This window comes from Ischnura elegans, chromosome 4 (genome assembly GCF_921293095.1).
Source record: "Ischnura elegans chromosome 4, ioIscEleg1.1, whole genome shotgun sequence".
NCBI classification, from domain to species: domain Eukaryota; kingdom Metazoa; phylum Arthropoda; class Insecta; order Odonata; family Coenagrionidae; genus Ischnura; species Ischnura elegans.
The window spans coordinates 40603703-40669893 of NC_060249.1; the positions used below are offsets into that span (position 1 = coordinate 40603703).

Below are 66191 nucleotides of genomic sequence, written 5' to 3' on the forward strand. Positions count from 1 at the left end.
AATGCAGCCACATCGTATTCACAAGAAGACCGAAACCCGGCGAAGGTCACGAACGGTTCTTCGGAAACAAACGCAACCCAAAATGCTCATCAGCTAAATATTTAGCAGTAACTCTCGACAAACGCCTCACTTGGGCTTGCCATGTACAACTTTCCGTCAAAAAATCGCAGGGAATATACTATTTCAGTTATTGAAATCAACGTCCCCTCTGGCGCTGAAAACCAAACTCTTACTGTACAATTCATCAATCAAACCGCTTCTTTCATACGCCTCTCCCTCTCCAATATGGCTTAATGCCACCGATACGCATTTGAAACGTATCCAAACATACGAAAATAAAATAATTAGAAAAATAATAGGAGCCCCGTGGTTCATCAGTAATCGCCTAATCAGAGGCGACTTAAAAATTATCCCCATTTTAACTATTCTCAAGGCTGCAGTGGAAAAATTATCGGCGTGGCGTTTATCGTAAATTGATATTTCGAAGTCTAATGCTTGAAACGAACTCATCTGTACATTTTTTCCTGAAACACTCCATATTGATTGTTGCAATGATGACTGTACCACAGCCACCAAGAGAGGTGGCTATGACTGTACTCCCTGCATTTTCGTTCTCTTCCCCCATCATGGTGGAATGTCCCCACTACATTAAATATACCGGAAATCTGACATTGATTTTGACCATAGCCTTTACAAGACCTTAAAAATAGCAATTTATTGCCCGATAAAATAAGCACAATAAAATATCATGGTAGGGTATATCATCCGATAAAAATTGTCTCATGATCTACAGCCGTTATACACGGCAATATTTTATCATCTTTCACTCGATGTTTTGTCGGGTACAGCTAGACAATAGTTATCTTCCCATTATAAGTTATCGTAATCGCCAACTATCGATGTTAAAAACTATCGTATAATGGCACTCAATGCTCAATTTCACTCAGGCCTACCTCGCGCAGCCCTGACTTGGCCTCCTACGATTCCCTACAATATGCAGTACACATTTGTGCAGATGGTTGCGGGCATCCACGGCGCAAGGTAAAGTGAACCCTAGGCGGGTCAAGCCCGTCATTGAATCTAAATCCCTGAAGCATTCAACGATAAACCTTAAGCAGGAACGGCAGGAGATTTCACCGTCACACCGCAACACATCGCATATAGGTTACATAAGGGAAATTTATAAATGCACTTTATAACCTAGAATGGTAATATAGTGTAATTAATATATATGGATCGGGTTAGTGTGGTTGCTAGAGTGTTGGCTTCCCACCCGGCGGGCTCGGGTTCAAATTCCGGCGGTGGTAGAGAATTTCAAGAGACTGCCCGATCCCTGCATGAGGAGGACATTTCAAGGACTCCGTCCGTCGGATGGGACGTTAAGCCGTTGTCTCCTTGGCGCCTTTCGTTAAGAGCAGGCAAACGCCGTCGCCAGGTTTCTCTCCTCCCTTCCTTACCTACCCTCCCCTCATGGCGCAAATGACCTCAGCTGTCGGCCGCCTCCTCCAAATACCATACCATACCTTAATATATTTCCTATAACCTTTAGGAAATATATTAATTACTTTCCTATATCTTATAGGAAATATATTAATTACACTATATGTATCAAATACGATCCATAAAATAACAAAACTTTTAAAATTATACACTACGTAACAAAACATGTCCATGCGAGATACCCTAAATTACACCAAATATTCCTTAACATAATGCATCAAAATTATACCGATATTTATATTCACGTAATTATTCCAAATTCAGCCTTAGATATTGAGTTTATAGAGAAAGCCTTATATTTATTTAATACGCAATAAAAACATATTACATACTCGAACACATAGTTAAAATACTACATAGGTTCATCAAACGAATAAGGTCACGTACTAGAAGAGCAAACATCGCTTTGAAGAAACGATTATGTATGTAAGCAATTTCTTGTCATCAACGTAAACATGGAAACGATAAAAACGACTCTTTAGGGTTAACAACCAAATTGAGGAAATAATATTATATCCTCAATGCATCAATGACATAATCACCTTGCATTCACCTCTTTAAACTTCGGAAAGTGTGCATAAAATGTCATTTTTATGCCTTTGAGTGCATGAGGGATGATTTTTTTTCTTATCCAACTCTAAAAATGTAGCGCTTTCGATATAGAATTTAGTCACTAGCCGAGACCTTTGTCTTTCCGTTTTTTATTTAAAATTGGGATATCCAAGATAAAACACAACAACATTTTTTAAAATATTAATTTTTATTAGGTATATTTAGGATTGTGTTTCACAAGTGCTTTTCAAAACTTATAATCAGAAAACACATTTTTAAACACAAGAATCAAATTGGTCACAGCAACAAATAATACAGATTCTGTGAAAATATATTCAATGCTCTTTATGCAACATTTTGTAAGTTCTGCAGGATCTCCTTGGCGAGCATGCAATTTTGTCCTTGCTCTGCAATGGTTATTTTTTTCAGATCTTCCACTGGAATCTACATCAGGAGGATAAATGGCACGTTATATATGGCATGGGAATGGAATTATATTGCGGCAACAAAATGGAAGAAATAAGTTATAATTTATTCAAATATTGTTAGCGTTGAAAAGGTTTTTCCTTCAGTGGTTTTCAGCCAATCTTAATTTGCTTTATGCGTATAAAAACATTAATCCTTGGTTTAGATTCACCACAGTCAATTATGTGATGAATTTACCTAGTTAAATCAAGAAGGAACACGAAGTTAATCGATGATTATGACATCAAAGATATGTATTACACAACCACTAGAAAAAATATAGCTTAGTGGTACAGCTTCCTATGCTATCCAACTCATGGAAACAGCTCAATGCTCATGCGCGGAATTTTATGGAGCGAGCACATGAATATTTTTAAAATGTCGCCAAAAAAACTTTATAAGTCCATTGAGAAATGCATGCTGCCTCAGTTATTGGAAATGGCATCCTCTCCTCGGACTCACAATTAATCAAGCAGGAACTTATGCGGAGATAACCCATATTGCAAGTATGCGCGTCAAATAGATTTTAATTAGATTACTGACGCCACAATTAAATTATTACAGTGGCAACGGATCTTGAATAAAATCACCTTTTTATAAAAGAATTACATTGCACGTCCATTAAAAAATCTATCAATACTGAGATCTTATCACCTTTGCAGCGATCGTTTGGCAAATAGCGCAAGAACGCAAAAATGAAATTCAGATAAGCCAAGAGATAATTCAGGAAGTATACACCACGGTAACTTGCTTATCTCTACATATATCCCATATCGAGACTCTGGCATCAACTAACTCCAAAAATGTACAGAATATAGCAGAAGACGGAAACTCGAAAATTGAAGTATCCTCTAAATCATACATTCAAATAATTCCAATTTTTCCTTGATTACAATGTGAATACATTCAAAAAAGAGTAACAAATAGTGAGAGAGCACAAGGAACAGATTATCTTGAGTATTTTATGGATATATATTGCAGTGGCGCAGCGAGGGGGGTTTTGGGTGATAACCCCCCCCCCCCCCCGAGCTCACAGTAATTTTTAAGTTTAATCAATTTTACTTAATTTTATTAATGTTACTTATGGAACAGTGGAAGTATTTATACAATATACCTCAGAAAGCCTTAAAAATCGCTATTTTGATCCATTTATCTTAAAAATTTTCTAGGGAGGGCCCCCGCACCACCCAGAATTAGTTGCGTCCAAAACCCCCCAGCCTTAATTCTTAGCTGCGCCCGTGGTATATTGCACATTCGCATAATAACATTTTAAGGAGCAGTACCATTCGCTAAGACTCGATTTTGAGTCTTAAATTGTCTCATACTATGTCGTATTTCTTTGAATAAGTTTTTATAACAATATCCTCAGCTAGGTCCCTGTGACGTCACGTGGAGTGGCATAGCATGGGCGCCAATCTGGCCTTTTTCCAATGCAGTTAAAATTGACCACTGCCATTCGTCTAAACTGGGAATTCTAAAACCAAATAATTTTTATTCTATGAATACACTAATGGTGGGTAACGAATCGCAATCAATGCCTTTCGTTTTCTTCGATGAAGGAAACTACCCTATTCTTTGAAGGAATGCATCAATTTTTGAGACAAAATCAACTATCCGGGAAATCAGAATAAGATTTTTAAAATTTCTTATAATAAATTTCGACGATCATTCAACGCTCAAAATTCTTCCCCGAGCCCTTCACCAACGACTATTTTCGACATCAAACTCTCAGTTCAGTCCCTAAAAAGCCATACTCTAAGAAAAGCACATATGAGCCAACCCGGACAAATGCTGTAAAATCTCTACCACCTCTACTTCCTATCATCGGATAGATGAGACTAAAAATATACGAATTCAAAAACACGACATCCACGGGGAGGGAGAAAGGTAAAAATTGGTCCGGATATTGATACATTATTCCTTCAACAGTGGATGCTCAGGTGTTAACCTTGCATTTTAGATATTAGATGGAGTTATTTCATAAATCATGACTCTCGCTCCATTAATTACATAAACTAAAAATATCTCCAATAAATAGTCTGCATGAAGACCCACCGTATTCCTGCTACATAGTTTAGGAGTTCAGATCCTTTTCCTGAAATAAATCCCCTAAAATACCGTCTGTTTTTGTTAACTAACATGGTTGCGTTATAATATTCTCGGAGGGCGAGAGAAAAACAAACCACCATTTCGGAGGGACGGGTTATAGTCTCGACCCATCCACTCGCTCCGACCTTGGTCATACATACGGGAAATGCAACGTCAAGGCACCCGCGCGCCGTGAAGAATTCGCGCTAAATTTCCAATCATTATGCAACAAATTCCCTTAATTCCCAATAGTCCAAGTTCCTGTTTTCCTTATCAATCGAGACTTTGACTTAAAATCAAGTGAAAGTCGTTTTCATAAAATCATCTTCCTTTTAATGTATTGTGGAAAGGATCGGTCGAGTGCTAAAATTCACCGGCGTTCTGTACCGCACCCACGACCTAATCAAAGACATCCGAGCAACGATTTCGCAAACATTTCTCAAAATAAATATTAATATTCCCAACAAACCAGGATTAAACCAGTATTGCTGGATTTCGCGACGAGTTATTTGGCGTGTTAATCAACCATGATGAAGGCCATCTCATCCGTGGGATTTCTGAGAACGATTTACCCAATGCAGAGAAGACTGCTTTGGTTATTTACAAATTTACAAATCAGTCTGAGAGTCTACAGACTTAAAAAATAATCATAATATAAATATAAAAGAATGAACACATCTAAAAGATGATTCACGCGGAAAAGAGCTTCGACAGTTATTGGTAATGCAGCATCAAGAGGAAATGATTCAAAGCGTGACATTTTGCTGACCTTCCTCTAATTGACCTTGAATTTTAATAGGTTAGCATTTCAACAAGCCTTGAAGAACGAAAAAATTACTTCCGTTCAACTGATTTTGATCAGCAAGCACAGAAAGTCTCAATTCTCACAAAACTAAGTTTTATAAAGGCTACTGCGTAACTAGAGAAAATACATTTTTAAATACCCTTCATTCTTCGTGATGAAAATAAATTTTATTCCAAAAGCATTCATTCGCGCGCCGAACTGAAAATTTTGAAGCTTTTTTTGTGTAACGTAAGTTCAGAAAAAAATATTTTTATAATAATTTCTTAAGATTTAAACTATACTTGAAGTAAGAGGATCAACATTTATCATATGTTCTAGGGTCATAACTTCGAGAAAAAACGAATCATGCGTATTAAGTGGTCATGAAAGAGTTCAATTTCTATCGTCGTCACAGAATTCTACGAAATATTATTGTTATTCACTCTAACTGACCTTTAACCTCCGCTCATTTAGAAAAAAAAAAGCTTACTTGGCGAATGGCATATTCTGCGATTGCGGCAAAGCGATCGAGAGCGACCGGTCTCTTATCACTCTGGGACATAACGGAGCTACCAATCGGGCTGATGACGAGTATCTCACTTCTACGAACTCCACCAGGGAAAATCCAAATCTACGCGCTAAGAATGACGATTCTGGAGAACTGTGTCGAAGATTATTCTTTCTTCAATTCGGCGGAAAAGATATAAATCCAAATATATATGCTTAATTGAACGATTTGGAAAAATTACCCTGAGTAAACAGCCACTAGATTTTGTATAAACATATATTTTCAAACGGTCTAACATGCATGTGGGGAAGAGAAAGCGGTCGTTTTAGAAAAAAATACGTGAACATTTATTCACATTCAATTCGGTGCGCAAGGTCAATTCGCTCTGATTACCATGTTTATTCGATTATGACCTGCCCCGTGCAGTGTAATTTTGTGACAGAACTAACTTAATTTCGCGAAAAATCCACGGAGGAAAAATCATTCGCCTTGACCGGGATTCGAACCCGGATCCCTCAATTTCCGGCCGAGTGCTTAAGGCAGTTAAGCTACCGAGGCGTCATTCTTCCCTGTGGAACATAAACACTAAATTTCCACAGGGGAGAATGACGCCTCGGTAGCTTAACTGGCTAAAGCAGTCGGCCGGAAATCGAGGGATTCGGGTTCGAATCCCGGTCAAGGCGAATGATTTTCCCTCTATGGATTTTTCGCACAATTTGTGCATTGCGGGTGACTCCGTAAAACTTATGGTCGTGGCTAGTCCCGGCATACTTAAATAACTTAATTTCAGTATTGCAGAAATTTGAAGCAATGAATCAAATGAATTCACCTTTCGTGAGACGACAATTTACTTTCAAAAGCTATATTTAAGCTATCGAAGCGAATAGGATGCCTGCTCATTAAAAAATGGAAAGTCTTATTTCTCTGTAATGATGTAGTTTACTGCCGTTTTTTCCTGGGGACGGATGAGATAATTATTTTTGAGTAGACGAATTTCTACATTTCGCTGCACTTACTAAATTTCTGGTACCTTTGCGGTATTTAATTCTCCTTAATTGGAGTTTATAAGACTTGCCTCAGAAATGAAGAGCCTACAATATTATACAGTCATATGAATTGTATGCATATTCATCTGGGAAAATAAAAACTTTCTTCAGCACCCCACGGTTATGATTAAAATTATCTTTTTCCCCAGGATATAGGGGGTGGTTTTCCTTCTCTAAACACCACTTCCAATTCATCTGCCACCATTATGATTTACAACACATGACATGATATTTTTATGGCAAAGCCCGCAGAAATATCCGGAGATACATTATTAATAATAATTTTGAGTGAATGTCAAAGAAAATTCAGAAAATTATTACTGTGCCAAAGTAAAAATAAGATGTAGTTACAGAATGAGAATTTGTGCTGTATTTTTATATCTTTATGTTCAACTCAATACATACCATCATTCTACACTCTACTTTTCTAGCTTCATTTCACTCAAGTTCAAAAATTAAAAATCCAAGTTTACCCACCTGTTTGAAAGCTTGTTTCAAAGTTTGCAATGGAACTGATGAGGAGTACAGGGCAAGTATGTGAAGAGATAAAGTTAAACATTCTTCCTCTTGCCCCATAATTTTTTTCCCCAAAGCTAATGGTAAGCCACCCAATTTTAAGAGAAATTCTAGTCCTGCTTCTTCAATTATTATATTGTATACTGTCATTAGGAGTAGCCTGTAGGAATAATAATAGAATAGCATAAGGAGCCATTTTTATTTGGCATGCAAGAATATGTATACCCAGAAGCTGAACTAAAGACTAAAAAATAAAAATAAATTTGATGTTCACTTAGGTGCGGGTCACAACAGTTATTACCATGGGGCAGGTAGGGTTTTTCTCTCACCTGCCGCTCCACGTGAAGTCACAGGGACCTAGTTTATATACCAGTAGATAGGAGTTTTTACATCATCTGAGGTTACCAATGCATGAATGAGGCACAGAGCAAAGGGAAACATCTCTTAATAATCACCTATTAAAACTGCCTGTGGTCGGAAAGTTTCCTTCGTTTGATAGGGTATTAATAATCCTTATTTAAGCAAAGTGCTACCTGCTAGCAGGGTACTCTGCTACCTGCTAACAGCCTGCATCGCAGCGGCGCACAGATCCCCACCCCAAGGTCACCTCACTTTGCGACAGCGGGAACCAGAATGACGTCACACGGGCTCTTCCCAGCATTCATACTTAGCCGTTGCGTTTTCACGTGCTTGAAAATTTTCATATTTCATTTAATCGCGAAAAATAGATATCGCCATTTAAAAATCTAAGAGCATGAAATGCGTACTCCAGGGGTAATAATCTTTTGATTTAGGCAATAAAAAAATAATAGGAAACCACCCTATTAAGGCTGTTTTACATGGGGCATGTTATTGTGCAGGTTATCACTGAAAAAGTATGACCAGAAAAACTCTAGCTCTCATTTTACTTTCATGAAATTTGAAATAAACATGGGGTTATGTTCTCCAATTACTTGAAATTCATGAATAAATTGTATGTGACAACATCAAAACCTCAAATACCAGTACCAATAAAGGACAAAGCCAAAATGACAGTTCAACAAAACAATTAATTTGTGATAATTTTTTGCTAGAAATCATTACTATCACAGCACCTTTTCTCTACTTTCTCTGCATATTTGGTCACCGGTCCATCGTCGTTCCATGTAGTATTTTGAAGTGGAGAAAATAGGAAATGGTGAATGGATGAAGGTGGGATTAACGATAGAAGGGGTGAGGGTTCTTGACACAGATGTGATATGCAGATGGATAATCCAACAAACAATTCATTGAAAGACAGACAATCAATACTATAATATTATTTGAAATCCATAAAAAGGTATACCCATATTTATTAAAGTTGATTATCAACAAAATTGAAAAACAATTATTTATACTGCTAAAATAGCAAAATCAGAACTCACCGTCTCAAATAGTCACCACGAGGAGAAGGGATAAATGCTAATGTCTCAACAATGCATGCCAAAAGTTGCTGCCCAGATTCACTACCCAGCAATATTTCTCTCCCAGAAGGAGAGGCTGACATATTAGTCACAGTCCCAATCATTCCAGCCACAAAGTGTCCTTCTTCACTTCCAGCAATGGGTATAGCCATTTCATTGCTATCAATGATGTAAGTATTATTAAAACTCTCCAAAGTGCCAGTAGCAATTTTGAGGAACTCGGGAAATTTATACTAACGGATAAAAAAGTTGAACAGAAATATGTAATAAGTAACTAAATTTAAAATGGGAATGATAAATTCAGAACCTGAATTACCTACTGAAAGAGGTAACATATATCTGTAGTTCCATTTGAGTTTATAGGAGATAAAATACTGAACAATAAGTTAGCATGGGAAGAACAGATAAACTTTATGGGTGGAAAGCTATCAAGAGTATTTCATTTATTTACTAAAAACACATAAACTGTGTACCAAACAACTATCTATCTCAGATCACCCTATCTCTCCTACTTATCAAGTATCCTACTTTATGGATTTACACTGTGGGGTAATTCAAATAATATAGTGGACATTTTGATCTGGCAAAAGACATCATTCTTACCCAAGACAACATTGAGGTAACAACTTCAGACTCACGGCAAGCTCTCCACAGCATGCATGCAAGGGTGGATCCAATGGAAGTGCACATATTCCTCTCCTGAGCCAGCTGATCTTGTAAAATTTTAAGTTGTTCATTTTTTCTAATAATGTCCTTCTTTAGGGAAGATATTAAATTTTCTTGACTTGAAAACTGACTTTTTAATACTTTTGCCTCTTCCCGTAGAGCTTGGGTTTCTGCACTATATTTTTTGGAAGTCCTTATTGCCTGTGTCATGGATATTTCAGTAGATTTGAGTTCTGATTGTATATGATGAATACCTTTCATGGATAAAGAAAAAAATATGATTGAGTGCATATTCTTTCAATGCTTTCTCTTTCAACCATTTTTTCATAGTTTTCCATTAATATTTCCCTGAGCATAATGATAGTAATGTTCAGGAAATATTAGTATTTATGAAAATTTCATACTATAATTGAGTAAACAACATTCATGACACAATTTTCCATTATATATATTATGAAGTTTTCATCTTTGAAGAGCTCAAGAAAATATTCCACCAGTTCCATCAATGTGATTGGGATCTTAAAAATATGTGGTCAAACAGAAATAGTTCCAGAGATATGTAGGGGGAAAGAAGGATGAAATTCCATAGAACACATGCATTATACACACATTTGTGATTGGGTGATAAATGAATAGGTAGTTATTTGTCCGTAAGTAAGGCCATAACCATTAAAAAATTAATGTAATGGGGGAGGATTAATGTGGAGAGGGGATGAATTTGGGGAAGTTAATTTTGAGTGGACAGACATGCCAGATTCTACCTCCCACATATTTTTAAAAGTAAAAATTGACCTCCTAAACTCCACTGTTTGCAAGCTATTACAGCTGGCAGTGGCGCCGACTCCATGGGGCCTGAGGGGGCCCGAGCCCCCCAAAAATTCGTTGCAGATGTGAGGAAAAAATGTGTAAGACTCGTCGATTTTCCCCGGAGTGTCCAGATATCGAGATTCGAGTGATCAGGGTTCTAATGTCGATCGTATGACTCTTCTAAAATGCTTAAAAACTCAAAATCCACTACATATAAAATTTACTGGGGCAATATCTCCGGTTTGGGCCCCCCCAATATTTTTTGTAAGTCGGCACCACTGAAAGCTGGATACTGGCAGATTAGAGTTAATGCCCATATTTTCTCAGATTTTTAGGTAAAAATTTATATGCATTTCTGGGGTTATTCTAATAACATAATAAAGAAATCTAATGATGTCAGATGATTAAAATTTCAATGTGGTTATCTCAAATTTTCTTTGTACTTGACACATATGTCTTAATCCAGTTACATCTTTGATGCTTCATAAAGCACCAATTATATCCTATACCAGCCGGAAATAGATGATATTTTATTGGAAGTCATTACATTCTCGAAATTTTGTAATCACCATCATCAGGCCTGGCAATCAGAATTGCTCAATAGGAGCAAAAGGAAGTGGTAAGTGGACCACTACCAAATCTTTGATAAAAGAAAATCAGACAATCAGGCAGGCTTGAGCGATTGGGTTGCCCCAATACCTAGATTATTATTTTTTTTTAAGGAAAGCGAGAGAGGCAACTGCCACTATAACCCTCACCAAGGATTAGCACTAGCTGGAGGTGGCCAATAATTTCTGGATAGAATTGTAAGAAAGACAGAACATATTCATTACATATGCTTAGTGGCTGAAAGATTGCATTACATATGAAGTTATAAATGGGTTCACATATATAATTTAAACTACAGAAATTACTCTACAAGACAAGGAAAAGGAGAAACAGAATATTTATTTGTTGAAAACTAACCACTATCGACTTTGGGCAGACACACTTCAATAATTTCCAATACGCCATTTTTGATTGCTTGAGTTTCATTGTCTAATTGTTTTATTTCCTTTTCTAAGTCTTCTAACTGCGGATTTTCCGCAGCACACTTGGATATTAAGGATAAATTTGAAGTTATGGTCGATAAGGTTTTTGATATATCATTCTGTAAATAAGCGTACATTATTAACCACGTATCAGGACAGCAGTATTAACCTGAAATAAGTACACATTAATAATTTCACCACATAAAATCATTGGGAAATATTCAACCCTCCATATACTTACAAACAGTATAACGTCATCGTCCATGATCATTCCTTCGCTTGAATGTTGGCATTCAATTTTGGCGCCCATTGACATTTCAAAGGAATGCAAAAAGCCAGTATAAAATTTGAAAATGTCAAGTGAGTAAACTGATGGACGGTTATAAAAACACAGAATATTTAAAAAATATAAATATATACTCCTTAAAGTTGTGCATCAATTGCAGAGATTGCAGCGTTCATCTACTAGGCAACATAGCAGACACGTTGCGTTGTAGTGCATTCCGATTCTCAATTGTTTAGTTCGAATCAAAACAAGATTTCTCACGAAGTTCTATTGGAAAAGCCGACGACCTTTGACTTATCCGCCGCAATCATGGATGTGAAAGGTTATCATCTGAACTATTTATTTTTTAAATCAATCGCAATAATTCCTGACATCTGTACGGTCCCTGAAGCTATATATACCCAAGACTACCATGAGAAGCTGCTGCTTTGCTTTTTGACGGACTCCAAGAGAGCAGAAAACGGTAGGCTTTTTCACTCATAAAAATAATTTATAAATTAGCCTATAGTTTCTCACGTTCCATTACGATAGGTTATTTTATTAGAAGTTGTACACAATTTCGTATGTACATCAATTTCCTACTATAGCTGTTTTGCTTCGTGAAAAGATAATAACGTATCATTTGCTCATCATTGAAACATGAATGATTGAAATTTTGTCATGCTTAAGTACTCCGGTGGTGGTTTCATGTCCTAAGATGATTATTTTTCTCGCAGACGGGACTTTGTATTGCCGCCTCCGGTGTTTCCGCCATGACGTCAACAAAAGCCACGCCTCTCGATCGGAGGCAACCGACGAGCGACGCCGCAGAATTGTCAGACACCTGTGTAAAAAGCCACTGGAAGCACGGTCTAACGTTATCAGTCCTCGCTTTGTGTGTATTGACTATCCAATCGGCTTCCGCCATGCACCCCGCCTTTCAAAACGCCGGCAGGACGCCTGGTCTTGAAATTTGGAGAATTGAGGTATGTAAAATCACTTACTTATTTTAATAAGATTAAATTTTCGGAAATTCATGTAGATTTTCCTTGTTTCTTGGCATCCTTTGGCTCGTATTTGAGACACTCCGACACTTACTTTAAAGTTCCGTGTTTGATTTAGTTCGGCCTTATTCGAGTGAGATAACAATTAATGTTAGTATAATGTCGGTTTTGTGGTACCGGCCCATTATATTTGCGTTTTATATTTACTCGAGCAATATGCTGCGGTGAAACAATCCGATCGGTAAAAACTGGGTTGATTTTGGTGGAACCAGGGTTTTATCATTCTGTCTCTCGCAATTATGGCTTTGGCCGAATTGATATCTAATAGACGATAGTCGGTACCAGTGGCGTAACTAGGAATATTCTTAGAGGGGAGGAGGTTGAAGGAGCCTAGGGAGTGGACCCCCTGCCCCAGGCAACGGGGGTTCCGAGAACATTTTTGAAAAATGATATGCCTGGGAATAGTACCTTTTACCGCATTTTTGCACTTTAAATTTAACTTTAAGCAGATGCAGTTATTGTATGTCAAAACTATACAATAGTTCTAAATATTTTTTTATTTCCCTGAGGCTTTGGGGGGGATCTATCCCCTCATCCCCCCCATAGTTACGCCACTGGTCGGTACATATATCTATCGTATCTACCCATCGAGGCAACATTAGAGGACAGTATCTAAATTTCGTTTGTTCTAGATGGCGTAATAAAATTAATTACAACCGCATCCAGATCAGAATTTAAATGACGGAAATTTTCGTGGAGAATCTTTTATTATCAATTATATGTCATGAAAATGTCACGTTTTTATTTTACTAGATAAATTAGTTGTGTTTCCGATAAAATGAGGGTCGAGTATCCAATGATTTATTTCCTTGGAAATATAAAATGTATACTACAGGTCGATATGTTTTGATGTAATTCGGCTCCAAGTCTACCATTCTATCAACACTATTGCGTTTAATAATAATTGTTGCTTGAAGTTAAGGTAGTATTCGACTTTTACGAGTGATTGAAGGTTTGCGTTTAGATTAAGAATAATTATAGTTTGCCTGAATTAGTCTGAACGACCAAATCCGGGAAATAAAAATGTGTGTTATAATTTTTAATGTTGAATATGGAGTAGTCGACTGTGGGTTTATTTCGTTTAACAAATTTTATAAAATTAAAAACTAATATTTACGCACTCATTTCTTTTATCATCTTTTTTCGTATCCCTGTTGAGAAAGGATTTCTTCAGAAACTGAGGGGTCCTTAAAAATACGGCTCGAGGAAAAAGGAGTACTTGGCGGATGTTCAAAGTTAAAAGGCTCCATTGAAAATTGAAGCATGTGTGGTATTGCCGAATATAAAATTCTATTTTGAAGCACGAAATTTGGCAGTTGAAATTATATTTAGATCCTACGTTATGATTTCTACGCCCAGCGATTACTTTTATTCTTTAGACACAAAATTTTTATTATGAAGATAACTTCATTCTTTAGCTGATGAGATTACCGAAGTCGACGAATTTTGGGGGCCCTAAGCGTGAATGTACGGTTTTTATTAATTAATATATTATCAATTTTTATTTTATTAATTCACAATTTTATTTTTTGTCACAATCCCATCCTCATACATGCATCATCCCAAAATTAAATCGTTAGATAGTTGATTTCCATAATACGTAAGAAACTCCTAGTTTTTTTTTACATATTATGGAAATGAGTTATTTTATTTCTAATTTTCTGCTATTTTATTTTTCACTGTATTATCCAATGTAGTACTTTTCTTCTTCCTCCCCTTCTTATCTCCAAAATTTTGATCAGCCTTGACCATCAAGCTTTCGATTTCGCCGCTAATTAATGCCTGAGTAGGTGGTCCCTGTGTAGGGCATATGTGTTTGTGTCGTGCTTTGTCAATTCCTCCGTTGTAAAGGTCTCTATATGCTGCTTACGGGGAAGCTGATAAGAAATAAAATAAATGAATAAATATTTGTGGTCGTTGAGGTAAATTTTGATGGAAAAATGGCTACCTTAATCTGTACACCGGGAATCACCATTCTCCAATTTATTTAATATAGTTGTTTAACTAGACGCGACTGTATGATATTATCTGTGAAGTTCCCTTGTGCTAACTTCATAGCATAATTAGATCTTTCGAATTCTTCATGGTAAAATTAGAGCTTGTTATTATTGTGCGTTTCTTACCATTTTATGCACGCCTCGCAATTTTCATTTTAAAATGTAATTCCACTACTGACAATGATTTCGAAATACAATATGAAGTACTTTACGACAGTGACTGATAATGTTGAAAATATTAGTGAATAGTATCCTATTTATTTCCTTTGACTACCGATTTTCAACTGTAATGAAAGTAAGAACGCATGAAAATTCTTGTAAGAGGATTCATAAGCACGACGCGTTCGATGTACGGCATCATTTTCCCGCAGGGCCTAGGAAATAAAGGTTGTTTGTATAAAGTTTCCACGGGGTACAGATTTACATCTCTGCAGTGAAATATTCACCAAAAACATATAAAATCAAACAGTATATTCCCTAATATTTACCCAAATTTCTAAGTTATTCTCGAATTTGCGCAGAACGCGTCGAGAAACGCGGCTAAAATTTAATTGGGATGCGTCTCACCACCCAGACGCGTGGCTGGCTCAACAAGGGGTCGGCAATAAAAATTCCAGCCTTGCATACCAGATCAGGAAGGGATCCATTCATTCCGGCAACCTTGAGAATATCTCGCCTAACTAATGACGAAAGGGATTAAAATAATAGAAGAGCAAAAGTGCGGGCGATGTTCACTCAAGTAGGGATTGTCTCGCTCGAATTGTGACTCAACGAAGTCGAGGATGATCATTTTCTCGGAACGAGAAACTGGTTTATGCCGCCGGTCGTTGAGTCACACAATTTTGAAGGGGAGAAGGAGAGGTCTCAGCGATTCCAGCGCTTGATTTTCCTTACTATATAACGGTGTATCTCCTCGGTCTGCAAACACAAGCGATGTGCATCACGAAAATATCTACGCTCGCAGGCTGGGCGAAGTACTAATGGGTGAATTTTCGGTTCCTTGATCGAGCGATTTCAAAACTTCCTTCCGCAATATCGTCAGGAAGTGTAGGCTTTTTTAATTTGTCATGCATGTGGGTTTAATAATCGCAGCCAATAATTACAGAGGGAAGGGGGTTGAACTTTCGGGTTTTCTCAGTGGGAATCATCCGAGTTAGAGGTCACGGAGAGTGAAACCAGTTTGGATATATCCTTTGAAACTTTCACATCCGAATGTAAAACTATTTTTGGTCTATGCCGCGAGTTTTAAGGTCTATGCTCCGTGTTTTGCGACTCATGCTTGATTCCCTTTCACAGGATATATTGGATAGATCATTCATGAGGCACTTAGCTAACAAAGCGGGAAATTAGCCAAAGCATTAATCAAACGTGGGCGCATACGCAAAGATAGAAGCCGCAGGCGTCCAGTCATTTCCCGCCAATGAATTACAAAGTATGATATCGTCTCCAAAACACAGATCGGCACCTGTGGGTCGCATACCGCCTCTAAGCGGTTTTAAGCGGCCCGCATAACAGCTATTGCGTGTTAATATTTTTAACACTTAAACCATGACGTACCATCGAAGAAAATAACCCTATCCTGTCGCGCTATCGATCCATTCGAAAAAAATGTTGTCGGTCCCTGCTCTAACAATTGGGATTTGTAATAAGCGTTGTCGAGAGATAGATTTTGTCGTGGTCTTTCAATATTAATCATGTCCATTGTCGTCAGGAAGAAGGTGAGATTGCTCCCTCCTAGTTCTCGTCAAAATCCTAACAACCGCTATCTTCTTTCTAAATAGATTTGCATATCTAAATAGCATAATTGGAAAATTATAAAATTGATATATCGGTCCAGGTAGGCCAATGGATTCACCCCCTAACAATTATTGTGCTGCAGACCATGACCATTTCCATTAAAAATTGAGTTTAGCATGAATTCAGGTTTTTGCCGCAACATTCTACATTCTGGACATCATAGTAGATGAGGAGAATCAACATAACTTTCACTTACCTCTAACCTGGAGTACAAATGACAAAGCGGTTGTAATTGTCAGCAATCCGATCCATATATACATATTATAAAGATATTTACCAGTGCAATTATTTCATATATTAGAAAATATTTTACTCCATCTTCTCATAAATAAAATGAGTGTTCATGTATCAATACCAAATAATTTCACAATACTTTTATCGTGTTTTTTATTATCCTCCGGTTATTATTAGTGAAGAATCGAATTATTACTTTATGGGTGATCCGAAGTACGTCGGCGTCGATCTTTTATTGTGCACTTCACTGTTCCTTGCCAATTTTGCACCAATTTTCTGTGCTGCCATTTCCCGTTGTCCTCAAGCGGGTCCGCATCATCATCGTTGGTGTTCTACGTCACATAACACCAAGGGAAAACCATCTCACCTAAGAGATGGTGGGTGTAGTAGATTTGCAAGGTTTTCCTCAATGGAATTGCCCGACCATTTGAACAAGGAAGTTTCGATGAAGCATAAAATCGGACCAGGAAGTTAGGTAGCTTATTTATATTTTACGCTGTGAGTGCGGAGTAAGTGGTTGCCTTGCTTTGCGTCAATGACGACAAAGCGGGCGAGCCTAATGGCGTATCCGTCACTCTGCGATTAGCATGAGAGCGTTGTGAAGAAGTCGCATCGGGGTCCTTTGAAATTTCCACCGAAGACTACGCCTTTCGGGTCACGGATGGGGGAAGAAGCGGGCGGGGGAGGCGCAGCACAGAAAATTGGTACCAATGACGCAACTACATCCGCTCAACCTGACACAATGGTGTGATCTAAGTCGAATCATTGCTTCACTCACTGCGACCTTTAATGGAGAGAGAGAAGGAAAAGAGAAAGGAAAGCGGTATGATCTTAGCCTAGTATTTTTAAACCCAGCGGCATCGGGTTTTGCGGACTCGTTTTTTTTTATGGGGAAAGTTTTTTCACGATGCGCTGAGAATTCTTCTGCCGTCCGACCCGCTTTGTGGAGGTCTGCAAGGTCATTCACTTCCCATAGCCGCGTATCGTGCCATGGGAAACAGCTTCCTTCTCTGAAGAATAAGTAACTGGAACCGGCCGACTGGTAGTTCGGGACTCGAATGGCCATGGTTAGTTTTAAATTTTCGCGTGGGCCAGGCCTACCATGGGTGGACATTGGAAAGAAGGATCAAGGAAGTCTTGGAGAGAATGTGTTTGGATTGGAAGGTGGAGATAAAATGCTTGGACGCTACATAGAGGAGGGCTCAGCTCGTCCCGTAGAAGCTTGATTTTTGTTGCCAATAACTGTTTCAATAACTGGGCACAATAACTGTTTTTAAAACTGCCCAAAGTGCTGTGTTGACTGCATTTATTATCAATGTTTGCTGTAGAGCATTTGGACTCACGAGGAATAGCATTTCAAAGCTATGACTTAATTAGATAGATACCATCACTTATATAAATTAACTGCCTAAATTAGAACTTATTTCTCCGTGAAATTCGGATCTATCTGCCTGTCAGCGACGCGAGTGGCGAATTGCGTAAAACCATTGAAATACTTGGTGTGTGATGATACGTTTAGAGGCATACCGAAGAATCTTCTATTGTAATATTCGTGATAAAATTGATGGAATGGAAATATTGTCTTGGAGGACAAGAGGAATGGACTTTGAGTAAATACGAAGACAAGTACAAGGCGCTTCTTAAATCTCTCTCGGAAAGCGTTCTTACAGAAAGGGAAGACACATGAGATCAATCGAAAACCTAGGACTCATCGTGGGATTGAGGAATTAACATTTCTGTCGTAATCGTAATGGATAATTTAAATGAGAATGTAAATCTATATTTTGTTTTAAAACAATAGGTAATGGAAGGAAAGTCATTGCAAAGTTCGTCATTCGTAATAGAGATATTAATTCTGGAGAACATTTTTTGAATTTTTCGAAATTATTCTTTATTTACGTAAATATCCAAAAATATCATCATTTAAAAATTTACAAAAATAGTGTGACAACCGTGTACGTGTAATTATGTAGTAGAAGTCGGTGTATTTGTTTCGTTCTTGTATATGCGAGCGAGACAATAGAGGACATTTTTATCACCGGCGGGAGGGAGATGGAGTTAGGGTTGGCATCCTTGTAGGTATTTACGTCTCATCAGACGGACAGAGTGCTGAGTATACGGTGTCCACCATTCAGCATCCAAGGTGAAATCGAAATTTCCCTGAAAATTTTCCGCCAATCCCAGGATTTGTAATTAGTCCGTCGGGTTGAGAAGCTATCAAAACATGTATCAGATATTTAATGGAAATTTTAAGTGACAAATTTCCTTGACGAGTAAGAAAAGGAACCTTTTGCTGCGTATTTTTTTCTTCCTGATTCGTTCCCTCGTTTTACATTTAGTCCCTACATTGGAAAGGGGATTTCCATTCGGGAGAAATCCAGTTTACGTCGGAAAACTAAAGGTGTGCCTTCCTGCGCGGCTTTGGAAGACCTTATCTGGTATCATCGAAATTTGGACGTTTCACGGAGCGGTCTCTCTTTTTTGGAGTAAGAATGGTTGCTCTACCAAGACGGGCGGACATGTACCGTTGAATTTGAACTTGCTTATCTTTCAATTTTATGGTCTTCCTCTGTGGAGAACCTATTTTCGGGTGCGGCTGGAATCGGATGTTAGTCATTCTGCTTGTGCGATGATACTAAGCATTTTTCGGTCGGCTACGTCTATAAATACACAAAAGTCAGTACCGTGAAGAGAGGAAATCAAAGGCCCACGACCGCTCAACCCTGTCATGTTCTCTGAACTAGTGGTTTAGCTCTGTTCTATTTCAACCGAGGCTCACTTATCGAAAATAAGAATTTAGAGCATTTTAGTCTTCCTAATCCTGAATGTAAAGCCAACTTTTTCAAGATTTGGCATTCTTTCGCGTCAATGAATTGGTATTAGATATTCCATGGAGGGTAAAATTTATTCCCTTAATGGATGTTCGTACCCTCTAGCCGTTGACCTGTTTTCATTGAGATAATTTACTAAAATTATAATTGGGATGAAAGTAATTGAGGTCGTGATATTTTCGTGAACTTGTTCATTCTATTTCACTCAGAAGGTGAAATCAAATCCAGCGCATGAAAGTGAGGAAATGGGCTCCAAGAGGTGTTTTTCGAATCCATGAAATATGAATGTATATGAAGTGTAAATTGTCTATTTTATTGGATTTCAGTTTTTAAAATTATGAAATAAAATTATTTTTAATGTTATTATTTTCAACAATTAAGGTCAAAATATTTGAGAGCTAATAGCAAAGGTATGCGAAATGATTGGAAGCATGGTAAGTCGCAGAAAATATTTGATGGCTAGATGTCATCGGGATATTCCTATGGCTGAGGCAGCTAATTTTGCGCCTTTCTGAAACGTATTCGGATCAATTTTTATAGATCCTGGAATCGTGCTAATGCCAGCTCCTTGGACTAAAAAATCGTGGGAACAACTTATAATGCGGGTGTAGTGATTTTATTGCCATATGCAATCGATTTTCCTCTCAGGAAAGTATACCACGTGATATATTTATCAGATATCGACGCACACTTCTGCGTCTGCCTCAACAAAGCCTCACCTAACTCCTGAGTGAAAGATTGCAATCAATAACTTGAAAGATATCACAATGCACCTACATGAATATTTTTGTACATAGAAGAGACCTGGCTGCCTATGAAAGGCTATAAATTTAACGCTGACCCGTACCCATACGTCATTTTTAACAGCTCCTGGGCGGTGCTTATTAGGTTTCTCGTTAGCACTCTAACACTCTCTACAACTGATGAGAATAACTTGAGGGCGGGGGTTGAGAGGAGTTAATGAAGGAGTTAATGAAGGGAGCACGTAATTTGCTTGGCATCATCGACCGTTGATGGCAGATTCGTTACACGCACGTGAGCCTTAGGTAGTTGATGAGGTGTGCGAGTGAGTGTGTCATAACAATTCCTGCCATGCGTGTGGCGTAACACCATTGTATCACAATGACAAAGAGTCCCTCTGTCTTTACACCACACGTGGTTGCAAGCATTTTTTCTAATTGATACAACTTTGGTCAGTATTCTAGGAAAAGCTAACTTGCCTTTCTTCAATTAAATATGTGTAAGAGTATCATAAGGTCATTAAAAAGCATTTGCTATACTTCATTATCGGTGGTCGTTAGCTGAAAGGCCTCCTTCTGCGGCTATCCAATGCGTTGTTCTTCAAGTTGATCAACGCGACGCATCGTGATATGGAACTAAACGATTGGGTGCCTTCATGCATTATAGGCGATGACGTTGAATTTCGATCGTACCTCGTTCAATTTCTCAGGGGTTGATGAAATGGACATTAGGAAAGAAAATCCGCTTAAATCAATCAAATCTCGCCGAAGAAAAATTAGACACGATGTAGATGGGACGTTTACGATTTTATTTATAGCAGAAGTAATACATTTTAATTGTTTGAATGGATGGATTCCGTGGGATTATAAAAAAATGACAAGATTGGCCTGAAAATTTCATTTAAGCAATCGCAAAACGTTTGTTGTAAGATGTCGTATTGATACTCAATAATTTTTAATTAACCTTTCAATCTTCGCACCACCAATTATGGATATTTAGCGAATCTAGTTCGAGGTAAATACTATTATACACTAGAAAGCAGTTTTTTAGCTTACAATTTGGTCTCCCGTTACCTTTATTTTCACAACTTTTTTTGCTGAAGAACGTTTTTTTTTATAATTTTCACGTGCCTCAATTGTTGGCAATGGGCTGATACACTCAATGATGATGACCTTAGTGGGCTTGCGTCTCATTCCTCGAACTACTCGAGGGTAATAGGAGCAGTGGCGGATCCAGGATAGGGACAAGGGGAGGCTAAGTGGGGGTTAAAATTCCAGCAGTGGTGGGGGTCGGAAAAAATTACTATTTTATCTAGTATAAATTGGATACCCAAGATCCGCCACTGAGTAGGAGTATTTCGTGTCTGTGAGTTTCAGTTAATGCTGAAGGATATATATTTTATTATCATCGCCGTGTTTCTTTCGAAAGATCATTCTCGGGTATATAACTGAGACGAACTTGAAGTTCGTATGGATGAGCTGGTTCAGAGCTGGTTTTGGAGTACTTTCGTCACTTTTTTGTGGGGACAGGTTCGAATCAGTTCTGATAATCTTGATTATGTCCGATTACGTTAGATATAAAGAGGCTATTTAAAGGAGTGGCAAATCCAAGAAAGGTAATATACTCCAAATTCAAAAAAATTCTAAGTTTAATAATTTTATGTTTTGAAAACAAGCTTCATCTATTGATGAATTACTCCCAAATAGAGGCCACATATCAGGAGGAAATAATAATTGAATTACATATTAGATAAAATATCTGTCTCGCAGAGGACTCCTGATTTAGGGCCCTAACATGAACCTCCAGTTGTTCCCTACCTCCCGTCCCTCCCTCCCTCCAGTTAATCCTCCAGTTGATCATTCACTGAGTATAGCCGCCTTAAGCCTACTCAACTAACCCCAATTTAGTAATCGAATCAGCAGTTGCCTTTTTATATTCCATACCTTCTTCTAGTCTTAGTTGATCGCCACTTCAAATACATTAACCCATCAAAGACACCATCAACATCTACTCCCAGAGCGGAGAAGTAGATTGCCAATTATAGAACGAAACTTGAGTTCTAGAGGAGCGTCCGCTTCATCCACTAACTGTGTTATATGAGCTGGAGCATGGGTAGGGAGGCTGGAATTTCTTAGAAAATTAAGGGTGGATAATCTAAATATAGTGCAGAGTTCCATCTTTCCTTTTTTCCTTCCTCTGGAACGGAGTATACCGATGACTCATCGTCAGCGCTGCCTTTCCAAGAATGAATTAGGGGCTTGGGATGCTGGAATCGTAGCATTTTTGATTAGCCGTGGAGTGCTATCCATAGAACAGGGGAAACTGCGTGAACTGATAGTATAGAAATTACTATAAAAACTGAATAATGGGTAACTTTTTTATGGAGAAGGTTTACCTGGTTTCGCGAAAAAGGACTGGCTCAGCGGCTCAAAAGCGCGAATCGTCGAGTTTAAATGTAAGCGGACGTTGGATTTATGACATATAAACATGTACGTAATTTGATATCACTACAGTGGAGGCGAATTCATTGCAGCAGAAAGTAACTCAATTTTTTATAAAAATATTTTGAAAGAAAATTTTCATATATTTCATAGACAGTACCCAACCCTGTTTTTTAATCACTTAAGGACTAAAAAAATATTTAATTAAGATTTTTTTCAGAAAGAATTTTAAGAAATTAACTATTCAGACACATCAACGTGTCTTTTTAATTGTTCTGCGCCTTGATTGATATGTTTAATATTTTATACAGCATTGCATAAAGCTTTAATGAGTACTATGATGCAATACAATTTCATGCATGTTAATATATTAAATACATCAATCAAGGTGCAAAACGATTAAAAAGACACGCTGATGTGTCTGCATGCCTGAATTTATTGAAATTAAGAAATTTGAATTGAATCATTATAATGAAAAATATTAAGTGTGAATTCTCATTACGTGCATTTCATATTGAATGTGCTATAAAGCTGGGTATGTGTGTTTTATAATCAGGTCGGATATTCATGGATATTGGAGGTGAAAGAACTCTTTGGTCGCCATTCGATTCCACTAATAAATAAGTAGCTGCGATGAAAAAATGTGATGTCCTCTATGCTATCAATACCGGACCACTATCAACGACCTTTGAAGGGCATTCGACCTAGAGATAAGAAGTTATTATGAACCCAAAGGTTCATTTCGATGGAGGAAAGATTTAGTTGCCATTTTCTTTATTTTGGGATGATATTTCTGCCTCAATTTCTAGAGACTATTGAATCCACGGATTCCAAAGCAGCAAAAGTCGATTTGGCGATGTGTTGAGACAAACCTATTTCTCTGTAAATCTCCAAAACTTCCTTCATAGACATCGCTTTAACTTTTCCTCGTGAATATATATCTTACTCTATATAATGTTAATCCACGAAAGAAAATTGAAAGCAAGCTATACTAGCCCCAACATAAAAAACTTTAGTTATTATCCATCCAGCTATTGGTGTTTTGAAAAACTTGGCTTCAATGTCAATTCCCTTCGATACTATTCGAGTACTCTCCTTTCGAAAGGTCTTACTACATTTCTTTGTGGTAATTTGCACATTCAATAAAAAGTTAATTTTCTCTCAGCGTATCGCTAAGCAAGAAAGACAGTATTTTATTGTCAGTAATTTATCACAGTAACACTATAAATAAGTTCGTTAAGATACTTAAAAATCATTTTTATCATAAAAACGTTACTTTTTCTGCTTTCGTTCGTACGTTTTTTGATTCCGACCTCTCGATGACCACTTAAGATATTTTACAATATAATTACGCATACGTAAGGTTGCAATTAATCTCTTAAATGAAATTATTGGGGATCTGGTTGGTGTAGTTATCAGTGTTTTCACCTCTCAGCCCGAGGGGCCGGATTCAATTCTAAAGGTTGATGGAGATTTTTTATGACTGCTTGATCCCTGCTTAAGTGCTTTTTAGAAGGTACTTCGTGGAGGTGAAAATTACAGCACTTCGTCAATCGAATGGGCGCTAAGTCGTGGTCCCAATGGTAGATTTCGTTAACAGCAAAGTAATGACGTCGCCAGGTTTCTCTCCGCTCCTCATTACCGTCTCCTCACCATTGTGCAAATGACATGAGCTGTTGGTCGCCTCCTCTAATTACCTACCTACCTAAGGAATCATCTAGTTAAACTTGAGCGTAACTTAAATTAAATGTACTTATTAAAAAAGGTGACTACGAATTAACCTAAGTCTGAGACCAGCGTTGACATCCCAGCTTCGCTATTATTATGGAAGATAGAAAATATCAGCATGTGGATGACTTTAAGATGGATTTTATTAAAACCCTGATACTTCTCCTTCTTCGTATTAAATTAAATGGAAATAAAATTTACACTGGAAAAATACATGCAAACAAAAGATATCGTCGGAATTAGCCAATCAGAACATCAAGTGATCTCAGATTTTGCTATTGTAATCCTGGATGCATGTGGAGAAGCCGACTATTCCTCTTGTTCATACATGCTCTGAGAGCGTAAAGAGCGGAGCGTCTGCGAGAGGGGAGGAAAAACTTGGCCCGTGTCCTTGCCTTTTCCTTCCCTTTCCGTAGAGCGTCATTAATCTGACGCGACGTTACACCACAATCCGAAGGCCTCTAAAAATTCGTGACTCAGAGTAATTTCCCGTCAATCTTCTCGTTCAAGGTCAGCTGAGGAATGCCTTTGTTTTTTCCTTGGTACCTTACACACACAGGTTTATGTATACGAAATATGACTTGTCAGTTTACCACATATTTTGGGTAGCTCGCAACTATAAAATAAGGAATTAATTCGGTATTTCTTGAACTTAGTGTATTTAATGATGATATCGTCAGTACCTTTTCTCAGTTATTTATCTGATTACTAAGGAAATATTTAAGGGTAAAATTAAATAGTATTTTGATACATGTTTGCAGGTTAAGTATGCATGTACTATAAAGATGTGGAAGACTTCAGTCAACTCAGGAAATGAAGTATGGAAACACCACGGAGGAAAAATCATACATCGAGTAGTTGTAGCTACAAAAGTTAAAACGCTTATTATATAATTCTGAATAATTTTCGCCCACCCTGCAGTTTTACCGTGATGGTACTCTTTCAAGTGAATGACTCCTCTGTGACACCTCTTTATTCAAGATTTTCTGCGGGACGCCAAGCCCGATTGTGCTGATTACAGATTCGCCAACTGGGTGAAAGTAATTTTATTCACATAGTTTACACATTTTCCTCTGTTCCCGTAACATTCGCATACGGACGAATCCGTTAAAGATTGTGGGTTATGCCCGCATGGGAGTCATACACAGAGGCGGATCTATTGGGGGGGGGGGCTTAGGGGCTAAAGCTCCCCCCCCCCTTTGGTATCCAATTTACACTAGATACACTATCATAGATCCATCACTGGTAATACATATATATATATATTCCTAATAAGTGCTTAATAAAAGATCTTCATTTCATAATTGCAAAGTTTTAAAATATTAATATTTACGTAAAGTTAAAGTGTTTGCATTTAAAAATATTTGGAATATCTATGTTTGATATAATAATTGGATTTAAGCTCGCCCAGAAAGAGAACCTAAATCTTCAACATTTTCGGCAGTCGTTTTCACCTACCAAAGGGGAAGGGTTTTTTAAACAACTATAATTTAACCACAGACATTTATATTCTTACCTCTGTATTAGGTGGCACGATCCAACTCACGTTCAAGATATTTCAGTGTTCTTTTTTGCGCCTTCGTTTTCTCAACCTTTGTGCCGTAATTTCTTTTACGTGACTTCAACGCAGCAAACCTCATTATACTTATTCAGCGAAAATATACATAAAATGGGGTGAATTTAAAATCTTTTGAAATGTGTGGTTATACACTGCTAGTTGTACCGAGTCCAATGTGTAAAGTAACGGCACTAAAAATCTAGTCCACGCAAAGGGATTCCCGTAAAGAGAGAATATTTCTTTTGTTATCCCTAAACGAGAACCGTGAGCCATTTGGTGAATTTCTGATGCATGGCGTTGTATTTAAATTTCTCAAAACAAGCCAGATTCCAGAAGCCAAAGCTTTTCATTACGATTAGCTTTATTAGTATTTCAAAAGGTTAATAGCAATAAATTTCGAATCCTTCATTTGCCCAATTTACACAATTGAGGATTAAAAATTGAAGCTCTTTTTCGATATATTATTAAATTGAAGCCAGGCTTTACGATTCCATCAATTATTTCATCATTCGTTTGGCTTTTAAGATGGAGTGGTAGCCGTAATGCAAGAGGCATGAGGAAACTGAGGAGTACCTGCGTGAGAGAGATGTTTTAATTGGCTATAGTTATCGTTTTTCATCATGTTTTGTCTGTCAAGCATTACATGGCCTTGATATTTTATTAAGTTTTTCTATTTGATATTTATTTCATTGTCTTACTTGATTTTTCAGAATATTCCTGCCCCTCGTTATCAAAATTTAATTGCCAAAAAAAGTGAGTTAATCGTTACTATATGTACATTGACAGGAATTTAATTGCCTTTCAATAGAAATCGCTCTCGGTTGTGAAAGAGATAGAGTGATAAACTACTTAATGAGAGCGCCTCGATCAGGCGACCGTAATGGTCTTAGCCTTTTCGAAGCACTCTGATACTCTAAATTAAAAATGAGATTAGAGCAGCAAAACATTTTCGCCAGAGAGCATTCGAATCTCTCGAAAATTTTATTATTTTTCAAAAATGTCTTTGCCAGGGAGAGGTTTTAGGGTTTCAAAACTCCATAAAGTTTTGTTAAGTACGATATTATATGGACTTCTTCCAAATGTTAACCCCTGAAATAGTCTTGAAACATGCCGGTAGGGGCTTGAGAAGACCCCTCCATATTCCATGAGAAAACATAAAAATATTAAATAATTAGCCTGATTATTCTATGAAAGGTTTCATTTCAGCAGTTCAATAGAATACGCTTTCGCGTTCTGCCCATGTTTCCCGCCTGGAGAGTCTACCTTTTCTCCGTTTGAGTGAGGTGTTGCCTACAGATTAGGCGCCCAGAAAAGTGGCTAATATCGTCCCATCTCCAAAACAACGATCTCAATCCGTTCGTGATACATGCATGCCTCTGATAAAGGAGAGCCATAAACTTTTTTAACCGCATGAGCTCCGCAAACAGACGTCAGTCGTCTTGGCTAAAGTCGGCAAGATAAGCGTCGCCAAGCGTATGGGGATGCCCTCGTGCACATGGCTTTGCGATAGACTTTGTCAGCAGCATTACATGTGAAGCGATTGCAAGTCTTGCATATCTATATTATAACGTCTTGTTTTTTGGAATATTGAAATGTTGTTTTTATGGTACATGTCACCGTTATCACCAACACAAATAGCTCCAAATGATGCATAAAAGTTGGGCCTAAGCAACGTTCTCATCCTGGTTTTTCCACAATTAGGTAAGAGGGAAAAATATTTTGAGCCAAGCTATTTTTAGGATATAATAAATTAGTTCCAACATCCGAAGATTATTATAGAAAATTAGTGAAAAAAGATCTGAATATGAATACATCGTTATACCGTTGCATTGCAGTCTTCGGAATATCTCCGCTTTCTCCTTGACCTGAGCAGCATGTATTAGGTATTGGCCGGGGAATTCAATTAAGACCACAGCATTCACATGTAATCCTCTTTTAGGGCTCCAGCATGAACTACGTCACAATGATTTTCCTTTTCCCTTTAGTTGACAACCGTACGGTTCTTCGCAACCTCTTCCCCCTCGAAATGTTACGTATTTTGTAATAAATGAAACTTTCAATTTTATTACATCACCCTGGCTAGGAAAATTATTCTTTACAGGTCAAACGTGGAAAATTAAACTCACTGAATTATAAGAGGCCTCGCCACCTTCCTCAGTGGGAGGAATAATGGCGGAAATAGGTTCATAAAAGACTAAGAAAAATTACGCGTGAGGAAGTGTGGCAGGGGTAATCTGGGGGAAAGAGAGAATAGCCTAATATTTTGCAGGTCAAGTGGTTTAAAATATTTAATGAGGCAAATGTAGCTAAATTAATATGAATTAAGTTCGAGTTGGTCAAATATATTTTCTCATTATATTAGGTACATATTGAAATATAGCAAAGAATCCGACCTTGTTCTCTTGGAAATCGGTGCTCACATATATCGCGAGTAAATTATTTCGTTGTAACAGCCGGTCTCTTTTGAATGAACCCCCACACCTTTTTACCTGTATTCTTTTTTCGGAGACCTTTTACGCAATCAATTTGTTGGTACTTAAGTTCATGATAACTTGCTGGGCGTCTATAAAATATTCTATTGGGAATTTTTCGGCTCAAATGAGCAAACGCTCGAAGGCATACTGCACTGAATCCCTCAGGATTTAAAGTATGATTACTTTACTCTCAGAAATTTTCATATTAGGTGCACCTAAGTAGTAATGCCTTTTAAATTGGTGGAGTGGAAGACGTCGCCTCCATTGAAATAAATGACAAATTATTACGCCCTCATTTTTGAAACTGCAATAGGAAGCTTCAAATACTAAATTGGCTATCTACTAGCAGCACGTGAAAACGTAAGAACTATTGTTTTAGGAGTTTAAAATTTTATCCAACCTCACAGCAATGAATTGAACAATAATTGGGATGGTGGACTGTTGAATTTATTGATGGTATCTTTGATTTTGGACTGGTTAGAGGGCGTTGAAGCTGAAAGCGGTCGTATCTCTTTGCCAATATCCTGAGCCCTATCTTCTCAGATATTTGGCATTCGTTTCCGGAAAAACCCTGGAGCAGCATTTTTCCTTGATATCACATGCGATGCAGGATAGGTGAATGAATAATTTTTCTTTTCTTAGTTAGTGAAACGATCATTGATAGGTGGATTAAAGATAATAGTGTATCGAGCTGGCCTTTTTTCTCAAATGACAAATGTGGGAAAAGATCTATTACAGTCCCCGAGACAAAATATCAGAAAAGGAGGATAAAACGGAGAGGTATTAACCTAACTCCTGTGCTATATGCGTCCCATTTTGACCCGCAAATGAAAACAATTCGAGAAACCCAGGCACTGAATGAATTGGATTTAGTTATGGCATCTTATCCATTTTCCCTTGGAAATTTTTATTCCATGTTCAGAACTAAACAGTTTGAAGTTTAAAGTTTCGAAATTGATTTATATAATAGTTAAGCTCCTTGATTTGACCATTCCGTTAAATTGGCTGCGGAATCCTCATTTATCCATGTGTATAAAACGTCGCTATCGGTGGCCAGGGTCCGTGCTAAAAATGGCTTTGAAAGTGCATACAAGGCCAATAATCATAGTTTTAACGTACGGTAAAGGTCTACTTTATATTTTTTATATTTTCTAAACTACTTCAGTGGAGGTGGTCTTAGTTTTGGATTATTGTTGGTGTGGCGGCTAGAGTGTTGGCTTCCGCGCCCTAGGACCGAATTTTAAAATCCAGCGAAGCCAGATGTTTCGAGGCGGTTTCTCTGATTCCGCCTTAGTTGATGTACGGATGATACCGCATGTTCAGTGAAATTCGACATTTAGCCGTGTCCCGCTTTGCCACTGTGGCTGATTCAGAAAAAAAAACTCGAGGGGGCGCAAAAGATATCTTGAGCTACCGTTACTTTTACTGTTATAAATAAATCAAATCGCATGCAAAGTTTAAGAAGTTTTATTTAAACTGATTATACATATATACAAGACAATGCCATCTTGTGGTATAAAAAAGTTACTATTATGGTTCTGCTATGTTCAGCAACGCGGGCGGCCCCCCATTGCCCCCATATGTATCCACCACTGCTTTGCTTTAAAGTCATTGGTCATTGCTTCAATTACGATCGATATGTGCAAGCTAATGTTGACGCCAATTTTCTCTTTTCTCTTCCCTTAAATGCTTTTCCCTCATCACTTAGGCTGTCGGTCGTCCTCCCTAAATACCGATATCATCGTTATTTTCAATCACTTTAAGAGTTTCTTCTATAAGATCGCTGCGATAAAATGCAAAAAATCGACACGTACTTTTCTACAAGCGACCAATAACATATCCGAGGACATGCAATATTTTTCCCCGAACATTTCTTCTTCAATCACGGTATGCGCACGAGATGACGAAAATATTGTTGTTGAGTGCTCATCGTTATTGATCTTCCTCAGTCAAGAATCGACTTCCGTGAGAGATGGAACACGCTCCTGGAGCTCACTTGAGCCCCCTACAGTCGATTTTAGTGCGCAGGATCTAATAAAAAAACTACAAGTCTGAACCGTTTTTCCGCACTGTCGGCAGCATTCTTGGCGCCAAGCTCGGTGCTGTCTACCGCGTCGATGGATCAAATAGCGTTCGATTCTCTGGCACTCCTCCATTCCATTTAAAGATCGATACGTCAAGTGACTAACAATAAGTAGTCTAGCAAATTCTCCCATTCAACAAATAAAAGAATATGGATCATCAAATCCTTCACTTATGCCTCCAGTGGCGTAGCGAAGGGGGTGGGGGGATGCGGATCCCCCCGAAATATAAAAGCACACTTACTTTGCATCACAAAAGAAAACCAAATATTGAAAAATCATTAATTTACAAATGATTTATTTGAAAAATGAAGTTTTTTCGATTGTGAAATTTTTCAAACAGTTCCAACCCCTCTACTTAGTACACTTTTTCAAAATATTTCCCTTCTGGTTTTGGACCCCCCCTCGAACAAAATTCCTGGCTACGCCATCTTATGCCTCCCTTCGAGAACTCATTGAGAGAACGTCATACGCGACCTTGTACATGGCGAAAACAAGTGCCTCTAGCCTAAAGCGTGAGAAAGATTTTATTGTCCTGACTTCATATTCATTAATCCTAAGGTCACGCGATTCTGGCGATGAAATTAGCTGGATGAAAATCTTTACATCGGCTATCGCGTGATGAAAAAATATTGGGAATAAATTCGTATTTGACCCTAAAATTTAATGGCATGTTAACGTTCGCAGCCGCCCCCAGTTTACAAAACGCAGGCTAGTTTGTAAACAAATAAAAATATTTTGATTTATTCCCATATTAGGAATAAATCCAAATCGCCAAACAGGATTCAACCTATGGGAGAGGTTATTATAGGATAATTTTTCGAGTGAATACATGAGTTTTACCTCATTGCCGTAGATGGATGAGAGTAGAAAGTATAGCCTGAGAGAATATTCATCCCGTCTTTAGCGTTTAAGAGCACCGAAAACCAAGATGTTGCCGAAGCATAGTGGCAATGCCTCGACAGTCAGTACTGAACGCTTTTATCTGCAACGTATACTATTTGCAGTGAACCAACCTAGCGATGTGAGCTGATTTATTCCTCAGATCCTTCTGTAAAATGTGCACTGGGATAATGTGTCAATTTTATCATCTCACGGCCGAGGCGCAGATAACCGACTCAATCGATTCCGGCTATTCCAGAGGAAATGTGTCGTGTGTGACATCTACCTTCAGGGGCTATCGAGATATTGGCAAACCGCTCTTGTTTACGATCGTGGCGCGCATGTTTCGTTTCCAGTTTATGTCCAAACAGATTCAACTCATACTAGGGTGACCAAACTTCCGGATTAATCCGAATTTGTCCTCATTTTTAGATGTTTGTCCGGTGTCCGGGCGGATTTGTGTAGGAATCAGAAAATATCCTCCTTTTTGAAAATTATGATTATATAATTAATAAATCTGTTAATAGCCATTCAGAACTTCTCAAAATTTCTGGATATTTCTTCAGCATACCAGGGCACAATAAAAATGGAGGGTATTTTCTCTAATTTCATCTCAGTGGACTGCTTATAGAAAAACAAATTAAACATTGCCTCATTAAAAATTAATGAAGAGTTCCATTAAAAAAGCAAAAAATTGCTTGAAAAAATTAGATCCACAGAAAAATATACAACATTATAGTGCTAATAAATTTTTATTGTTCTTAATTATGAAATAGTCATTATTTTTTAAGTGTCCCACTTTTTCTCCTTTTATGCTCCTTTTCTATAGTGTGCTGTCCTCTATTTCACCTCTTGACATCTGGTCACCTTAACTCATACGATTCAGAAAATTTCTTCAGATGAATAAACTGTTATACTTACCCATTTTTATAGTTTAATGAGCTGAGCAATTTACTCTCAAAAGAATAGCATTCTTTTTGTGTGAAGGTAAAGTGTAGATTTTTGCCAATTCCTTTGCTAGTAAAATTACTGCAGATGAAACGGTAATAACAGCTTACAGTTGGCAGCTTACAATCCAGCTTTTGAGCCAAGAAGAAAATCAAAGTGTCTTGACAGAATCATTGTACTAGATTGTGACAAATTAAAATTATGTATTATATTGCTCTATTTACATTGCTTCCATTCATTAATGGTGATATTACATAAAGTAGAAGTATTCATTCTCTTTGGCTTGATGACTCTGTCCAACCGTGCCCTAACCCATATGACTAAAACACCCGGAAACAGATGACTCAATCCCACTCCTCGAACTTTTTGCGTGTATTTCTTTAAAATACTTATTTCAGTGCTGTGGTGGGTGGCATCCTTACCTATTTATACCAACATTTTTACTAATTTATATTAATTGTATTTTTGCAACCCACCGCATTTAATTTTATGAGCCTTACCTCCAAAATGTTCAATGGCTCACTGTGCTCCATGCTTCATTAAGTGCTGCATGCCCTTCTGCCAAGTCACTTGTATTTTTCTCAATTCTAGGTGATATTTTTTTTAGTTAAATGGGATTCCTGGAATAATTCCTGATTACATTAATATGTGTACCACTAAATCTCAGTCTTAAAAAATTGTGAGGGCAATAATTATACATGATTTTATTAACTCCTCTGTAGGCTACAAATAGCTAATTTTTATTTATAAATAGCTAATTTAAGACGTTATGTTTTTAACTACTGTGAAGTCAATGTGATCCAGTTTTAAATAATTTTTTTCAGTGTTATTCCACCTCTAAAAGTTAAATGAATTTATCCTCTAATTTTTCAGAACTTTTCTGCTGTTGCTTACCCAAGACAAGACTTTGGAAAGTTCTACACTGGGGATTCATACATAGTTCTCTTTGTAAGTACCTACTTGCTGTGCCATACAAGTTCAATTCTTAAGAATTATTTGATATAAATCAATCGTTGTAATTTTGTAGTTTTATGATTTGATTGCTGAGCAACATGTATTTTTAAAAACTCAAAAATTTATTACTTATTGATTACAAAATTATATTTTTCAACTGATTTGAGTCTTTAGCTCCCACATTCTTTGCTTGCATGTGTGCTCAAAGAGAAATGTGGTAAGCTGAAGAATGATCAAAGGCAGCAAGGAATTGTCTAGATTAATAGTATTCTGTCATTTGACCCTACCGTCCTTCGACCTATCCAAATTGTAATGGACGATAATGAATTCCAGCTGCACTGCTATACTAAAAGTTACACATTGACAACCAGTGTAAGACTGTAATATCATAGAAGAAATTTTTAACCTTTGCTTTTTGGTTAAACTCCAGACCTAAGCTCCTCATACCAGCTGACCCTGCTTTTGTTTAAGCCATCCGAGGAGAAGTGAGTCAAAAGACGTTGAATCCTCAGTAATTAGAGTTTAATGGAATTTTTTCTAGATCACTGCACTTTATTATCTATTTTTGTCAAGGTTAATCTCAAAATTTATCAATTGAAATTTAAAATCCTTGACTATCTTGAGGTTCTTATAATGAATACAAACATTAAGTGTGGTAATTCAATAGGGTACTAAGCTAAAGAATTTAAAAAATTAGATAGCAATACCACTTGGTGTGAAGTCAGAGTTCACTGAAGAAGCACTACAGGAATACGAGATGAAAATTGATAAGATGAAAACCAAGTTACTTGTATGTTGAAGGGAGAAAACAGTGGCTAATGACCATCTTAAATGGAGAGTAATAGATCAAAAGGAACCATTCACCTACCTTAAGAGTACCGTTATAGGGGATGAAAAATAGCGTGACAGACTCAAGCATCAAATAACCCCAGCTAAGATGACATTCCTAACAATAAGGCCACACCTTTTTGCAAACTGGAGGCGAGGAAACAGTATATTAAAAACCAAACATCTGAGCAGTGGCACTCAATGGATAAGGGGCATGGACCATTGGAAAAGCTGATAAGTAAAGCATAAAAGAAGCCTTATAAACCAGGAGCTGGAGGAAAGTGCAGAAGACAAAATGGATGAATATGTGAGAAAAGAGGAGCTAGGTAAGAGAATAGGAGAAGAAAGGGCACCTTATAGCAACTAACCCTTTATTGCCAACTGTTGGTTAAAGCCAATGTAGTTTTCATGTGCAACAGAGTAATTGTCAGCTGTAACTGATGAAAGGGAAAGGACGTGACACATAAGGCCTCAGTCATACTGTTACTCTCAGCTTGATGAAAGATGAAACCTTGGAAATCTTGCTCAACCGTCCTACTCAATTTTGATTCCTCTACCAGAATAAATTGGTGGTTAACTGTTAGATTTACAAATGTTTGTATATATTGCAGAAAAAGAACCAATTTTTTCAATTTTAGGATTCTAATATATATTTGTTCTATGCACTTATTTTAGTATATGAAGACAGCTTTTTTATGAAAGACCTAATATATCTTTTGAGGTTGTCCGCAAATTTTAGCTCATTAAAAAATATGGTAATGATTAAGGATGGTCGGATTGAATATCTCAGATCCAAATATCAACAGATATTGCCCTTCGTCGGATACTTCATCCAAATTTGCTGAAGGTGTCGGATCCGGATCCGAAAATTTAAATTTATGTTTCAGTGAATGCAGCATCCCATAAGAGGGAGTGGAAAGAGTTCTGATCCTCTCTTCACATGTGCCGTTGCACTGTGATGCTTGTCCTGCTCATGAACCATTTCGTTTAAAAGCTCTTGTAGGGGTTATGCAACAGAATTTTAGCCGTGGAAAATTTGAAGGCAAAATACGACAGGAACATAGTGTGAATCTTTCCAAGAGATTGAACAAACATCAGAGAATCTCAACTCCAGAGGATAATAACCAGGTCAAAAGTGACTACGTCGCAGGTTAAAAAAAAAACACCCTCGACCCTTCATCAGGCTGGGCTTCTGATGTTTTTTTTTCCTTTCTGAGACCACACAGTCCATAAATCATTATCGTCAATGGAAAATATCAAGTTGCACGAGAACGTGTTTCATCCCTACCCCATCTCACCCACTGACCTTTTTCTTCCTACCTGATTCAGTTCTCCGTTTCTGGTGAACAAAAGCTGGGTGAGTGAATTACTGGATCTGAAGATGTATTGATAGTTTTTGGCAATAGAGTGGTTTCCTATTATTTTTTTATTGCCTAAATCAAAATATTATTACTCCTGGAGTACGCATTTCACGCTTTTAGATTTTTAAATGATGATATCTATTTTTCGCGATTAAATGAAAAGTGAAAATTTTCAAGTGCGCGAAAACACGACGGCTAAACGATGGTCGTCTCATTCTGTTCTGGCAACTGGTCACATATAATGCTAATGGTGTTCTATACTTTTTTAATTATGTTGTAGATTGGACAGTTACAATTTAATTTCATGATATACCGATAAAAATGTCTTTCATTTTGTGGAAACATTTTTACTGACATAAAAAAAACCATGTGCGTGCCAAGTGATGTGAAACTATCGTGGGGTAGTGAAGAATCCACCTAACCACAACTGAAGCATTTGTGGGTGAAACACATGTCAATATGCAATGAGGAAGTGACAAAATGAGAGGAAAATTATGTGACGATTATCAAAATTCAGTCAATGGTTTATCCGAAGATTGAAACCTATTTTTATTTCCAAACACAAGCTAAACAATTAGATCCAGAGCATGTAAAGATTTTATTATTCTTTAACATTTATTTGAAAGCTTATACAAATGATTTTTATCTGCAAAAGTATTAAAATGTGTATGAAAATCTAAAAACCATTCCTTTGATTGTATGTATTTGGTAGAAACTTGAATAATTACTTCGTTTTATAGCAGGAATTTGAACATTAATTCGGATCTGAAAATATCCTAAGATCCTGCTCCAAAAATCAAGGATCCAGATCCGGGTCCAAAAAAAATCCAGCATCAGTCCATCCCTAGCAATGATGATCATAATTATGATGAGACTTATACAGTTTTGAAATTGGTGGCTAAGAAAAGCAGCTAATTATGCAATTCTTTACTTATGTAGACCAAGCAGCAGGGCAGAGGTTCACAGCTTTCCTGGGACATACACTTTTGGCTTGGCAATCAGACATCTCAAGATGAGGCTGGAGCAGCTGCAATGCTTTCTGTGGACTTGGACGATTCTCTAGGAGGAGCTCCTGTGCAATATCGAGAAGTGCAAGATCATGAATCAAACCTCTTCCTTTCACATTTCCCATCAGGTTGGTTATAGTTAATATTTAATGTTAAAAAATGTCAGGTTAAAAGCCTAACCTGCATCAAATGTTGTTGCTAAAGTTTTCCGATCTGTATTATAACTACTTAATATAATATTTGTGTGCACCTTATAATTTTTTGTTTTTGTGTGCAGCATTGAAAATAACTCTATGTTACATGCTAAATTGTCAAGACAAATGAGAAATCATTTCACTTAGAAAGCACCTGCTAGTGGCTTCATAAAATTTACCTCTAGCTTGTCAAAAGTTGTTACCTTAAAGGGTCAGGCATCCTTTATGTCTTAATTTTTTTATAAGATGTTAGAATGAACGATCTATGGCTGCATAACAGTTGAAAGAATTAATTCCCTTTGGCCATACTGGCTTCACATGCTGGGCCAACCTGGCTATTTCAGTTTTGTGAGTGGTCACTGGTGTAAGCAAAAGCTTCCCAAACTTGTGTTTGCACATGGTTGTGTCCCTTGTGGAATTTTGTTCCTTAGAGCAAATCTGCGAGGAGCGTGTGTGTGCATTTCTTAATTGTATTTTTTGCCTGATTGCATGATTGAGACCTAGCGGAAATTTGTTCCCTTACCAAATCTGCTAGGCAAGTAAGTGGGCTTGCATGAGTGTTTGTTTTATTGTTCTTTTAGTTCAAATGTTGTACTTCTCCCTGCTGACTTCTCTTGTCTAACTTCCCAAACCCCCTGTTTTGCCCAGCAAGAGTACAGCCCTGGGGAATTTTAAACTTGATTATTTTTATCCATACCTTGAAACATCTTATGGAGGTAGCTGGAAGCATTAAATGTTAAACTGTTTGGTGGATTTTCCTACCATTGCTATAAATTGAATGCCTTGCTTTGTAATTTTTATTTATGTTTAGCAATACTTAAAGTGTAATTTTAAAGTCATTTCATGAGTATCAAAAGCGTTGAATGGATGAGAAAAGCTTTGAATATATTTAATTTTTAAGATGACTAGTCGGTTTCAATAATCAAGTAACTTGCATTCTTAACCATAGGTGTACGCTATCTACCTGGTGGTGTTGCAAGTGGATTTCGCCATGTAGATCCTGATGCAGTAGAGAAACGCTTGTTCCAAGTAAAGGGCAAAAGAAATATCCGTGTTCGACAGGTGAGCAAAATCTCCCTTAATTGACTCCTCTAGAAGTGGATCAAAATATAAATTAAGCTAATATTTTAAAGAGTAGTTGCTTAAATAGAACAGTAAAATATTTTATAATGAAGCCTTCTCAGCTCTCGTATATACAGTATCACACATTCTTAAGTGCTTCTATCAGAAGATTCATTTGGATGGGTGAGGGTGAAGGTCACCTAATAGAAAATTCATCTTTAAACTAACCATTCAGCCCACTATGTGATCACTCTCCCCACCAGGACTGTAAGGAAAGAAAAAATATAATATTTTAAAAATTATGAATTAAATTTAGAATATTATAATGGCAGCTGATATCAGACAAATAACAAGTTCCTCACTCATTGATGAAGCCATGCAAAATTTCCATACTGGGTCTAAGGATATTCTTGAGAAGTCCATTTGAAGAGTAAATAATGAAAATCAAAAAATTTCTCGTAACTCTAAGAGATCTCTAAAAACAAAATTACTTCTATTCACCTATGCTCTTGCATTAAAAAAATTTCAGGTTGCTTTGGATGTTTCGTCCATGAACAAGGGAGACTGCTTTATCCTCGATGCAGGCAGAGAAGTGTTTGTGTATTCTGGGCAAAACAGCAAGAGGACAGAACGACTGAAAGCAATTGCTGCAGCAAATCAGATTCGTGACCAAGATCATGCTGGTCGAGCCAGGGTTTTAATAATTGGTGTGTTGAAGTTCATTGCAAACTGATGGTAATTCTTTTCCAATGCTGTTCAAATCATTCTTTTCACTTATTCAACTTTTCAGATGAACATGCAAGTGAAGTCGAGAGGAATCGTTTCTTTACCGAACTGGGATCAGGAAGCCCATCTGCCATAGCGCCAGAGTCTGAAGGAGGGGATGACTTGGAATTTGAAAGGCAGACTGATGTAACTTTCTTCGACTATTTTAATGGGATATTTATTTTGTATTTGATATAATTATTTATTTATTGTTGAATATAAATCTAGTTATAATATAAAAAATACATTATGCTTTGTTCTTTTTGGATATTTTACTAAAAATAGGTAATATTGAATGAGTTCATGAATTATTAATTTTCTTGAATTACCTCTTGCCTTTTATTTCAGAATAATGTTACCCTTTATAAAATAAGTGATGCCAGCGGAAGTATGGTGGTTCAAAAAGTTGCTGAGAAACCTCTCCATCAAAATATGTTACTAACTGCTGTAAGTATGCAATACAGCTTCATTTATGTATTTGGCTCTGGATATTGAGCATGGGTCCTAAAAGCTTGTGAAAAATATTTTTGGCTGGAATTGAGCAAACCAGAGTGGTGTCCATGCTGTATCTAGCAAGAGAATAATGGGTGTATTTTGTATTGCATGGAATTACAATCTTAATATGGACAGAAAGCATGAGTTTCTATATTTTGTATGATTTTTCTGTGTAATATTTTTTATTGATAAAGTAATATTTACTCATCTGCTGTAAGCGATGAGTAAATGTTATAGGTTTTTTCTTTTACTTAGAATTTACCAGTTTTAATAATTTACTCATACCTTCAATACAGGGTGTTTCAAAAAGAATATATGTATTTTGAATGCATACTACATTACATTACATATTACAGTACTGTGGCATCCCACCCCTGACTCTCCCGGATACCACAATAGAATAGGGGGAGACGTCGCACAAAAATAAAAAGAAATGTACAAATCCGCGAAGATCCCTCCCGCATGGGACCTACGGGACACAACTATGCCACTCACTTCTCGTAATTCACATAAATAAAAAAATATTCCCCATCTTTGAAGATGATTGTGGGTGGGGGGTTCCCGATTCAAACTGATGGGTGACGTTCGGGCGCTGATGCACTCGTCCAACACGCATTTACGGGAAGGAAAACGGACGGGGCGAAAGGAAGGGCGAAGGATATTTTCCTTGGGGAGATCCGTGGAGGAATCAGGACAAAACACTCACTCAAACACTTTCAATTAAACAAAATATAATTCACACAAATAAGGTTGCATATGACAAAAACAAAAAAAAAACCTCTTATACGCTAATGAAATATGAATTGGTGAAAGCCACTTATGAAACATCAATGATAAATAAATAAAAAAAACAGCAACAATATAACTTGGTTTCGAGATGAAAATCAATATAGCAAATGATATGAACAAAATGAAGTTCGGTGGTGAACCCGTAAATATGACACAATTTCAATGATTTCTTGACTGGGGAGATAAATGATAGTCCATCCCGACGAATGTAAATTTGGGTGCGAACGTTAATTGTACTTGGTGATTAATTTCACTTTCACTAATGTAATGGGTGCGTTCCATGACTGTTTGTCTTAACACGGCTTGGCAGGAGACACGAGGGGGCTTTTTGGGGGGGGGATAGCTACAATCTTACTTTATCGTTGTCTGAGTTTGGACCAGGTTGGATCCAACAAACTCTCGTTCCATTTACTGCACTCATTTCTCCCTTGTTGGAGGAAGCTGCATCCGGAACGGAGGTAATGCGTCCTCTTCAGCTGGTCCTTTGCTCCTTCGGACAGGGGGGGATTCTTCTTTCAGATCAATCTTTCTGAAATGATGTTTGGGCCCCTTGTCTCCTATGCCGTGTGTCGCACTCAGATTTTGGGCATAGGCTCCGCCCGACATTCACTTAAGAATTCTCTCGCTTCTCTTTCGCGCACCACCTTTTATTATCCCTCAACTTGGGGTGGGGGTAATGCACAATGAACAAAAAAGGGGGAGTAACACGCCATTCACTCAGGAAAAACCCGAGCTCCCCTCCTCCCACACACACACACTCACACACAACCATACAAAAATCGGCGAAAACACATTCATCCCCTCTTACTCATCCACGCCTTCCTCCATGGGCCATGGTCTGGGGGTGGGGTTTTGGGAAAGGTCGTGGAAAGAGCGGGTAAACTGGTAGGGAAGAAAATGCGCCGAGTAGAAATGCACTGTAATGGGGCTTGAACCATTACAGTACATAAAACTTTAAGACATACGAATATGAAACTTTACACACAGATTTACGAAGCTCTCAAGTTTAGATTACAGATGTTCAATATGTCCTCCATCAGTGACAGGAACAATATCACATCGATACTCAAATTCATTAGTACGGATACGGTTCTTCACCTCTTCCAGGTTCTGTGGGAGTAGTGGTACATAAACGTTGTCTTTAACGAAACCCCACAGGAAGAAGTCACATGGTGTCAAATCCTGTCACCATGGAGCCCAGCTGAGAAATGCTAAGTGGCCAACTCCTTGACGACCAATCCAACAGTTAGGTGGAGTTTTGCTCAGATATTCACGCACTTGGCGACTCCAGTGAGGGGGTACCGGTCTTGTTCAAAAATGAAGTTGTCAGAAACAACCAAGGCGCAACGATCGCTAGTTTGGGGACATACCTAATTATACTTTGAAATGCATATATTCTTTTTGAAACACACTGTATTTTAGTATTGGAGTGTCATTGTGCATGATAGGCAATTCCTATGTTCAAATCAAAATAGTATATAATTGGCCATTGAAGCTAAGATAACTTATTGAACTTATATACAATATTGCCCAACCTTAACTCAAATATATTAAGGTGGAAGTTGTTATATTATTGGCGATGAGTTAAGTGGAAATTAAATGTGTGTAGAATTAAAAAAAAATGCAGTTGATGTGACCATGAAATATTTGAACTATATATATAGACAGAGAAATATGGAGAGTGAAAAATGTCTTCTTACGCAGCATATGTTGACAAAGCAAAAATGGTCAATTTTGAGATAGTGGCTTTGCATGACCTCTCGGCGGCAAAAATGAAGCTTTAAACTCACAACACACTGTCCGCATATTAAAATGTATACAATCTGGGAATTTTCAACCCCCCCCCATGGTAGGTAGGCCCTTGGGCCCCCTCAGAGATGTATATTAATAATGGAAAATATCTGCCAAACCTTCGGTACCTTCTGAATAATGTGTTATATTCCAAAAAATCAATATTCAGTAGATAGTAATATTTTTATTTGCTGTGTTTTTAATTTCACCATCTCTGACTTCTGTACCTCTTATAGGAAATCCTCCCACCCCAAGCCCCTTTTCATAACTTTCAGCTTGCATCTTACCTCAAGGAAAATCCCAGATCCACTCATTCAAACTTGAAGTTGACAAGTACTAAATTCCTCTAGAACATTTATTCCAACATTATACTTCATTTTGAACTGTCATGTTTTGTTGAATGTTTCTGAAGTGTGATGATTTATTTGTGTGTGTTAGTTTTCACTGTCAATTTCTAACAAGCATTCTTTTTTGTCATCACAGGCTGATAATGAACAGGTAAAGTTGTGAATCATTCCCTTGTTTCATAGAATTAACCCTAGTAGAGCGCTTTAATTAGTGTGTTTAATTAATGTGTAAACCAGACTTATTAATTCTTTCCTAATACCCTTGCTCATTCTATGTGTGGTGCTCAAGTAAATAATGTCTTTGAAGAGATGGGAATGGGGAAATTAACATTGTTTTCAACTTTAATAACTAATGTGAGTTCCTTCTAAAATTCTGTTATTAAATCATATTCCCCCAAGGCTAAATTTGGAAGCTCGCAAATTATTTCACAACAAGTGTCTTTTCTAGTTGTGGGCAAAATTATTTATTCCCTAAATGTTTTGTAATTCCAATTTAAGTATCATAAAAATCTCTCTGCTGGATGTCATTAAGGTAATACATTATACCTAGTTAATTATGTATTATGTATATGTTTCTAGAAAAAATAGTTTGTAATGAGGATATGAAGTCATTACTTAAAAAGGAGCTGGAAAATTTAGGATTCTGAGTAGACAAATGTTCAGTGCAAATCAGCACCAAGAAGTGCGAAAAATGAAGTCTAAAATCAGAAGTGCCCATGCATGCATAATTAAACCCTTAAGTGCTGGAATATTACGATTGTAATTACGTCCAGCATGCATCTTCCCTAGCATGAGCATTTCAATTATTTATCTGAATAAATTTCTTTGAGGAAATGAATACCTAGTAAATGAAAATAATCTTTTTGCCTGTTGAAGAGTAGAACTCAGGGACACTCTAGGACCTCACTCAACAAGTGGGCTCAGCCCTCCAAACTGTAAACTCTGCACGTAAGGAGCTTAATGTACATCCTAGAACAGTGTTGGTGAAGCTATAATTGACATGTTTGCCCAGTGTGGTTCAGGGAGCAATCGTTTCAGCATTCAGAGATTGGAGGGCACTAAGGACAATGGGTTGGGTTGGTATGCAAGTCAAGGGAGCTTATTTTTTATTCATAACCTTTGGCACACAATTTCAAAAAGGTTCACCACTCCTGACCTAGAAGGATGGTGCTCTCCATTGTGGTAATTTTTGAGCGATCAGCTATCAATGTGTCTCTACTCTCCATCTTGTCTTCTTTACTGAAAATGGACTTGATTTACTTTAGTTGCTGATTCGGATTTACTTTAACTTCTGAAGTCCCAGCTTTTATAGTAAACAATAAATTTAAACTATCCAAGGAAAGAAATTAGTTATAACAGTAATCAAAATTTTCCAGGAAAGTAAAAACAGAAAAATATCAATGATTCTGCAATATTTTTTGCTCACAATGAAGGTGTAAAAAATTACCCTTTCCAGTTATATATATATTCTCCATAGTTTGTATATTCAACTAGTACTAGTATATTCCTTAAATAATCATGCTGAAAAAATTAATCTTCTCCAATCTTCCATCCTTCAAATGTTAGGAGCCCCTGATGTAATGGGGATCACCGTAAGGTTATTGCATGAGAAATATATTTATTGAAAAAGTATTTTTTTCAACTTTAAAACAAATTCCTATTGTTTTTCTGACAATTTGCTATTTTTACAAAATTTTATAGTGTTATAAATAAAAAAAATGCATGGTTAAGATATGCAATTCAGCATTGTAGCTCCGTTAGAATTATTAGTTAGTTTAAAAATTTTTTTAAGTACAGCAAAACCTTACACATTCATCTTAAAGATACTTTTTTCTAATATGCGACAAATCTATGCTGGACCACTATAAAGGCATGTAGATGCATGCAGCAAGAAAGCGTATTAAGAGGGATATGGATTTTAGGTGGTTGCTGAAGGAAAGTAATCCATGACTGATTGAATTACCTTTTTTGTAGCTGAATGTTTAAGCTGCATGAAAGGAAACTTCTAATGCTTCTTTATTAATATTGCACTGCATAAAAGCTTTTTTAACAATTATAAAGCATTCATTTTTAAAAATAAAATTAATAACAAAAAGTATTTATGTATTCTGTAAAAATATGGAAATTTGATTTCTCTTTAATTATAAAATTAAATATTTGTCAAAGCTTTTATAATTTTCAATTATAAAAGTGTACAAAGTTTAATGACTGATGAGGTCAAGGCCTGAACAACCCTATCATATCAACAGATAACAGCCCTATGTCTTTGAATCAAATACCTTTATATATTTATCCTAATTTGTATGTAGAAAAGGACTTTACAGTGGGCAATAAGAGAAAAGCAAAACCAGACTACTGTAACTGCTGTGTACTATTTTTTATGTAAAATGTGTACTTTAACTCTCATTAACCCATTCAAGAATTGGTAATGATGGTATCTTTTACAAGTACCATTTTTGATCCTTAAGACATATATTTTCTCTGCAAAATTCACTTCCATTTGGATGGTAATCATTTCTTGGAACATTGAAAAATGGCCTAATTTTTATTGATTTTAATTTTCTTTGCATTTTCTCTTTGATCTATCTGAAATTCAACCTTAAAAACCTATATGAGGGCTTTTTTCTATGCTTTTTTCCTTATAATAAATGTACTATTGAAAAGATTATTAATGAAAATGGGCTTTCTTTCTCCAGGATTGCTTCATTTTGGATACCATCACATCTGGACTGTATGTTTGGATTGGAAGAGGAAGCACCAAGAATGAGAAACTAGAGGCTATGAGGAAAGCAGAACAATTCCTGGCCAACAATAACTATCCTCAATGGACAAGAGTAGGTATTTTTTTATATTTCATTCATTTAGGGGGTAGTTTTGAATAATCCATGATACCAACTGATTGGGGGGAGAGAATCTCCTAATACTGTGTGGTGCACACATAATGAGGGGGGAGGAGGAATTAAGATCACTTAAAGTTACATAGCTGTAAAGTGCCCCTGATTAAGTCTCTTACAAATGAAAATCCCTCCATAAAATTTAAGGAATGAAATACATGGAATTTCACTCTAGAGTGCTTTTACTCTCAAAGCATCTACTTCAACTAAATGTTGCTGTACTAATACTTCTACAGTGTTCTAAGTTTTTGTTCTATCAACTTGCTTATATTTGAACATTCTCCCAGGGTAAATAGTGACTTTTTGACAGAGACAAGTGAGATATATGGGAAGGAGACTTGGAAACCAGTATACTCCCAGGGTTAAGGATAGGGGAGGAAAGGTAGGGGATTGGAGAATCTCAATACTGTCATGAAGGAGATGCGAGCCACCACTAGCAAAATCAAAATTGCTCTACCTAGGGAATTGGAAGATAACTATAAGAAGATTAATCCAGAGATTTTTCTCTGTAGTATGGTGAGGGGACAGAATAAAGTCACTCAATAATAATGAAGAATCAATTAAGGAAAAATTTTTGGATTGAAAATATCGTTTGAAATACGTAGTAATGTTACATGCCATGCATAGAGAAGTGGTTATGACAAACCTCCAGTTCTGTACTAAAGTGGATTGAAGAAATTGTTCAACTGCAAGTTTCAGAGTAAATTAAAATGCATCCACATGTCCAATTAACTTTTCTGTCACCCAAAACTTGTTCCTGTGAGAACTTGCCAAACGTGCAAATGTGAATTGGTGCACTGTGTGCTGCAAAGCGCTGCAGCTCACCTGCTAGGTTTTAGAGCATGATTTTTGAATCTGTTCTTGTATTATCAAGCCGTAACTAAATTTTATTCCCATTTTATTAATTTCCAAGTATAATGCTACTGTTTTGGATTTTAATGTACGATACCCTAAGACCATTTCCACCAATTTTAAGCTTGTCATACTAAACTTTTCCGAAGTTCTGCATAATTAGTCTAATAATCTTATACAACTAAGGAAAGAAGGAAGTTGAAATAATAACTAAAAATAGTGATGTAAATATGCAGTTGTTGTACGAGCTATATGATATATGTTAGATTGGATAGGTAAGAAGCATGAGTATGCATTTATAGAATACAAAGAATGACATTTTAACGTGATATGCACTTCATGTTTTTGTGTTACAGATCCAAAGAGTAGTCCAAGATGGAGAAACATCTTATTTCAAGCAGTACTTCAGTGGATGGAGGGAGGCTGGAGACACCATGGGAATGGGAAGACTTGGAATTGCTGGTAAAAATATTGTCCCACTTCGTTATTCAGGGCCTCCTTAAAGTACCATTTTTTACACACTATTTTCTCAGAGAAAAAATTTAAAGAATGTGTCTAGCAACACATAGAAACCCTAATAAAATGTAACTTTTTTTGCCAAATAGACTAAATTTTTCTTACATTTAGCAATTCTGAAAGAAAAAGGTAAATTTCCTTATTTTACAGTGAAAGTTGGTATATTATAGGGAAATATTCTTAGTTTGTGATGACTAATGACATAAAGGTCTCAGTAAATCATTTACATGCTCATTTATTGCCGACTACCTGACTTAATAAGGTGCCCCACTAGTCAATGTATGCAAAAGACAACCTGCTTCACGTATTTGCCTTTTTCTTTCCTATATCCATCATAGCGCATGTAGTCATTCCTAAAAATATGATCATTCTAACTGAAGAAAATAAATGCTTATTTTGTTTTCCTTTGTGAGCTGAAAATTATAAAAGAATATGTAAATCAATTAAAAATGACATCAGTAAAGGCCACTATACACAGTGAATGATCATGCGAATGATCGCGTGATCCTTCATAGGATCATGCGAGCAAAAAAGAACATGTTTTAATTTTCACTGAATGATCATGCACATGAAGGTTCATTCGCAAATTGTTCCGTCATACAAGGTGAATGATCATGCGCATGACCATGCTGAATGATCATGCAAATAAAATCATTCGCCGTGTATAGCGGCCTTAAAAGCTAGTTCCTTTTGTTGAGCATTACAGATTTTATTACAGATTTTGTTGAGTATTATTTCTTTAGAGAAAAACGGGCAAAATACGGCACCCTAGACTGCTCACAAGCACAAGTTGCATTGCAGGGTCAGAGGGGTGTGGTGTAATTGAAAAATAAATTATATACGTACATAGTATTCATTAAACCATGGTTTTGGGGGAATTTACCATTTTCATTGATAAATCATGATACTTTTTTTTTATTAGTTTTATAATTTGAGTAAAGGTCTCAGCATGTCTATGTCTCAGTATTAGTTATAAAATGTATGTAATCATGGATATGGCATGGAAGTGGATATTCTAGCCATCTTACATGTATACATTCTTCATCTCGTGAAATTTTGACAGTACAACACACACAGTTTTCATGTGATTGTTGCTATTTCCTCCAAGACATTAGCAGCCATAAGTTCGGAATTATGGTTATTGAGTACACGTCATGTGCGTTCAGGGAGTTCAGTAGTATATTACATTTGATTATAGAGCTCTCTATATAGCTACATATATTTATGGCTGTCGATGGATTTAGAATAGAAGTATAATGTTAAGAGAAGTTCAGTGGAAATTCAATCATGCAGGCAGTGTAGTAACTATAACCTACCAATAAAAATGCTAAATTTAATGTCTACTGACTTTTTAGCTATTTTTCAGCAATTCTTTGAATATCAGTTCATCAATCATAAGGTTGGAGGGTTTGATTTGATAAGAGGATGGAGCATGAAATGTTTATACTAAGGGCCACAGTTATCACATATTTCTCATTTTGAATGCATTATAAATGCACAAAAAAGATTACAACAACCAATTGTTCTGTAAAATAAGTCTTAAGTCTAAAAAATAATTCATTGTTACTAGTGTGAAATTTGAAATGAAATTGTTGCACTTTAAGCACACTTTCAGGCGACTGAAGTTACGTGGCTGAATTTAACACGGTTTGTAACTTAAAAGCATTCAGTTGACGGCCATTCAAATTTGTGTACCCAGATGATAAGCACTATTTGGTCTTTGAATGTGCATTTCACTCACTTGCAGCCTCAGTACCAGATCGCACAGCAAGTCCCACCCGCAGTCCTTCAAGAGGCAAGCGAATGGTTAAGAGCGGTGGATGTGCCATGGGATTCATGCCAGATGATGGTCAGAGTGGTGACGTTGAGATTTGGATGGTGAAGAATTTTGAATTGGAACCAGTGCCTGAGAATGCCAAGGGCTTCTTCTTTGGAGGAGATTGTTATGTCATTAAGTATAAATATGAGAAAGAGGGTCGCCGAGGCTATGTCATATACTTTTGGCTGGTGAGTTCTAAAGTATTGTACATAAGAGATCACATTTTTCAAATACCATTGAGCAATTTTTATTTGGCTCCATTGAACCTGAAAAAAGTTATTTTTAAGGATTTTGCTACTGACTACTAGCAATCCATATTTAAGTAAATAAATTTATGAAATGCAGGAAAATGGATGTTATTCCATCCAACAATTTGTTTAAACTTCAATTTCTGTCAAAGAATCTGAAAATAATTACAAAGAAACTTTTCTATTGTCATAAAAATTTACCTCAGATAAGATTTCCTAAAATGGTCACAATCAGTGAGTGACAAGAACTATACAAGAAAAATTAAAAATATTCAATTATAAATACTTCATGGACAACTGAAGAGGAAAGTTGTCATTACTAATGTTCTCTTTCCTACCAGTCACAATAAATACTTCAAATATATGCTAGGGATTAAAATTGGAATTATTTCCATTAGGGTAATGAGAGCACCAATGATGAGAGAGCTGCAGCTGCTATCCATACTGTTAGACTGGACAATGAACTTTCTGGAAAGGCCGTCCAAGTCAGGGTACCCCAAGGAAATGAACCTAGGCACTTCTTGAGGATATTTAAGGGTATATATATTTTCTAGCCTGTCTTTTTATCCATATTTTAAGCATGAGCTAATGGCCAATTAGCAACTAAGCATCCCAGAATCGTGAAACTAACAGTATTCTCTTGGGGGGTAATCTTACCCCCTTTAATCACCCCTGTGTATACATTTTTACAGGGAATTCGTGTATATGTATGTAGACCTGAATACATCCATAAGATGTATTGCTTGTGTAATGAATATCATATCCATATGGCTGCACTAAAATAAAAGTTATGTTTTGACATTAGTTGCCAATGGTTGAAAATATCTTTCTCTCTTTCAGGAAAGATGATCATCCTTACGGGAGGGCATGCCAGTGGATTCCGCAACATTAATGATCATGATTCATATGATGTTGATGGAACTCGGCTATTCAGAGTAAGAACATCTCTTTGTCATGTGTATTATCAAACAAGCTTAAAGAAGTGTGCAATTACAAGTGAATATTTAAACAGGCTATAGGAGCGAGCTACAGGAAAATTTTATTAAATATACCACTACCTCTTACTCTCAGCTCCTGGTCAATATTATAATGCAAACTTTTTCCATAAAAGGACAATGACATCCTACTTTTATATCCACACTAGTATTTTCAAAATAGAGAGGGGTACAAAAACTGAGAGTGTTTGTTACCCCTCTTTGATTCACATGTTTAATACATATGTTTGCTGCAATGAGTCCTATTCAATCTTCTTCTTTTTTTATTCAGATTTTCATTGACTCATCAATAAGAAGGTGTTTTTCTTTTCTTATTTTGAAAATCACTTGTACAGTAATTTTCAACTTCCTGCAATACATCAGATTATTCTTCTTCCATAGATTTTAATGATATATATAATAGGGGTGTATAGTATAGTGTTGTATAGCTAGTAATAAGGATGGAAGGATCCAGGATTTTTTTCAGACCCAGATCTGGATTGGGTACTTTATTTAAGGTGTCGCATCTTCAGATATTTTCGGATCCAAATGCATTTTCAGTTCCTTGCTATACAACGAAGTAATTATTGAAGTGTCTGTTGGGTACATACAATCAAAGGATTGCTATTTAGATTTTCATTTATTTGTTCTCATCATTTCCATCATTTTGCTGACTAAAAATCATTTTTATAAGCTTTCAAGTTATTCTTTAAAAACACTAATTTATCATTACGCACTCAGGATCTAAACTATTACGCTTGCGTGTGGAAATGAAAATAGGTTTCAGCGAATTTGGATCCAAAGTATTCGGTGAAGGGCAATATTTATGGATATTTGGATTCTAGGTTTCCGATCTGACCATCCCTAGTTTGTAATAATCATCTGGTATTGAGCAAAGAGGAGGTTCCATCCACCATCACTGTCTCCATCAATTTCTCATACTTCCTCTTCTCTTCTACCTTTCCATCAATCACCAGGGAACTGTTGTTATTTTATCTTCTCAAACTAATGCTGATTCCTTATATTTTTTTAAAAGTGTTGCCAAATAGTTTCCCCTCTAACTATTTAAGGCACCTCATCTATCCCTACCATAATATTTTCTTCAAACTCCTCAATTTCATGTATAATATGCATCACTTCCATTCTTATTTTTCTGCCCTCAGATTTGCATACATATTAGCTTACAAATATAGATTTAGGATAGTGGTCATCTCTTGTAACTGGGTGTGTTACTTTCAACAGGTTCGTGGAACATGCCCTGATGACACACGGGCAGAGCAGGTACCTGAGGTAGCTGCATCTTTGAACTCTGACGATGCCTATGTTCTTGAAACCCCTACCAACACTTACATCTGGCAAGGACAGGTAATTTAAACATCAGGGATTGTATTAAATTGTAAATAATTTGTATGACTTGCAAAGTAGTTTATAACTTTTTAGACTATTCACGAAGAGATGAGTTCAGGGGGTTTTCAAAGATAACTGTCAGAAATACTCCCTCAAATTTTGAGATTCATACAAAATATCAAGACTTTCTCTTTCTGAGAACAATTACAAGCTTGATAATACAAAAAAACTGATCTACCATTCATCTCTCGGTTGTAATTTCTTATTTTGACACGTGGCAATATTTTATCAAATAGAAGATTCTGTATCATGATTATTATATCCAGGAATTTTTTGCTGGTCATTTTACATAAGAACTCTTTATGCATTTAAAAATACTGTTCACAAGGTAAATAAAGTGGATGTATGAATTATAAGTGTTAAGCTTAAGTGAAAGGTTCCCTGTACTTATCTGTAATCTACAAAATCTCTACTACTACTCCATATGATAGAAATTTATTATGATTATGGCTGGCTAATTTTTCACAACATTCGGATTCATGTCAAACATGATTTTATGTTTTCTCAGGGCTGCTCTGATGAGGAGCGAGAGATGGCTGTCAATGCATCAGCCCTTGTTTCTCCTGGCCGTGATCCTATTGTGGTTCCTGAGGGTGAAGAGCCAGAAGAATTCTGGGAGGCTCTTGGTGGACAAGGGGAGTATTCAAAGGAGTTTTCTGGGAAAGATACTCCTCAACTGGAACCTAGACTCTTCCATTGTCAAATTGACACAAGAGGTCGCACAAGCATAGAAGAAATTGGTCACTTCAAGCAAGAGGTAAAAAAATCACAATCAAGGCACTTCTAATTTTCATGCAATTTGCTACGTATGAGCAGGGAAGGCATTCTGGTGTCTTCATAGAAGAGAAAATTTTTTTTTTCATATCTGGAATTGGGATAGAAAAATATTTGCACCCCAGTAGTAACAATTCCCAATTTCTCTCATAACTCAGTTTCTATTTCCCAGAATTGATATGTGCTGTTTGTTTCCATTAAACAAGTGTCTCTAAAAAGGTGCTCAGTCTATGGCAGTCACAAATTGATTAAATTGTCATCAGATTTCCATGGATAGAATACCTTTTCAACCCATAAATATAATTTCCCCCATCTCCTGATTAGATCTTAGCGATTACTATTACTGATAAATGAGAGGTTAAAACACCAGACACACAATATATACACAGCAATACATAGCCTAATAAGGTGAGAGAGAGAGTGCCTCGAGTACATAGTTACTAGACAGCCTAATTGGAATTTGAAAGTGAAAAGAGGGGCAGAAACATAGAAAAGATGTCAGATCAAACAGCACTTCAATTACTGGGAATAGTAAGATGCATTTTGACTACAATTCTTTAATTTCTGAACTGAAAGAGATAAGAGGTCTGAAAACAAACCACAGTCTACCATTTGGTGACTACTGGTCTAAGACATAGGGAACCTACAAAATTCATCTTTACCCCTCCTGCGGGCACTACTGAAGAACAATAAGCATTTAATTTTACTAAAATTTTCATGGATGCATTCTCTTTAAATGGCTTAATGTATGTTTATTTATTTGAATTACAGTTATTAAATTTTACTTTTTTTTTGCAATTCAAAGGACTTATACGAAGATGATGTGATGCTTTTGGATGTTGGTGATGAGATATATGTATGGATTGGAGATAAATCCTCACCAGAAGAGAAGGACGGAGCAGTGAAGCTGGCTGAGGTAAGAGCAAATCACAAATTTCAGAAAGTTGTTTAAGTTTGTAATTATATAATTGTTCGGTGATAATTTTTTAATGAACGAGTAAAACCAGGAACTTATATGGAGCTAATCCAGTTGAAAAAGGTATTTTGGCAAGAGAATTATGAACTTATGAACAACATTGAATAATCATATCACATTTAATATCTTTTTCATACCTAAACAATTATTACTACTCGATATGTGAAATTTTTATTCTATTTTAATGTTTCCATAATCTTGTACCCTCACAGGACTACTTGAAGAGAGATCCCACATCAAGAAGTCCCAGTACCACTCTTATCATCTCATTGAAGCAAGGAGAAGAGTCCGAGAATTTCATTTCATTTTTCCCATCCTGGGACCCTACTTTCTGGGAGGTTCGTAAAGCGTAGGGAGTAGGGGCGGCATGAAAAATATGCATTGTATTTCTCATTAAATTTTCAGCTCACTTTTTTGAGACCACCTTTCATACCATTTTGTGAATGTAGTAATTGAACCAAAACCTAATGTTACCACTTCCTAGTAATCACAACTTTTGCATGCATCTTTCACAAGTGTGTTGACTGACCATTTGTTTTTAGAAATGTAGACATTAACAAAACATACACAAGTATTTAGTCTGCGTATCAATGTAGGTAACACACCTCAAGACAATTTGTATCAAGTAATAGCATGCTATGTGCTTCAGTGATGTGTATGAACTTTTGTTTGATTATATACTTCAGTAATATTAAAACGATATCATTGAATACACTTTCCTAAACTGCATTTTGTATTTCATTTCCTACTTCCTTCTTGTACCTCCTGCTGACTCAAAAATACTCGGTAGTTATGTTTGTATGTTGATAATTGGTGTTGGAAGCTTTTTTCTTTCCTAATTTCAAAACCTATCTGTATATCCATGCTAAATATCCTGAATGATAGACTTTTCTTGAACCTCTCATTCAGTTTTACCTTATAGAGCTAGGTTATTTGCTTAACTTTGAGTAGGGATACACATAAGATATAACATCCAAATGTATAACTCATTTGATTTAAGCTGTCATTTGGAAAATGCCAAACTGCCCAATCTGATCCTTTTTTTTTCTGATCTTGATTTTTTTCACTGGCAGATCAGTGGAATAAGTATTACATTCACTGAGGATGATTCTTTGGTGTCTTTGTAGTGTGACTCTGAGAGCAGCACAATGCCGAATGGCATCATATTTGTTTCATTAAAAATACTGCTTTAATGTGGCCCTACAGATTTTGGATATTAGCTAATGTGTTAAGAGTAGGAATGAAATTCTCTTGGGCTTGTCTCTGGGAAAAAAAAATTTGAACTCCGACTTGGGAATTAGAGAGAGTATTTAGGCTTTAACCCTAATTACTCAATGTCTTCTCTTGAAGTATTACACAAAAAAAGCTATATCAAGGGAAAAAACCAATCTCGTTGCATGTAAATATAATTTGTAATTCAATTGAAGAGCATTTTCATTCAGCTGAAGGATATTTATTGCTCCTCAACAGGTAAGCATGAATTCATAATTGATTGACACACACTTGAAATCAATTATACATATTTGCCTCCATGCTCGTGCGCAGCTAAACATGTGTAAAACAAATAAATATGGAAATACATATACATGTAAACCAACAGTGTATTCAGAGGATCTCAATTTTGGACTGTAATGATGTGTTAATTGCACTAATTTAACTAAGTATTCACCTAGAGCCAGTTGCAGGAAGTAAATAAAACTCAATGGCTCTTGAAATGTTAATTCCAAACCAAGTGAGGCAGAATAACATGCTCTCCAAACGAAAAATAGGATAAACATACACTTTTGTAGATTCCAATGGTCACTTTCATGACAACAATAAAATAAACAGTGCTGACCAAGAAGTTGTCTTAGAAAACAAAAATATTTCTTGCACAACCTACAGGCTAAGAAATATTGTAACCTCATAACGTATGTTATGAATATGCCAAATACAGTTGAGGACCTCAAATCCGGAAAGCTTGGGACCAAAGGGTTTCTGGATTTCTGGTCTTCATGGTATAGTTTGTTAATTAATTAATCTATAAATGTTTTCAGGCTCTTGTGCTTGATATTTGAGATCCCTGCATGTCCTTGCCGAGGTTGTTAGCACATGTTCATAGCATGTGCTTACTTCCTACTCATCCCAGAACAAGGCTTGGAGAATTGTGCTACGAGGTGGAAAGTCGAAACACTATGCAGAGGAATTTTCAAACGTTCTGTATTTCTAGTTTTCCGGGTTTCTGGATTCAGGATTTGAGGTCCTCAACTGTAATAAATAATTATTTTTACTGCAAACACCTGGATGGCTGGCATAAATAGCACCACTTAAAATAGAGTGTACTTCACCATTAAATAATGATCCACAATGTTCACCTCATCTTGGGTAAAAAATGTTAGAATTCCATATTGAAATTGTGTTACATCAGATTGAAAAAAGCACAGTAAACCTAAATCATTCCTCCGTCATCTAAAAAAGCAATTTGTGTGGGAACTACTGCATTGAATAGAAAAAAATTGATTATTGCACTTATGGTAGTGGTTCAGCAATCTTGTTTGCTTACAACTGGCCTCCTCTTTATGTTCATAGTGCCAAACAACTACATACTTTGGCAGAAAAAGTGGCTATGTATGTAATAAGACTGCACTGTAATTTGATACCATTATGCTTATCTGTTCTCCACTAGTTTACGATTAGCTAATTCCATTCATATATATAGCCCATCCTTCTTAACCTTCTTCCTATGAGCTCTTAATCAGGGGTGCCGACTTACAAAAAATATTGGGGGGCTCAAACCGGGGATCTGCCCCCCGAGAAATTTTATAAGCAGTGAGTTTTTAGGTTTTTAAGCATTTTAGAAGAGTCATATGATCAGCATTAGAACCCTGATAACACAAATCTCAATATCTGGACACTCCGGGGAAAATCGACAAGCCTGACACATTTTTTCGTCACACCCATAACCAATTTTTGAGGGGGCTCGGGCCCCCTCAGGCCCCATGGAGTCGGCGCCACTGCTCTTAATATTTGAGTGTAGGACACACAATATGAAGAAAATTTGCCAAAAATTTTCAAAAACTACCAAAAAAAATCGAGAAGCTTGTTCTTCGTCAATTTGAAACAGCAAATTATAAATTCTTCGTTAAAACTTTTGCGGGTACCTGTCATGTTAAATAACAAATTTGGGGCTATGTCGCCGCATTAATTTTTGGGTGGCTCCAACATTTCCTGACCGATACTGGTTGCTTTCTCATGGGATTCTGATGAGGTGGGAACTTACATCCGTATATATAGGTATATGTGTCAGGGGGTGGAGGGAGGGGAACGGGAGGTTGAAGAAGTAGGTTGTTGATAGTTTTTCCAGATTATGGGTTGCCAAATTCAACTTATTTTAAGGCCAGTGTCCCTGTTAAAATTATTCTTCTCCTGTTTAGTTATTTCTATGGCCTCTTTTATTAGTCTCTGTTTGAAGCCTTTCATTTTGGCAAACAATTTTTAATTTCTTAAGGTCCATTGTGTGGCCTGCCTGTTCAGCTACCGCGGACTTCGTTGATTGCCCCAGTGGAAGGGATGGTCAGTATTGTATGAAAACAATGAGAATTTTAATGGAATAGGTGCAAAATATACAGAGATAGCATAGCAGCAAAAACTAGGAGATTTAGGGAGATGATCATGAATCATCTGTCTTTTTGATCATCCAATGTGATTTCCCATCCAAGATTGGAATATCAGTTTTTATAAATTTTTCTCTTTAATTGATTAACTTTAGTTTTGGCACATAGGTGAAATTTGATGCTCAATCTGGAAAGTTTAGCTGATGAAATTTTCAAATTTGATTGCTAAAGGCTCTTATTATTAAATATTTTAAGATCCATTATCATAATTACGTTAATAGCACTGTAAACTTATCTTGCAACAGGGTTTAAGAAATTTAATAGCTGTGAAGTGGAAGCAGAAAGGTGAGCACTGCAATACTACATTAGGTGAGATAGTTAAAATAACTTTCCATAAAATGAAGGTAAGAAGATCGATACAGGGAAAATCAGTAAGAAATTTGAAATGAATTTGCTGGAAGTGTAAAATGTGGGAAAATTTATCATTTAGTCTCCTCATTCATGATAGTAACATGTTTTTTCCCTCAATTGTTTTTTAATTAATCATAAAATCAGATTTGATGCTGGGTTGTCAACTCCGGGTTCAATGTTAAATTCAAAAGAGCTGATACATTAAAAAATTTGTGAAAAAATACAGGCCATTATCATGAATAAAGATACTTCTACGAAGTGCCCCACTCTTAGTTGAACAAATTTATGTCATGAAATTGAGCCATTTTCTAAAAAATACAACATTATCAATTTTTGCTTTGAGCATAATTAATTACCCTGGGTTAGACCAGAAGCTTGAAGAGCATTTTATAATCTATATGAAAAATTAGTTATTTGGGAAAGGGATGTAGATATGCACTTTATCATTGATCCTATATTTGGTACAAGTAGTACTATTGAATAGTAGGTTTTGTGTGCCATAAGTACAGTAAAAGCCAAGTTCATATAAGGCATTCCATGGTTTCATATAACGGTGTTGTTGGTGGTTCGGTATACATACATGGACGTTTTGTGGGTTGCGTCATACCAGGATGAGCAAAGCTTTCACATACATAGATTGAAAAGGTTAGCCGCAAATATAGAAGTTGAAAGGTTTTATGAAGGGGCAAGGAATTCTGGCTTCAGTTATAAATAACATGCATCGATAACATATAAAGCTCTCTTTGTGACTGACTGACTCACTCACTGATACATTTTCCTCATCACTTCCAGAAGAAACTGAGAAATTTTGAATGGAAGTGGGGAATGTAAACAATTTGGAGGGAAATTCCAGAAACCTCGAATTTCCACACTATTTGCTTTAAAAAATCAAAATGGTGCTTTTCAATGCACTTATTCAGTCAATGCCCTGTTGGAGTACTATCAGTAACACAATCTATGTTATCATTCGGAGAGGAGGTGGTTTGTTGTACTATTTATTTACATTTCCCCCTGAAATATGAAGAAACAGATTTGAAAATATGAAATTTGATGGGCTATCCAAATAGCCTACGGGTGTAAGCTACATGAGTGACAAAATTATGGAAATTTCTAAAAACTCTTGATTCCGCCTATGACAAGGAATTTTGCGTAAAATCTATCCACTGGATATGTTTCTTATGATAATGCCCAACACCCCAATGACCTAGCAAAACTTGAACCAACGGCCTCTAATGCCTAAAATAAGCATGTAATGAGTATTCTTTGTAGTAATGTGCTTTATACAATGAAATTTTGTCACTAACCATGCTGGTATCTACAGATTATGTGCCCTCAGCCCCCACATTATTATGTAATTCTATGGGATAAGGAATGAATAAATGTTTGAAATCATACTGTTAGCCCCTAGCCAGATCCAATATACTTTAGGGTGGAAACTATTGTTTCTTGAGGAAATCTTAAAACAAACAATGAAGGTATTTTGGATCAATCTTGGGATCTACTGCTTTTTCAGAGCACAAGCGCCGGATCTGAGTAATTTCCTTCCCTTTATACTCAAGAAATAATTTTTAAATATTCACCTCTGTTATATTCTCCATTTGAGAAATAACCTGTGCATTATGTCATGCTAACTTTTTCCTTGAGCTATGTTCTTGTGTTTCAGTTTTTTTAATAAAATGAAATCTGGGCAACTAGTTTCATGTTTAGCTATGCATGGGAACATTAAAGTAGATGAATGCATGTCTATAAAAATTTCTATTGCATAAAACTTTTTTTTGTACCACATGTAGACCTTACCGGGTTATTTTTTGGCAAGGGAACAACGTACCTTGGTAGAGGTGTTGAGATTAAAAGTATGTGTCAATTTGGGTGAACTGCCTTCGGTTTAAACATGGTTAAAAAGCTAATGTCAAAAATATAACTTAACCCAATAACACATTATGATAACTCTGTTCATAATAAGCAACAAGCGACAGCTAATAACGTACTATCAAATACCTATAGTATACTTTTAAATTGAATAAGTTGACACAACTAAATGATGAGAATCTTTGTCATCTGTGCGGGATGCTCCGGAAAAAATGACGAGAATTCTCACCATCTGTGTGCAAAGCGTTAAGCTAATCAGATTACAAAAATTGATGGAACTTCTTTTTGCCCCACCAAACTTCTCATTGTGGCCAACTAGTATGATTAGGGATTTAGACTGAGTGATATTAAAAGGTAATATTTTGTTTTTCCTTTCTAGAGTCATCCTTCATATGATGATGTCAAGAGGTTGCTGGAGGAGATGAATGCCAGTTTGGAAGATTGAAGGGCATCTTTCATATTAAATTCCTGAAAAATTTGAGATGAAATTGTTTTAAAAAAAGCTATATATTTATATAAGATAATATTTTGATGAAGGAACTGTACTGAATTATGTATTCTTTGAGAATATTTATTCTAAGTCATTGTAGAAACAGCATACAATAACATAGGAATACCTGCAATGACTTTAAGTAAGCTTTTTTTGTGTTCTCACTATGAACTTCTTTTCAGCCTTGGTTAGTGCGAGAGCATTTGAACTAAACCACAAAATGTGTTTATGAACTGGTACTTTAAAAATGGTGTATTTTTGTATGCATATTTGATTTAAATAAAAGAGAAAATCTGTAAATTTTCTCTGAAACTTCAAATATGTTGAAAGTTTTCTGTTCAAACATTTTTGTCCAGACTACTAGCTGAGCCGAGCCATGGAGATCTGATTCAACCTCCTTAACACGTTCCATGCTCATGATGTAACGTCTACATCATGGCAGTCGCTATCAAGTGACTGAGTACGAAAGGGCTACATCATGATTCCCTCTTGCATTATATTCCACCCAGAGCACCAGCCACTGGTGCAAGGGTATGGGAGATGGTCAGTCACCAGTGTTTGCCTGTTTGCCGTGCAGAAAGCTCCAAAAAAAATTTTTTTCCAATTTTTTCTGTTTTTCTATTATACCCTGTTTTGCTCTGCAAGGATGCCTTCGGAGGTGGGTTTTTACAATCTATTTCATAATTACTTTCATTTTAAAATGCACAAAACAGTAATATCTTCCCTCAATTGTTCTTCTACCTTTCTTACAAAAAACAAACTTTTACAAATTTTCAAAGTGAAATTTTAAAAAAGATCCTTTTGCAGTTGACGGGGAGAAGTAAGATACTTTATTACGAGGTATTTTAACACCTTACATTCACTTACATTTGTATTAAAGACTCATTACTTGATTGTTTCCATAAAACTAGAAACCCTTATTAACATTGTATATGTCTTCCTCCGCAGTAGAAAAATGCCAAAAAGAGTAACCTTCCCTCACCCAGTCACATGCTGCCGAGCTCAGAGAAACTGACCCAGCCCAAGGATTCATACCTATATAAGTCTGAGGATATATGCTGAGCAATGCATGTCCTGAAGCAAGAATTACCATAAGGAAATATTTAACTATTGAAGAATATTACCACTTTTAGGCCTTATTTTTCATACAGGAATGATCAAAATTGCCCATATCCCACATTACTGGCAAACTCATCCTTTATATAAATTGCATTGCTTCAGGAGGCAGAAGACGAATGATTGATTCATGTCAATTCTCAAAGCCCATCATTTCACCGAGAACCCATCTAGATTCTCTCTGACTCTAACACCTCTGAAAAAATTAGCTCCGTTATAGATGCATTTAATAAAGCAATGAACAGAGTAGTGACCCCCTCACATGACTTCAGTTTGGAAGAGTCTATGGTTCCATGGAGAGCTAGGCTGGGATTTAGTGAATATATGAGGGGAAAGCGCTGCATGTACGCAATAAAATTGTACATGTTGATGGAAGCAAAGGGTTTGGCGCTGCAGGTCCTTGAATACCAAGGGTCTTCCAACTCAGAAGTATATGGGAAAAGACATTCAGAGAAGATGGTAAAAAGGCTAGACAGAGAATAATTTTGATTGTGGCCAATCCTTTCATGAGGCAACTTTTATAAAAGTTTAGCCACTTCTAGATTCCATCCGCATTAAAAAACGTACGAGATGAGGACACTTTGGCGAGCCAAGAAAGGTATTCCTCCTGTTGTGCTCTCCCAGGAATCAAAGAAAGCTGAGGAGGTAGAAGCATTTTCTGAGGTTGGAAATTGTATCCTAAGGTGGAAGGATAAGAGAGAGATGCAGATGATCATCACTCAATCACTGCACAAACGATTGAATCCATGAAAAGACAAGTGTGCACGCCAAGAAAGCCACAGGCGGTAGTTGGATACAACAACTGTATGAGTGGCATCGATCATTGGGATTAAATGATGTCTTACTACCCCATAGATAGGATTTTCCATGAGATGGTACAAAAAATTGGGAATCCCCCCCCCTACTAAGCTTACTGTTACTGAACCGTTACTTTTTATTCACAGAATATTTTAGGAAAATTTCTCTCATCTACGTTAGAATTCCAATTATAGAATCTCTTTTGACAATATCTATAACTCTGACAGCTTTGGAGAGACAACTGTCATCCAAGCCCACCTCATCCAAAACCAATCAGGACACTTCCCCGACTAGATGATAAAGACGAAAGATGGAAAAGACGAAAACAGAAGAGGTGTAGTGAGTGCTTCAAGAAGAATGTCCACATGGAAACTTCATATTACTGCCCCACCTGCCCGGCTGAGCCTGGATCTTGAGTGTTTTCAGGAGTACCACAAGAATTTGTTATGCTAAAAATTATGTACACAGCTGGAAAAAATTGTTTCTTTTTTCATATCTTTCATATTTTCTATGTAAATTTGTTTCTTTTTATAGATGATAATATTTTTTGTACACTAATTAGTAAATGAATAAAATTTTTCTATACATGCTCATCAATCTCTGTTTTTAAAACAATATGTTTCATTAAAATAATTCTTCATTTATTCAAATTTTCATTTATATTTATAAAACTATGTATACCATTATATAATCATTTCCAGAGGTTATCACATCGCTCACTTGCATTATCCGTGATTGAGAACAACACTTTTGCAGGAAATATTATAAATACTCGTAATATTTTCTTTTGCGCAAAATGCGTTTGAAATTATGTATATCCAAATATATCATTTACAGGTTTAAAAAAATAATATTGGCTGCATTATGATTTTCCTTAGAGTTTTCCAAAAAATAATTAGGCCTGAACGGGTTTACGCCGCAATACTGACGAAGAGTGAAGAAAAAGCTAAAACATTTACGTGTGTTGCGGGAAGGTATCACAAGTTTCACAGGATACTTAGAACATTTGAATTTCAAGTATTTAACATATAAAGTGTTACTTTTCGAAAAAAAGAATGAAAACATGGCCTCAGCATTTAATATTACAAGATCACTTCGTTAAAATAAAAAAATACAAATTTTTGCCAAAATGTCAGTCAGCAAGCATTTTCTCTAAAAAATGGTGAGCATATGTAATACGTTATGGCAAGATATTATAAGGTGGGGACACCCTGTACCCCAAAATGGGAGAGATTGGTAGCAATTAAGTCTTTCCTTTTAAAGACTGTTTTACACCCCAGACGGCACAGAACCCTCCGTATCTAATTCGTATGTACATAGTACCCATTGACCAAGGGGATACTATGCCGCTTCGTCGCTTTTCGTCAATGGATAATTTCCGTTCGCGGCCTGTCGACGAAGCGCGTACGCAGCATGTGAATGTCCGCTACTAAGCACGTACGATTGGATACGAAGCGCGCAGGAACACGGCACTCAGGCTAATCTCAATCGATTAGGTCGACATTAGATATATCGTAACTCGCACGATCGAAAAATGTATCGAACGCAACACAATCGATAGCTACCGACCGTAGCGAGAACCTTGATACGAATCATTATGAATTGTAAGTTCTCAATAGGTAAATAACACCATATCATGAATTCTAATTACCATGAAAGACTCACGACCGACAAAGTTTTGTCGGTTGTGAGTTTTTCATGGTAATTAGAATTCATGATATAGTATTATTTACCCATTGAGAACTTACAAAACTTACTCGGCCACTTAAATAACTCTGCGAAAAATGAGATTCTCATGGCTAATTCACGCACCCCCAGCATCCAGCATTGTTAAGTGGCCTGTACTTACTTGGAAACCTTGAGATGTTAATGAGAGTAAATTCTTATTAATTTTGACACTAAATAAGACATCACATAGCCCACGAGCATTAAAAAGCTTACCCTAAAGCCTGACGAAATAAAATTTTTAAATAATTTTTTTATAATTTTTAATAATTTTTTAAAAATTGCCGATGAAACAGGATTGCTGACACATCTGCTATTAGTATGATCGAATTCATCAAAATGCAAGCAAAAATTAACGTATAGTTCAGTCTCAGCTACTAAAACTTACCCATATCAGGCGCTAAAGTATTTAAAAAATTATTTGGGATGAGTAAAAGTCCCTAGGTCACTGCAGTAAATGTATCACCCTATTAAAAATATGAAAGTCCTGCCAAATCACCAGCATAAACACTTGTAAAATAAAACATGTTATCTCTTAGATCACACCTCCGATTTTATACTTACTTTGCATGAAGTCACCACCGCAAGAAATTTTAAAGAGGCAGGAAAGAAAAAACCCACAGAAATACAATACATATATTATGTATTTTCTATTGTCAACCACAATAATATTTCCAATTTTCTCTTCTATCCCACATCTAATTTAGCGAAACAATTACTCTTATTCTCTTTCGAATAGAAAATTATTTAAAAGAGGACTGGTCGATACATACAAACTATCGTCAATACTTTCTCCGATGAACGTCCACTATCACTGCACCAACTTGCACAAATCAAATCCACATCCACAAATATGTCACTTCTGCCACAATGTCTGTCTTCTTGGCGACAGGTAACAGTGAAGCAATGGTACCTTCCTCCAATCTGGGCACCTCCAATTCAGCAAGAATTTTCTCCTCGTCTTCTCGTCCAAGGCCACAGATTATTTTCTGATATCACAAGGTGCGATGTGAAGCTCAGACATCTAAAATTAATAAATAATAAAATACCATGTAACTTATTAGGTCAAATCATTTCCAATTTTTGGTATTTCTGCATGAGAAATCAAATTACTAGGCTCGTAAATATAGTAAATATTTTTATGCCTGATATTTTTATTGTTTTAAACTATAGCATAAGATAATTTAAAATGATGAAAGCCGACGTGTAATACACCATAGGGCAAGCTAAGAAGCAATATTCGAACCTATAAACTTGGCAGCTTATTCCTAGTTTCTCCTTTAACCACACGTTTACCGAATGAATTAATACAAAAAAGACAACTAAAATGCAAGAATTTTCAAAAGAATTGCTGCTACAATATTTTGAATCACCATTTTTAGTACTGAATAGTACTATAGTACTTCAGTACTGAATAGTTCGGGATGTTGATGCATCAACATCCCGAAGCCACTTCTAACTTAAAATTACATCCAAATAATTACAGCGAGAAAGAGTACATACCTCACAGCTTTTCGTAGGGGTGAAATGTTTTCTTCTTATCGCCCAAATGCACTTCTTCTTCAACTCAGGATCTTTTGGAAAGCTAAAACCTTGAACCATGTCCCGGAGTTTCCATTACGTCATCCCGACAATAAACACACGAAAGGCATTTTTAACAAAAATATCTCACAAACAAGTTTCTGAAGACCAGTGAATGAAATTAAAGAATAAGGGAAACTTCACTATTACCAGACACTCTATTTTTCACAAACTTAACCACAAAAACCCCTGAAATGTGGTAAGACGTTACGTAAACGACGCGATCTCCAACGCCTTTGTGGCCTTGTGCTAGCTTGTGAAGACATGTGATCTTACTAGGAGGATATGGCACGATGGCACCAGATGGCACCACCCGCGTAAGAAAATAGTCCCAGACCGAATACAGTTTTATCGATGAGATACAATTTTATCGATGCATATGAATTTGCCAGTCCTCTTGCATCTTTATTCGTCATTAAAGGAAATAAAGAAACAAAACCTTCTAAGTAACTTCCTAAGCGCGATTTTTGTATCTTGATTGTCCACCCTCGTATTTAGGTACGAAAACTTCCTGTGCCGTCTGGGACGGGGCACATAATTGCTAAGGTTAATGCTGTATTAATTTCCCATTACGGCGTTAAATTGTGTGAATGCACAAAAATGAAATTGAAACGGGCTATGCCATCCAATGTCCATGCATTCAAGCAATTCACCGCTTTACTCGACATAATTTGTAATGATCCTTTATACACACGTCAGATTTTGCACAATTGTGCAACTACGTGCCCTGTGTAAAACGGCCTAAATGAAAGGGTACCGGGTTAAAACCCAGGATACACCTTTGCACACCCCCAAACAAAAATCCTCAAATATGAGGGCCAGGGAAAGCAACTGTCCACCTGCCCCTAATGTGTGTTAAGCAGGGTAGATTATGGAACGAGCTATATCCTCTTGCACCTAAACCAACCATTGGATTGAAACAACGAGAGAATGAAAACCAAAATTACAAGCAGAACAAATCCTATAGATCCAGCCTAAAGGATTTTTTCTCCTTTGCAGCCTAATAAAAAAATATAACATCGTAAGATTATTTAGGCCGTAGTTTGTATTGGAGTCCTGTAGGAAATGATATATATACAGAGGGATTCATGAATAATGCAGAAATAGAACGGCTGCAGAACAGAGGAGGAAGATCAGGGCGTTGATTGCATTATCGTAAGGGAGGCAGACAGGCGGTACACATGTTTTTCGCGGCATGCGGCGACGCGCCCGCGCCATTGGTTTGTGCAAGGCCAATGGTTAAGCAAAAATTAGGATTTGAACTGTTGGAAATAAAAATTGGAAAACAAATAAAGAAATTTGTTGAAACGATGAATAATTTCCTCCTAATGAATGAACATGGTGAGCTAAAAAATATGAATTTGACTGCAGCAGCATGCGATCGTGCAGCGGAAATCACGTCCGGGTGTGAAGACGCCGACACGGCCGCGGTGTCGGCGTCTTCGACGGCGCACTGTGCGCACATGTCTGATCGACGGGAAAGATAGCGGACATGGGAGTTTCATTTGCTCTTGAAGATTCTCATTATGGATATTTATAATTTTAATTTGTCTTTAATTATATTGCTAAAATCTAACGTAAACATTCCATTTTTAATCCAGTGGATGTTTCGACAATGCTAACTTTGGCTAGGACAAAAATACAATCAGAGGGACGGAAATGTGATGGAATAAAATATGATTCCGCTGCAACGCCGATTCAGAGAATACGAAGGCGCGCTTGCTCACTCCAGCCTCGGAATTTTGTGCTTCCGTAGTTCCCTGCTTCAGAGGTGTTGAATACCGTGGCGCCAGATTCGAACCATACCTCCCGGAGGAAAATTTCTCACGATGCTTCGACTAGCCTATCCGACCCCATTTGACGACCCAGCATAGGGCAAGGCAGCAAGGACTTTTTCATCTCCGTAACAGTAATCAAAATTTTTCATAAGCTCCCCAACATTGATGTGAAGTGGAAACTTTAAGATAATCATCACCATCTTTTATATTTTTACATAATAATTAATAGGCTATGATTCGCGTTAATTTGTGAGATTTCGCACGGAAAAAACAAAGAAATTATAATTAAGTTGGTAAGGGACTATTCATCGACGTAGTGGATGCTTGTTAA

General features: G+C 36.7%; 2 protein-coding genes across 3 annotated transcripts; one reads left to right on the forward strand and one right to left on the reverse strand.

Moving 5' to 3' along the window:
- Positions 1-2247: 2247 nt before the first annotated feature.
- LOC124157329 lies at positions 2248-11907 on the reverse strand. Its single transcript, XM_046531964.1, has 6 exons — positions 11647-11907; positions 11341-11524; positions 9505-9821; positions 8863-9134; positions 7421-7619; positions 2248-2496 (listed from the first exon to the last, which is right to left on the reverse strand). The coding sequence occupies exons 1-6, from the start codon at positions 11719-11721 to the stop codon at positions 2398-2400; spliced, it is 1146 nt and encodes a 381-aa protein (XP_046387920.1). The 5' UTR covers positions 11722-11907; the 3' UTR covers positions 2248-2397.
- Positions 11908-12045: 138 nt separating this feature from the next.
- LOC124157328 (gelsolin, cytoplasmic) lies at positions 12046-59152 on the forward strand. Of its 2 annotated transcripts, XM_046531962.1 has the most exons (19): positions 12046-12154; positions 12408-12656; positions 33320-33394; positions 36529-36724; positions 37740-37852; positions 38382-38559; positions 38643-38764; positions 38966-39064; positions 42176-42190; positions 44736-44873; positions 46142-46247; positions 48049-48308; positions 48767-48905; positions 49209-49303; positions 50585-50707; positions 51258-51506; positions 52329-52439; positions 52712-52837; positions 58752-59152. In XM_046531962.1, exons 2-19 carry the CDS (start codon positions 12444-12446, stop codon positions 58815-58817), a joined length of 2424 nt encoding a protein of 807 aa, XP_046387918.1. In that variant the 5' UTR covers positions 12046-12154; positions 12408-12443; the 3' UTR covers positions 58818-59152. The 2 variants fall into 2 exon arrangements, with proteins under 2 accessions (XP_046387918.1, XP_046387919.1); XM_046531963.1 differs by lacking the exon at positions 42176-42190.
- Positions 59153-66191: the final 7039 nt, after the last annotated feature.

Excerpts from the sequence above, each read along its gene's own strand:
- LOC124157329 (XM_046531964.1), bottom strand. The coding sequence starts at position 11,721 with ATGTCAATGGGCGCCAAAATTGAATGCCAACATTCAAGCGAAGGAATG. Across the intron at positions 9,822-11,340 it reads TCTGCCCAAAGTCGATAGTG|GTATTCATCATATACAATCA; the intron begins GTTAGTTTTCAA and ends TATCCATGAAAG. Across the intron at positions 7,620-8,862 it reads CGTGGTGACTATTTGAGACG|GCTACTCCTAATGACAGTAT; the intron begins GTGAGTTCTGAT and ends TTATTCCTACAG.
- LOC124157328 (XM_046531962.1), top strand. The coding sequence starts at position 12,444 with ATGACGTCAACAAAAGCCACGCCTCTCGATCGGAGGCAACCGACGAGC. Across the intron at positions 37,853-38,381 it reads GAAATATCCGTGTTCGACAG|GTTGCTTTGGATGTTTCGTC; the intron begins GTGAGCAAAATC and ends AAAAAATTTCAG. Across the intron at positions 44,874-46,141 it reads ACTATCCTCAATGGACAAGA|ATCCAAAGAGTAGTCCAAGA; the intron begins GTAGGTATTTTT and ends TTTGTGTTACAG.